Source organism: Amborella trichopoda, chromosome 8 (assembly GCF_054954075.1).
Source record: "Amborella trichopoda isolate Santa Cruz 75 chromosome 8, AtrichopodaSantaCruz75HAP2 v2.0, whole genome shotgun sequence".
NCBI lineage: Eukaryota > Viridiplantae > Streptophyta > Magnoliopsida > Amborellales > Amborellaceae > Amborella > Amborella trichopoda.
This window is the reverse complement of record NC_142343.1, coordinates 2,297,588-2,369,676: the sequence shown is the minus strand read 5'-3', so window position 1 is coordinate 2,369,676 and position 72,089 is coordinate 2,297,588. Positions and strand designations below refer to the sequence as shown.

At 34.6% G+C, this 72,089-nt stretch overlaps 2 protein-coding genes and 1 long non-coding RNA gene across 15 annotated transcripts; all 3 read right to left on the bottom strand.

The window, feature by feature from the left end:
• Positions 1 to 7,055: 7,055 nt before the first annotated feature.
• On the bottom strand, positions 7,056 to 14,875 carry LOC148780701 (uncharacterized). Its single transcript, XR_016060329.1, has 2 exons — positions 13,050 to 14,875; positions 7,056 to 7,331 (listed from the first exon to the last, which is right to left on the bottom strand). It is a non-coding gene; the product is annotated as an uncharacterized LOC148780701 (long non-coding RNA).
• A 2,614-nt stretch (positions 14,876 to 17,489) lies between these two features.
• LOC18437823 (HAD superfamily, subfamily IIIB acid phosphatase) lies at positions 17,490 to 27,129 on the bottom strand. 11 transcript variants are annotated; one of them, XM_088873334.1, is made up of 8 exons: positions 26,527 to 27,129; positions 25,932 to 26,029; positions 24,980 to 25,095; positions 24,764 to 24,881; positions 24,084 to 24,534; positions 22,266 to 22,475; positions 21,874 to 21,955; positions 17,490 to 17,763 (listed from the first exon to the last, which is right to left on the bottom strand). In XM_088873334.1, exons 4-8 carry the CDS (start codon positions 24,834 to 24,836, stop codon positions 17,608 to 17,610), a joined length of 972 nt encoding a protein of 323 aa, XP_088729460.1. In that variant the 5' UTR covers positions 24,837 to 24,881; positions 24,980 to 25,095; positions 25,932 to 26,029; positions 26,527 to 27,129; the 3' UTR covers positions 17,490 to 17,607. The 11 variants fall into 11 exon arrangements, with proteins under 11 accessions (XP_088729460.1, XP_088729464.1, XP_088729468.1 ...); XM_088873338.1 differs by having other exon boundaries at positions 24,980 to 25,092; XM_088873342.1 differs by having other exon boundaries at positions 24,980 to 25,054.
• Positions 27,130 to 30,826: 3,697 nt separating this feature from the next.
• On the bottom strand, positions 30,827 to 71,868 carry LOC18437824 (RNA helicase, ATP-dependent, SK12/DOB1 protein). Of its 3 annotated transcripts, XM_088873330.1 has the most exons (23): positions 71,273 to 71,868; positions 70,451 to 70,756; positions 69,406 to 69,666; positions 69,217 to 69,285; positions 67,901 to 67,988; positions 66,294 to 66,637; positions 65,390 to 65,497; positions 64,822 to 64,923; positions 62,373 to 62,573; positions 62,049 to 62,159; positions 61,667 to 61,734; positions 46,639 to 47,011; positions 46,000 to 46,155; positions 45,808 to 45,918; positions 45,529 to 45,582; positions 44,651 to 44,908; positions 44,189 to 44,298; positions 34,900 to 35,053; positions 34,165 to 34,630; positions 33,389 to 33,603; positions 32,553 to 32,791; positions 31,627 to 31,753; positions 30,827 to 31,203 (listed from the first exon to the last, which is right to left on the bottom strand). In XM_088873330.1, exons 1-23 carry the CDS (start codon positions 71,405 to 71,407, stop codon positions 30,991 to 30,993), a joined length of 4,269 nt encoding a protein of 1,422 aa, XP_088729456.1. In that variant the 5' UTR covers positions 71,408 to 71,868; the 3' UTR covers positions 30,827 to 30,990. The 3 variants fall into 3 exon arrangements, with proteins under 3 accessions (XP_088729456.1, XP_088729457.1, XP_088729458.1); XM_088873331.1 differs by lacking the exon at positions 44,651 to 44,908; XM_088873332.1 differs by lacking the exons at positions 30,827 to 31,203; positions 31,627 to 31,753; positions 32,553 to 32,791; ... (7 more) ...; positions 46,000 to 46,155; positions 46,639 to 47,011 and adding an exon at positions 53,267 to 56,386.
• Positions 71,869 to 72,089: the final 221 nt, after the last annotated feature.

The window sequence follows — 72,089 nt, the reverse complement described above, 5'->3', positions numbered from 1 at the left end:
AAAACAAGGCACGGGGAGAAGGGTTAGGAAGTTGTCACTTTTAATAGTTTGATTGAAAAATATTGCAATCATATTCACATTTTTTATTTTTTTTTCAATTTTGAGCGTTTTGCGACTAAAATAACATTCACGATAGCCTCCAAATAGAATAATAGTATCTCTAGGCTCATGTTTTTCTTTTTCGGTGTTCTTCACCACAATAAAGTTTTCGAGCTTTTACTGTTTCAGATGGAACTTTTTGGCGTTCTCATTAGAATGTAGTTAACCGTAGTACTTTTAAACATATTCACAGTACTTATAGTATCATAATGCAATCTTACTGCCAATGTAGTATTATAATAATTTGAATATCGTAATACCAAAAAGGTTTTTTGATGGTATTTTAAGTACCATATAACATTCGATATTTATTGTAGTACTTAAAGTACCGTAATTGTTCTTTACAATAATTCGACTACCATGAAAGCTATTTTGACCACAAAACACCCAAAAGTATAAAAAAAAAAAAAAAGATGTAGATGAGGTTTGTAAAAGTTTAAATTTTTTTTTTTCTAAATAGATGAAAATTAAGGTATATTTGCGATAATTTTCTTAATTCAAAAATGGGGTGCACGGTCTACCACCGCCCACTTTTTTATTTCGAACTTTTAAAATTTTAAAAATACATGGGGTGATTCAAAATTTTGAAAATTTTAAAAGTACACGGGGAAACCGGATATGGGTGAATCGTTTTTTTTGACATAACCGGTACGGACTGGCCTGAACCAGTCGGTTTTGGGTGAAAATGACCAGTTCTCGATATATTGAGGGCAACAAATTGCCCTGAATGATTTTCAAATCCAGATCACACCACTTTCAATAATTCGAAAGTGGGGGGCATTATCTACCGCCGCCCACTTTCTTATTTCAAAATTTTTTTATTTGAAAAATATATAGGGTTTGAAAATTTTTTAAAAACCCATTCAAAATTTTGAAAATTTTAAAACTACACACAGGAACCAGTTCTGGGTGAATTGTTACGTTTGTTCTGAAAGAACCGGTACAGACCCGACAATTCTATGGGACACGGCCAATTCTTAATATATTGAGGGAACTGAATCACCTTGAACAATTTTCAAATCCGAATCGGACGATTCCGATATGAATCGATGGTAAAACCTTGATTGGCAATATGACCACCGAGACATTCGCACAAGTCCTATGGCTTCTCATGGGCAATGTGCTTGTATCTTGATGGAGAAGAGGAAATGATTCTCTCAGTCTCTCTCTTCCTCCTGGTTTTTAAGTAAGAATTTGGACCTCGAGATCTATGAGCAACATTTTGTCAATCAGTCATTAATATGAACACTACTTTTATATACATGATGGCTGACTTTTCATGCAGTCCTACTTCTCCGTGCATGAAAGAGGGTCAGGGTAGGTAGTTAACTGTATTCACATTTAGGGGGTATTTCATTTATGGGTGCAATTGGCATACGGATGCATCCGTAGAGGTAAGGTCACTTTCAAAATTTATCATGGTATATAATTTGATGTAAAATATCGTTAAGATTATCTCAAAATCTATTTTTATATCTAATTATAAATTTTTAAATTTTAAAAATTATAAACATATGTAAATCTTGAAAATAGACGGTGTAGATAATATGTTGTAAAACGCACTATTTATGGGACTTAAAATCTTTTTATTTTTCATGGTCATTCATCTCGATGTCGAGATGATCAATCAAAGGGCTTTTCAACGTTAAAACTACATTTTCTGATGAATTTTTTATGTGCATCGGTAGTTCTACATGATAAGGTTGCATCCTTATATAAACTTTTTCCTTCATTTATTGAAAAATGAATTTATCTATGGGAACATGAGAGAGAGAGATTTGAGTAATAGTAGGGTACGTTATTTAGAATAATTGTACAAAATAACACCTTGAAAAATCAGTCAAAACAACTCAATCACCAAAAAAAAATGGTTAGCTTTTAAAAAAAGGTGTTGTTTGTGTAGAGTTGTGGCTTTAACCAATCACAGTAAAGCACGCCTTCAAATTGGGTCGATAAATGTTTCAATACTTAGAAATCTTTGTGATAGGCGTAAAATATATTTCTACCTCTAATTATAAAATTTAAAATTTTAAAAATAGTGTAGATCGAGTAGATATATCAAAACTTGAAAATCTTGAAAATTGACGGTTCAAAATGCATTGCAAGATGTACTATTTCCAAAACTTGAAATCTATAATTTTCTCATGTCCATGCATCTTAAGTTCGAGATGATCAATTTGAAGATATTTATGTATCAAAACAACCTCTTCACGTAAATTTGTTGAAGTGTGCCCTAATTTGATCGTTTAGAGCCTTGCACCTTTATAAACTTTTTGCTTTAAGAAACTCTCTCACCATAACTCCTTAGCTACTTCTTGGCAGGGATCCAGATCTATCCTGAAAAAGTGAGCATTTTGGTAATATACCCTTACATCTCAAGGTTTGAAAATATATATATATATATATATATATATATTAATTAGTATAAAAAGTATTATAAAAAGATATGAAGATTTATGGCCTCACTGATAGCATGACCTTTAATAAAGTAAAATGACAGGATTCGCGTAACAAACCCAAATTAATTAGAAAAAAGCTCTGACGATGATAATGAGTATAAAAAGTATTATCTAACTTCGAACTTATAAAGCTTTTAAGTAGTGTCACTTCTTTCGAGTGTCAAATTCAAACGTGATTTTTAATAGGAAAACATATTCGAATTTTTTTATAGATCATTTGGCTCTAGTTACTTAGTATTTATAGTAAATACAGTGAATTAGCTTACAAATATTTATTATCCACCTTTTCAAATTCTTAAAAAATGGATTTGGCATTTATTGACGAAATTCTCGAGGGGTACCTATCTAAAAAGATTTTTAAAAAGTGAGAACTTACGAGCAAACTTGTTTATTTAACGTCCTTATTTATTTGCATATTGTGGCTTGAAATTTTTGATTTTATTGTTTATTTTCACTCATTTTATTTCAAATATTTAAACTAATGTTTCAAAACCCCGATCAATGAGATGGATTCTTCACTCCATATATATTTGTCTTGGATCGCCAATCTAGATGGGTCTCAATAGGGAATATAGAAAATATTAAAAATAAAATAGTAAATAAGGGTTTTTTTGGGGGCCGAGGGGTGGACGGAATCTATAAGGACCTAAAACATATTAGACAAACTTAAAAATAATATAAAAAGAATTAAGAAGGACTCGGCAAACACTAATATTTTTCCCGAAATCAGTTTGATCACAACCGATTCGTGATCCAAATCAAACTCTCAACCCAAATTTTAAAGGATAAAATTTCTATAAGGCTTAGTCCTTACGTAAAAAAGCAAAAAAAAAAAAAAAAAAAAAGAAAAAGAAAAAAAAGTCCATATCTTGTTTGAAAAACACTTCAGCTATAGGAAAATCATGGCTCCGAAATATGTCTCCAGTACTAATTATGAAATTTGTAGCTTAAAAAATGTCATAGATCTTATGGATATGTAAACATTTGAAAATGGATAGTATAGAATTATAGATAATATATTTTTTATTTAGAGCTTAAAATCTTAATTTTTTCACAATTATAATGATAAGTTTGAGATGATCGATTTGAATTTTTTTAACACTGTATAACTATAAATTTTAATAAGTTTTGAGGTGATGTTTAATTTTTCATATATAAAATCTGGATTATTGAACAGTAAAAAGCATCTCTGGAGAGAGAGAAGAGATACGGACACACGAGTCGCATACCCAACTTAAAGTTGTTCAAAAGTACAACACGTGTCAATGGATTGGCCGTGGCGGCGCGTTATATGAAACGCAGCCGGCTAGTTTAAAAGCTGAGACGTTTCATAACTTTTGACTTTCATCTCAATTAAAACACGCACGAAGTAACCTAAAAATCAAACTATCCTCGGGGAGTTTGATTCATAACGTTTATCTCTCTAAATTTTATTTTTTAACGTTATATTTCTCTCTTTAAATTTTTTAAAAGATTGACCTTAAACAAAGCATACCTAAAATACCTCAATTTTTCTATACAGTGTGGTTTGGAAGGAGGAATCAATTTCAATTTGTAATGGGAAACAATTCATCTCTATGGCTAGATCAACACCCATTTCTAGACCACATAATTATATATAATTATTAGATGCACTACTAAAGGGGATAGCAAATGCCACAATGAAAAAACCATCATTTTTTTTGGACACCTGCGCATCCAACTCTGTTTGGATTCGAAAATGAAGACCCGTCAACATTTAACTTAAAATGTTGACATTTAACTTAAAATGTTGTGAACGAGTGGCATGGGTTCCTGGATCATCTGCTGTTGCCGTGTTATTTAGAGATTTTCTGTTATTGTTATATCTGAAATATGATAAGACCAAACCTTAGCATCCGTCAAATCACAAACATGACAAGTGATATTTTTAATCAAATGTTCATATTTGGATACCTTTCCTTTAATCTCATATAAACTTTTTTCCTTTCTATAACGTCTCTCATCCATAATGGATCCTCCAAAACATCTATTTTTAAATGAGATCCCCTACGAATGTTCCCTCTCTCAAAATGAGATCCATAACTATTTCTCTCTCTAAATGAGATCATATAAGTCTGCATTTTCTCTCTCTAAATGTAATACTATCTCTCTATTTCAAAATGCATATCAATGCATGATTACTTGCAAAACCAACGTCTCTGTTCCGTTATTATTTTTTAAATCGAGATCAAGCCCGAGCCCAAGCCCAAGTCGGGTGAGTAAAGTGGTAATTCAATAAGGATTTGAGCCTCTACCCTTTGATGAGAATGACATCATAAATCTCATCATGGAGCTCGACAATACTATCGCCAAAGCCCATACCATTCTCCCTCTCTCTAATTACTCTTGTACTCCTGTCTACTTTGTCCAAATAAGCAATCCCTTATTTTTCATTCACACCATCACAATACTTTTAAATTGGAAAAGTTTATATAGAGCCGAGGCTATAAACCGTCAAATTGAAGCCAATTTCAAAATTTTCATTAGAAGAGGTTGTTTTAATATGCAAATATCTTCAAATCAATCATCTCGACATCAAGATGTATGGATATGAGAAAAAAAAATGGATTTAAATTTTGAAAATAGTTTATTTTGTAACACCTTTTTTCTATTGTCAATTTTTAAGATTTTTAAGTTTTCATAGATCTGTCTATTTATACTATTTTTGAAGTTTTAAATTTTATAAATAAAGATTAAAATGCCTTTCAAAGCTATCACAAATATTTAAAGTATTGAAACCACATTTCTCAATACTGTTTGAAGGTAGCCTCTAATTTGATTGTTTATAGCCTAGGCTCTATACAAACCGCCCCCAAATTTAAAACCCCTCTCTCTCTCTCTTCACTTTCATGCTCTACCCTTTTTATACTCTCTCTCTAGCATCGAAAAAGAAACAACCCTGATTTTGAGAACCTCTCTCTTTTCATCCTTTTTCTCTCTCATCAAAACACCTCTAAATTTCAAAACCCCTTTCTCTCTCATCTTTACTCTCCCTTATATTTCGCACCCACTCAAGAAGCAACCTCTCTCTCTCTAGAGGCAACCTTCACCCTCTCTCTCTCTCTCTCTCTGAGTCCCTTTCTTCCATCACACGCTCCACAAGTTTCCTCCTTTCTCACTCCTCTTAACACTAATCAATCCCCCATCTCCATTTTCTCTCTCTAAAACCCTCTTATATAAACCCCAACTCACATCTATTTTGCTTATATAAACGGCATATCACCCCCTCGTCGCCCCACAAAATGGACGCCGGAAACCCAATTTTTCGGCAGCCGGATTCTGTACTTTCCGACCATTTATACTTTGAAAAGAGACAGGTCTTCCTCAGGAGCTACAAATTTTGCAGGAAGAAGGGGGTTTCTGAAAAATTAAAGCTCTCTATTTTTAGAGTGAGAAAGTTCATGTGGGTAAGATTCAGGCAAGTAAGAAGACTCAGGGGGCTGATTTGGGCGAGACTTCGTCGTATTAATGGCCGGAAAAGGTTTCACAGGCTAGAAAATGGCGGACAAAGAGATGATTGGGCTTGTTGCTGGTAACATTGAGTGATTTCCAGGCGACTTTATCGGCGAGATTGCCGGGAAAATGAGTTTTTTTGTAATTTGTAAATATTGTTGGCAATGGAATGAAAGGTTTGTTTGTTTCTTCAATGTTTTGGTTTATAAAAGATGGAGAGAGAGAGAGAGAGAGAGAGAGAGAGAGAGAGAGAGAGAGAGAGGAGAATGGGAGCGTTGCTTGTGAGTAATTGGGGTTTTCTGGCGAAAATTTTCGGCGAGGTTGCTTGAGAAATTTTGGGTTTCAGTGTAGATGGTGTTGGCAATGGAATAAAACCCATTATAGGTTTTCTGTTCATGCAATCTTTTGCTTCCTGGGAGAGAGAGAAGACTTTTTCTCTAGAGAGAGACTACTTCTTTCGAGATTGTCCTCTGAAATTTATCTCCTTCTCTGCGCTGTTCTAAATCTAATCTCAATCCGTTTTGGAGTGATCGATGGAAAGAGAGAGATGGAAAAAGGAAGAAGAAAGAGACACAAAAGGAAATTTTCATTATTTAATGAATTTATCTTGAAAACACATACTTCTAATTTTTCAAAAAATTACAGAAAAGTTTCTCTTTTTTTATGGAAAAAGTATACAATACCACTATTTACCTTAGCACAAGATAGTCACAATTAATTTTGACCATTAAATGTGAAATTGGTTGGTTACATTCAAAATAAATTTTTTTTAATTTTGTAACACACCCAAATTATTGGATTTCACATGAGATGGTCATAAGTAATTGTGACCTCTTTGTTACCAGAGGTCACAAACATATCCAAACTATTGGATTTCACATGAGATGGTCATAAATAATTGTGACCTCTTTGATACTAGAAGTCACAAACATTCTCATAAATTAGATTGATTTCAAATTAGGGGGGTCGAAGTGTCACTCACTAAATTCAAAATATTTGAAACTTGTCCCCCACGCTATCCAATTTGGCTAGAAGTGATTGTGATATATTTATAATAAAAATAAATGATCTTATATAAAAATCGAAGCTTACACCGTTAGGTGAGGCTCAAGCGATCTTACCACCACGACCGCAAACCCATTCCCATTCCATGCACAAATCCAGAGTTGAATGCTTTATCATGTCAAAAGAGTAAGACAATAGCTGAATCCATTCTCAACCGCACTGAATCAAGACAATAGCTGAATCCATTCTCAACCGCACTGAATCAAGCCCACAATCCAATCTGTCTATAATAACCTAGAGCCAAGAAACGTGTCAATAAGAAACACCTATTTTCTCTCTCTCTTTATAACAAGACAAGGAAAGAAACGTGTCCTCTGATTACAAGATAGAGACGACATTACGATCCCTTCTAAATGAGGGTGCGGTTTGTACAAAGCCGTGTATGGTTTTAATATTGGAAATCTTTGAGATACTTTTAAAATAGATTTTTGTTTTTCATTATAAAATTTAAAGCTTTAAAAAAATATAGATCGAGCATATCAATGAAAACTTAAAAAATCTTGAAAATTTACGGTAAAAAAATACGTTACAAGATGCACTATTATCAAAAATTTAAAATCCATTTGTTCTCATGTCCATACATTTTGATGTCGAGATAATCAATTTGAGGATATTTGAGCATCAAAACAACCTCTTCTAATGAAATTCTTGAGATGAGATCTAATTAGTTTGTTTAAAGCCTCGGCTCTATATAAACACTTCCTTAAAAAAAATAGGGATCACTTTGAATGGATGAAAGATTTTTGAAAATAAATTATAATGGACAAATGATAACAAATTATATTTAATGTATGCTTTAAATTTATCTATCGATAAGGAATTTTTTTCGTAAAAATATTGTAAAACTTTCTAATTGCCCATATTAAATATTAAGAAGCTAGAGTAATTTGGAGTACTTTGGTATTTCATCGCAAAAAGAGAGTTTGACTAAGGGATTGTCTACAAAGAGGTCGTGACCATTTATCTATTGTATATGGATGTCGCAATCATTTGTGTCTTTTAAATTTCAAAATGAGTGATTGTAAGAAGTTATTGAATAGACACAAAGTTCCAAAAAAGAAAAAAAAATCTCTGACTAGGTGACTCACCCCAAGCAAATTCAATTTGACATTTAATGTGTGAATGATTGTGACTTCCATATACAACAGATAAATGGTCTCTTTATAGATAATCCCTTAACGGAATGATATAAGTACCTTTAACTGAATGATAGAAGTACTTTTTTGGGTAAAATTATCAAAATAGCTCTAATTGTTATGGCTTACCAATACTGAATAGCGCAATTTGAGAATGTTTGAATATTTTGAGGAAATGTTTGAATATTTTGAGGAAGTACTTGATTGATATGTAAATTTAAAATATATGCTTACGTATAATATGTGGTCTTTTATCCCTTTTTGTGTTATTGTGAGGAGTTTCAACCGTATATTTTTAATATTTTTCCAAAAAAATTTCCCTAAAAAAAAAAGCTACACTGCATTAACAAATGGTTGTGGTTAGGAAAAACGCTAAGGAAAATTTAAAGAATTAGATTATAGTGTTGGATATCTCTTTAATGGCCTGAATTTTTTTAATATAAAAATTGATCTTTAAAAACTTAATAAATTTTTTTACGACGTAAATTATCTTTAAAATTTTATTTTATGTTTTGGCCCGTAATAATCAATGTTGAGATTTGATTTGAAGTTTTCTCTTGCTTCGCTGGAACAACATTTTTCGTTAGGGGTATGAAGTGTGGCTGTATTCTTTATAAAGCGTTTAGGCCTTATGTACATTTTTTTAAAAAAAAAAACTCAACATATAGAAAAAAGAATAAGACAAGAGATTGTGTACAATGAAACCATTTACCTTTGATCTATGGAGGTCACAATTATTTATAATCATTGGATGTGAAATCTGATAGTCTGAATGTGTCACAAAATTCGAAAAAATTTATTTTCGAGTTTGAGCTTGGTTAATAAAATAAATGCAGCCTTCTAATTTTACATCTAATGGTTAAGATTAATTGTTACCTAAATTGTCTCATTATATACTTTCCTCCAAAGGAACATAGTAAAGCCCCACTTCAAATCTTGTTAGAGAAAGTAGTCCAAACCCACAAATCGAACATCATTATCGCGTAGGGGTGGAAATGGGCCGGGTGGCCCAACCCGGTCAGGTCAGCCCACCCTAAAAAACTAGGGTTTGGGCCACATAGTGTGGCTGAAGGATAGCGCAGGCTGGGCCAGGCCTAGGGGACCTAGGGCTGGTGAGGCCAGGCCCAAGCCCAACCCATTGCCAGCCCTATTATCGTGACCATCATAGATTTGGAGAAAAATGAATCTTCAACCCTAAAATTGATCCATCCATATGGTAACATTCTTTTTTAAGTCATAAATCTCAAATCTTCACTGATCCAATGTGTTTGCATGAATTTTAGAGTTTCAAATTCCATAATGGGGGATAGAAATAAATTTGCAAGCTACCAAGAGATTTTATATCCGATTATCAAATTTCATTCAGGGCCATGCTCTTAATAGAGCATAATGGCGCATCAGGATTTGTGTAGTCGAGTCCAATTAATTGAAAAAAGTTTTGACGATTATGATGATTATCAAATATAAACAAGTCAAGGGTCCATAAAAACTGCCCTTGATGAGATAAAAATGAGAGTCTCTCTTATATTGAAAAAATATATATCACGCGTCAACTTTATTAATTAAGATGCATCTCACTTCTTGCCGTAAAAAAGTCATCCTGGCCATAAAAAATGATTTTATTGATCACCTCACTCACCAGATGTATATATGAGAAAAAATTGAGGTCTTAAAAATAATTCTTCTTGTAACACATTGTCCGGAATATCTATTTTCAAAATGCTTTTAGATATTTTCAATCTGCAATATTTTTTGATATTTAAATATCATAATTGGGAGTGAAAAAATAAAGTTCTATATCATTGTAAAATTTTTTTACACGAACAACATTTTCTAGCATAACTTAGAAGTGATTTTTGAGTGTTTAAATCTTCCAATTGATCACTCGCCTTTAATTTCTTATTTTTCCTTATTTATTGCATCTTTTTTTTTTCCCATTTTCTCCCTATCTCTGGGTCAAAATTATTCTAGTGTTTACCATCACAATTACTTGCAATTATCACATTTAAAAGCCGATAGCTTCGAGTGTATCACAAAGTTCGAAAAACATTATCATATTTGAGCCGGTCAATGGACACCCAAAAATCATGCAATTTCCTATCAATCGACCAAAAGTAATTGTGACATCTTTGTAACAAAGGTAAACAACTCTATTTTATACCTTTTCCTCAAAACTACATAGAATTTGACAAGGTTTTAAATATCAGCAATTTGATTTGAGACAGCTTGGATCCAAAGGCTTAGCAGGGAAATTCGCATGGACTCGAGCGGCTTGACCTGATAGCTTATTTTTTTCAGTTTGGATTGGACTCACTCAGTGTGGGTGATGTGAAGCCGCTGTAGGGGCTTATTAAATACTAATGTTTAAAACAAAAAAAATGGAACTGTACCCTGGATTGACTTTCTGAAAAACCAGTTTGGATTGGTAGATTAATGCTCTGAATCGGTAAATCGGCCAGATTGGCTAGATCCAGACTTAAAAAAATTCCAACAAATTTAGTAAAGATCCTTATAAATATTGTTTTTAAGTTCCCAAAAAAATAATAAGGTAGTGCAACTTTTATTATTTTATAAAGGGAAAAGTTTATATATAGCCTAAGTTCTAAACAACCAAATTAGAGTCCACCTCAAAACTTTCACTAGAAGAGGTTATTTTGATGCCCAAATATCATCAAATTAATTGTCTCGACATCAAGATGCATAGACATGAGAAAAAAAAGAATTTCTAGTTTTATAAATAATGCATCTTGTAACACATTTTTCGACCATCGATTTTTAAGATTTTCAAGTTTTCATAGATCTGCTTGATCTACACTATTTTTGTAGCTTTAATTTTATAACTAAATATAAAAATATAATTTGAGGCTATCACAAAACTTACCATTATTGAAACCATATTTCTCAGCACTATTTGAAGGTGGGCTCTAATTTGATTGTTTATAACTCATCCTCAATTTGTAATGTTAATATTTGAAAATCTTCAATACTGGGTTCAAGAGTATTTGCTATACTTGATTCAGGGGTATATGTAGGAATAACAACATGATCAGTTGTTCTTCGTATCCCTTGAAATTGTAAATCTGAATGAGGTATTGATGAAGAAGATTGAGTAGAAGGTAGTATAATAACATCAGGATTAGTAGAATAAGATTTTCTAATTGGTATTTTATTCCTTATATTCCTTTTTCTATTAATATTAATGTTATCTTGTACTTGTAATTGTTGGAATTTTATTTCAATATTACCATCTGGATGTTCTATTATTTGATTTGGAATACTATTTTTTGGAACTTCTTGGGGCTGATTTGCATGTTGCAATGCCCATGACTGTGGTAGGATAATATCTGACCACTTAATTGTTTTAGGTACAATTGTATTAGATTTTTCCATATTTGTTTGAAATAATATGGTTTGATCTTTTTGATCAATTCTCATAATATTTGGACATAAGGTATTCATAACTTTATAATATATTCTGTATACTATGGCTAAATTTTGAGAACCATGGATCATATTGAAACCATGAGTTTTTAAATTTATTGTTAGTATATCCAGAATATTTGGATCGGTTAAAGAAACCGAAAAATTTAGAAAACAGTTAAAATATATTTGACCACTACAAAGGCTTGATTCAACCATGCCAAATAATGAATCTGTAAAAATATTGTGTCTTGTATCTCTTAGGCATACAAGCACAGAGGTGTTCAACCCTAATCGGGTCAAAGGTTTCACTGCTATTTGGATTAAACCAATGTGTAAATATTTGTAATTATTTTCTTTATGTTTTTCAATAACTTTTCTGAATAGTAGTTGAAAGTCTTCTTGATTCTGTGTTACAGACAAACTTTATTCTACTGTCTTGATGGCATAACCCATCTTGAATTTAAATGATCCCTTATGATAAATATCATGTATTGGTACCTTTGGTATATTCCAATTTTGAATACGGTTTTCAACATCATTTATTATGATCTGTTCCTTATTTTTTACTCTCAATGTCTGAGATGAAGTTGTACTAGTACTTTTAAGATTCCTAATTACATTTGCCATCTGTAGGTTGCGGATAATGATAATCTGGACGATCAAGAATCCAGCGTTTTCCCTAAGCGGCTCTCCCTGGCCTTGGCGGTACTTTGCAATAGATTTCTTTCGTCTCTTGTCTTAACTCTCGGACCAACTTTCTTAGTGGTAAATTTAAGTAGGTTTCCCTAGTAATAGTATAACTTGTACTCTAACAGTGCTAGTGAACTATTGGGACAGGTTATAGTTTACTAGTCATGTACTGTATAAACAGATTACTGTTTGCACAGTTTGTACTGTTTGGCTCTGATACCACAACGCCCAGGATCTATAGTCCGATCCTATTTATCGTATTGTTTAAGGTGATAATTGAATCTAGAGTAGATATGTAAATATGAGGCTATTATATTTAATTAATTCTTACAGATTTTTATAGTAATTAAGAAGGAACAAGATTAAGCAAATAAGAGGGATAACAGATACATCTATAACTAACCATTGAGCATAAGTAAAATCTCTATTTTTTATGCTAAATAGTATTTTAAATTGCATCGTACAGTTTATATCATTCTAAAACAAACTTTATTACAAACTTGTAGCACACTATTACAAACTATTGTAGCACACTATTACAAACTTTTATACAAAAATCTAAAATCAGAAAACAGAAAATAGATAGACTTACTGGGTACATATGCAGTAACTGGAAAATAGTTTCCAGTGATGCGGGCAATATGAAGGAAGAGAGGTAATATTGCAGTCACACATTTAAATATAGAGAGAGTAAAGATTGAACCTGATGATTGAAGGATATTGAAGCTATGAGGTCAAGATAGCTTGTAGTATTTTCAAGACGAGGGGCTGAATATAAAGCAGGTTTCTGAGTATGTGGCTCGAAGAGAGAGATGGAGCAGAGAGGCTCAGAGGAGAGTAGAGGAGAGCATGAAGAGAGAGAAACGGAAGAGGAAGAAGAGTGGAAGACCTGCAAAGCAGAGAGGATAGGCGGCCTCTGAAGCAGAGGGAAGAGACTAGGCGACCTCCGAGGCAGAGGGAAGGAAATGGACGACCTTCCTTCAAATGAAATGGGGCCTCCCTTTTATAAGCGAGATTGCTTAGGGGAGAAGCAAAGGTAGGAAGAAGTGGACAAAAGGGATGAGACCCGAAAGGAATCAAACAAAAAAGAAAAAGGGAGACAAGACTAAAAGCGAATAAGGCCAAAAAACAAAAAGAAGTTGCTACAGTGAAAAGCCAAGTGGCTACAGTGCTTATTTGTCTTTTTGTACACAGTGGCTACAGTGATATCTTGTCGTATATGTCGGTGATCACTGTTGGTGATGCTTTTTGTCGGTGAAGGTGTCGGTGATGATGGTGACAGCGTCGGTGGAGTCTATGACACATTATTATTGTTGATACAGTCAGCTGGACACGTGTATGGTGATGAATATTGGAATCTTTATCAGCAACTATTTTGATTCTTTATGGAATATTCTTCAGGGTCTCTGACTGAATTCGTTCGGGTCATCTTCTTCTGGATCAGTTTCTTCATCCGGATCTTCTGTAGGGAGATTAAGATATTGGTTGGTGTGTAAAGGAGATGATTGTATGGTCTCCTCAGAAGAAACTGGTTTTTTCCCAGCTTCAGCAAATATTTCTCTCATTTGTTTTTCTAATGTCTCTTTTGAGGCATTGGGGTTTGTCTGGAGCATATTTCTCATATAGGTTGGGAAATCAAATGAAGTATTAGCTGTATTCTAGCTTGGTTGTTTTTCAGGGGTTTTCTGAGGGTATTCTTTTAGGTGTGAGTGTTGTGGGGTCCATATTGAATATGTCCCACCGCTTGACAGAGATAGTTTTTCCAAGTCTGGGGATATAAGAATAGTCAGCAGTGGTATCAACTGAGATTGAATAATCCCATTTCATTATCCAGGGGAATTGATATAGGGCCATGAAATATAAGTGGATATCAATGGTATTATCAGCATGGTTATATTCTTTGAATTGTTCCTGCACTGTTTTGAAAGCAGGAGGTAGAATTTGAGATGTTGAACCCCACACAAAAAACCAATTTTTAAACCATGTGGGGAATCTTTCGAAAACAGGAAGCCGGAACTGAATGTACCAGCTGTGTGTGTTATTGGGATTTTGGTAATAGAAAAACTTATGCCATGCTTCAATATATTCAGCATACTTATAATATTTATAAGAAAAGTCTGGGTTGTGAAGTTTCTTTCCTTGCGCGGGATTGTAACCCCACTCTTCATAGGAAAGTAAGTTTTTAATTTGGACCTTTGAATATGCAATGGTCTTGGTATTCCATTGATAATAGTGGACAACGGAAATGGATCCCGTTTCTATCAAGATGGCTTCAAAGTATTATCTGGTTTTAACCTCATTGGAAGGGTTAAGATGATTAAGCAAATATAAAGGAGCAAGTTTTATTGGCTCTGTATTAACATGTTTCGCATCGATAGTAATATCCATGAGATAAGCTCTTTCTATATAAGAAGATCTGGGTATATTGGATTGTGAAGCAGACTTGGTCTGGGCTGGAGAATATATAGGTTTTGAAGCAGTAGCTTCGGGGCAGGTGATCTGATGAACAGGCGAATGGGAAGGTGAACGAATTGCCAAAGGCGATGGTTCCCCTTCATATGGTATTATATTCGACATGGGCTGTTTGTCTCGGCGAGACTTGCCTCGAGAACCCATTGGACTAGGTGAAGGTGAAAGTGAAATATAGAATAGAAATAATAATAATATTTCACTTTCACCTTCACCTAGTCCAATGGGTTCTCGAGGCAATTCTCGCCGAGACAAACAGCCCATGTCGAATATAATACCATATGAAGGGGAACCATCGCCTTTGGCAATTCGTTCACCTTCCCATTCGCCTGTTCATCAGATCACCTACCCCGAAGCTACTGCTTCAAAACCTATATATTCTCCAGCCCAGACCAAGTCTGCTTCACAATCCAATATACCCAGATCTTCTTATATAGAAAGAGCTTATCTCATGGATATTACTATCGATGAGAAACATGTTAATACAGAGCCAATAAAACTTGCTCCTTTATATTTGCTTAATCATCTTAACCCTTCCAATGTGGTTAAAACCAGAGAATACTTTGAAGCCATCTTGATGGAAACGGGATCCATTTCCGTTGTCCACTATTATCAACAGAATACCAAGACCATTGCATATTCAAAGGTCCAAATTAAAAACTTACTTTCCTATGAAGAGTGGGGTTGCAATCCCGCGTAAAGAAAGAAACTTCACAACCCAAACTTTTCTTATAAATATTATAAGTATGCTGAATATATTGAAGCATGGCATAAGTTTTTCTAGTACCAAAATCCCAATAACACACACAGCTGGTACATTCAGTTTCGGCTTCCTGTTTTCGAAAGATTCCCCACATGGTTTAAAAATTGGTTTTTTGTGTGGGATTCAACATCTCAAATTCTACCTCCTGCTTTCAAAACAGTGCAGGAACAATTCAAAGAATATAACAATGTTGATAATACCATTGATCTCCACTTATATTTCATGGCCCTATATCAAATCCCCTGGATAATGAAATGGGATTATTCAATCTCAGTTGATACCACTGCTGACTATTCTTATATCCCCAGACTTGGAAAAACTATCTCTGTCAAGCGGTGGGACATATTCAATATGGACCCCACAACACTCACACCTAAAAGAATACCTCAGAAAACCCCTGAAAAACAACCAAGCTAGAATACAGCTAATACTTCATTTGATTTCCCAACCTATATGAGAAATATGCTCCAGACAAACCCCAATGCCTCAAAAGAGACATTAGAAAAACAAATGAGAAAAATATTTGCTGAAGCTGGGAAAAAACCAGTTTCTTCTGAGGAGACCATACAATCATCTCCTTTACACACCAACCAATATCTTAATCTCCCTACAGAAGATCCGGATGAAGAAACTGATCCAGAAGAAGATGACCCGGACGAATTCAGTCAGAGACCCTGAAGAATATTCCATAAAGAATCAAAATAGTTGCTGATAAAGATTCCAATATTCATCACCATACACGTGTCCAGCTGACTGTATCAACAACAATAATGTGTCATAGACTCCACCGACGCTGTCACCATCATCACCGACACCTTCACCGACAAAAAGCATCATCAACAGTGATCACCGACATATACGACAAGATATCACTGTAGCCACTGTGTACAAAAAGACAAATAAGCACTGTAGCCACTTGGCTTTTCACTGTAGCCACTTCTTTTTGTTTTTTGGCCTTATTCGCTTTTAGTCTTATCTCCCTTTTTCTTTTTTGTTTGATTCCTTTCGGGTTTCATCCCTTTTGTCCGCTTCTTCCTACCTTTGCTTCTCCCCTAAGCAATCTCGCTTATAAAAGGGAGGCCCCATTTCATTTGAAGGAAGGTCGTCCATTTCCTTCCCTCTGCCTCGGAGGTCGCCTAGTCTCTTCCCTCTGCTTCAGAGGCCGCCTATCCTCTCTGCTTTGCAGGTCTTCCACTCTTCTTCCTCTTCCGTTTCTCTCTCTTCATGCTCTCCTCTACTCTCCTCTGAGCCTCTCTGCTCCATCTCTCTCTTCGAGCCACATACTCAGAAACCTGCTTTATATTCAGCCCCTCGTCTTGAAAATACTACAAGCTATCTTGACCTCATAGCTTCAATATCCTTCAATCATCAGGTTCAATCTCTACTCTCTCTATATTTAAATGTGTGACTGCAATATTACCTCTCTTCCTTCATATTGCCCGCATCACTGGAAACTATTTTCCAGTTACTGCATATGTACCCAGTAAGTCTATCTGTTTTCTGTTTTCTGTTTTCAAATTTTAAATTTTTGTATAAAAGTTTGTAATAGTGTGCTACAATAGTTTGTAATAGTGTGCTACAATAGTTTGTAATAGTGTGCTACAATAGTTTGTAATAGTGTGCTACAAGTTTGTAATAAAGTTTGTTTTAGAATGATATAAATTGTACGATGCAATTTAAAATACTATTTAGCATAAAAATTAGAGATTTTACTTATGCTCAATGGTTAGTTATAGATGTATCTGTTATCCCTCTTATTTGCTTAATCTTGTTCCTTCTTAATTACTATAAAATTCTGCAAGAATTAATTAAATATAATAGCCTCATATTTACATATCTACTCTAGATTCAATTATCACCTTAAACAATACGATAAATAGGATCGGACTATAGATCCTGGGCGTTGTGGTATCAGAGCCAAACAGTACAAACTATGCAAACAGTAATCTGTTTATACAGTACATGACTAGTAAACTATAACATGTCCCAATAGTTCACTAGCACTGTTAGAGTACAAGTTATACTATTACTAGGGAAACCTACTTAAATTTACTACTAAGAAAGTTGGTCTGAGAGTTAAGACAAGAGACGAAAGAAATCTATTGCAAAGTACCGCCAAAGCCAGGGAGACCCGCTTAGGGAAAACGTTGGATTCTTGATCGTCCAGATTGTCATTACCCGCAACCTACAGATGGCAAATTTAATTAGGAATCTTAAAAGTACTAGTACAACTTCATCTCAAACATTGAGAGTAAAAAATAAGGAACAGATCATAATAAATGATATTGAAAACGTAATTCAAAATTGGAATATACCAAAGGTACCAATACATGATATTTATCATAAGGGATCATTTAAATTCAAGATGGGTTATGCCATCAAGACAGTAGAAGAAAGTTTGTCTGTAACACAGAATCAAGAAGACTTTCAACTATTATCCAGAAAAGTTATTAAAAAACATAAAGAAAATAATTACAAATATTTACACATTGGTTTAATCCAAATAGCAGTGAAACCTTTGACCCGATTAGGGTTGAACACTTCTGTGCTTGTATGCCTAAGAGATACAAGACACAATATTTTCACAGATTCACTACTTGGCATGGTTGAATCAAGCCTTTGTAGTGGTCAAATATATTTTAACTGTTTTTCAAATTTTTCGATTTCTTTAACCGATCCAAATATTCTAGATATACTAACAATAAATTTAAAAACTCATGGTTTCAATATGATCCATGGTTCTCAAAATTTAGCCATAGTATACAGAATATATTACAAAGTTATGAATACCTTATGTCCAAATATTATGAGAATTGATCAAAAAGATCAAACCATATTATTTCAAACAAATATGAAAAAATCTAATACAATTGTACCTAAAACAATTAAGTGGTCAGATATTATCCTACCACAGTCATGGGCATTGCAACATGCAAATCAGCCCCAAGAAGTTTCAAAAAATAGTATTCCAAATCAAATAATAGAACATCCAGATGGTAATATTGAAATAAAATCCCAACAATTACAAGTACAGGATGGCATTAATATTAAGAGAAAAAGGAATATAAGAAATAAAATACCAAGTAGAAAATCTTATTCTACTAATCCTGATGTTATTATACTACCTTCTACTCAATCTTCTTCATCAATACCTCATTCAGATTTACAATTCCAAGGGATACGAAGAACAACTGATCATGTTGTTATTCCTACATATACCCCTGAATCAAGTATAGCAAATACTTCTGAACCCAGTATTGAAGATTTTCAAATATTAACATTACAAATTGAGGATGATATAGAAGAAGAAATAAATCTATATGATCAATATTCTGATGAATCTATGGCAGCCTATTTAGCAGCCAAATTAGAAAGAAAAAGGAGAAAAGTTAATAAAGAATATATCAGAAAAGATTATGCATCTGATGAAAATAAACATATTCGAGAATAGTACTTGAAAACATTTCAACCTCGATTAATAGAATTAATGCATAAAAAATATAATAAGTTTCTCCAAAAAGAAAGATTAACCAAAGGATTTTTTATATGGTTAAGAGAAATATGTATTCAATATAATATTATTATTCCTTCATTTGATAATATTCAAACAATAAAAGAAAAAACCTATATCAGTACGGATGGTACTACTACTGCAAGTACACACCCTCTGGAAAAAAGTATAATACTCAAGGCAGTCATCCCATCTAAGGATGAACCACCACAGCCACAATCAATATATGATATAATTGCCACTCCATATAAAGTCTTACCCAAGGAACTTGGTAAGAAACAGGAAATGATTCCGCATATTGTGGAACAGAATAATTATACAAATCTATATATACAATCATTAGGAAAACAAGCAGAAAGAATAGAAAGACTTGTTTCAAAAGAACAACCTTCTGCTGCCGTTATACCTAAAGCAGTTTTATTTAAACCACCTCCAGAGTTAAATAAAAATAAATTCCATATTGGTGATAATAATAAATCTTTAATGAATCAATTAATAGCAAAATTATCTCTTTTAGATATAAAAGGTATACCTTCGCCAAAAAAAAATATTCCTACCCCCATTAGTAGTCCAACACCTGAATCTTCTGATAAAGGAAAAGCAAAGTTACCTGAGCATGAAACAATGATGCTCCAGGAAGAACCAATCATAGAAGATACTATCCAAAATCAAGAGAATGCATTTATGGATACCACTCCCATAGATCTCAATAGAATAGCCTATGGAAAGAATTGGAAGCCAATAACAGCTTTACCATATCACAAGAGACCTACACCTGTTGATATACAAATGGAAGAAGATGCTATACAACAAGTAGTATCATATTCAGGAAGATCAATCGTAAACTGGACAATTGATGGATTATCTGAATTAAAAATATTAGATGTTATGAGACATATGACAATGTTTGCCTCTGCAAATAAAATGGCAGGCAACCCTGATCAAGAGGTTGCAAAAGCAATCATAAATGGATTTACTGGATATATATATATATATATATATATATATATATTTATTTATTTATTTATTTATTTATTGAGACATTGTTTTCCTTCCTAAATATCTGTTTACCATTGCACACATCACAGAAAAAAAGGATTATAAAATCACCATAGATGTGAATACATAGACCAAAAACCAAATCCCGCTTCTTATATATGTTTCCATATGATAATCAAAATTTGTTTTCTCAAATTTTCTAGGTCTTTTATTGGATTTAAACTCATAATTTATCATACCCTTGGAGCATCTTTTTGTTAAATCCAGGTTTTATTTGCCATTTTTTTCAACAGTGGACAAACCCATCATTTTATGAGGCTTAGGTCATTTCATGTGGTTCTTGGCCATTAAGGCAATTTCCATGTGCTTCTTTTCTCTTAAGGCAATTTCGATGCATGTTACAGCCGTACCACGTAAAAAGATTAAATATGTAGCTTTCGTTTGCTTGAAACACCTATCTTTTTCTGGACTAATAGTTTTACAAAAAGATCGCTCATAAGAAAGGAAGGTGCAATATATATAGAGGCAAGACTTTAAAAAAAAAGGATTGTATATTACCTTTTATACAAAGTTGTCATAATTATGTACAACTGTTCTATGTGAAATCTTATATGAAATGTGATAGCTTGAGTGTGTCACAAAATTCGAAAAAATTTATTTTGAAGTTTGAATTTGATCAATAAAATAAATACAACCATCTAATTTCACATCTAATGATCAAGATTAATTGCACCTTGTCGCAAAGATAAATGGTCTCTTTGTACTTTTTCATATAAGATGAGGGAGGGCAAAGCAATAGTAGCTTTAGTGGCTCATTCCCCATTAAACGGGGTTGGAGGGGGGGAGACTAAAAGGGCAGTCTAGCTTTCTTTGCGGCTGCCCCATTAAAAGGGGCAAGATAATCTCTCTTTAAGAGAATGTTAAAAATAGTATAAAATTTGAAATGAATAAAAATAATAGAAACAAAATGTGAGAATACGGATGGGCTGGATGGACGAGTTTCTTGATAGAACGGCCAATTCTATTTGACATCTTGGAAGGGGAATTGGCCAATTTCCAGCATATAGGAGAACTCAAGTCAGCCCCGATAATTCCCGATTTGGATAAGGCTATTTTCATCCATTGACACTTTTTAAAATCGTGTTAAAAGCTTTTACGACTAAATCATTGATACAAAACATTAAAATACCAAGTATCCTACTTTATAAAGGGAAATAAAATAAGTAAAAAAGACGTACAAAGTTACAATCTTATTTGTAGAAGTAAGATTGTGATGTTTTATACTATCTATTTTAGTTAGAAGGTATAGATTTGACCCATCTTATAAAATAATATAAAAACATAACATGTCTTTAAATGACATCAAATCTACACCATCCATATAAAATGGATAGTGTAGATTATTGCAATCTTACTCTACAAGTGAGATCCCAACCTTACATAAGTCTTCTCCGCAAAGTAAAGCTCAATGCCACCGAAATCACAAGACAAAAAATTCATTGCAAACATGTCATGTATTGTCTTATCTTTTTTTACAGTGTAACTTCTAGACATATATATATATATATATATATATATATATATATATATATATATATATATATATAGATAGAGAGAGAGCGAGAGACTGCATTTTGAACATCCAGAGAGAGACTATCCCTGTGCATTTTTCAAATGTAGTTGTTTCTCTATTACTTGTAAATAAATGGGATTTGGAAGCTTAAAATTATGTGCCTCGTATCTAGGACCAGTTAGGGCATCCCACTGATTGCTTATCACACTCACAATATGAAAGCCTTGGTTTCGGAGCTCCTCCTTTCTCCTCAAAATGTATTCCCAACTTTCCATTGGCATCTCATGATCGGATCTGCAACAACGTGGGGCAAAAGCTTAGAATTGAAGCTAATACCCCAAGTCGAAATAATACATAATTTGATGTACAAGATAGCGATAGAACTAACAAATCCAAAACAACAAAATAACCAGTAAGAATTAAGTAGAAGAGCCAAAAATTGGTGCTTCAAAAAAAACTTTTTAAGAAGATTTTTTATGCAATTATAGAAGGCTTTTTCAAAGGGAAAGCAGTTCTTCCTCTTGTGGCATCACAGCTTGATGTTCAAATCCCAGCTTAACCAAAAATAAAAAATAAAAAAGGTAAAAACGTGTGTCCCTTTTACCTCATAACTAAAGAAGACCAGCCACTAAATCCAGCTGAGATGAGGGCATCCACAGTTGAATTCCGCTGCATCTCATGCCTCCTTGTGACCAAAACCAAAAGCCATCCTCCAGCTCTAAGCTTAGAGTACAACTCCAAATTAAGCAGATTCGCTAAATCCCTCGCCTTTTCAATCTTATTATTCCTTAAATCAAGGCTCTGAAGGTACAACCTAAGTCACAATAGATAGGAAGTAATAAGCTCATATTTTCTGCAGCACGGGTAGAGAATAGAATGTATATGATTAATGTACATGATCTGAACAGGGAAAATAACTATCAGATAAATATATCTACAATTTGGACTTTGGGTCACATATGCCACTTGCTATTATCCAGTAAGCAGGAATAACAAAATTACTCACCTTTTATTTTCTTACAAAATTTGCACATCATTTATGCTTACGTAGTCTGTGGAGCAGATAACATATATGATTTCTATACAGCCCTCTGTCGCCTTATTGATCGATCCTAGTATATCAAAGTATTATTTTGGTTTCTTAGAGCTAACAAATACAATATAATTACTAATTACTACAGTTTTGACCTTCTACTAGTTATTACAGTTTTGACTTTTTACTTTGCCCATTATTAGGATAAGGGACTAGTCTAAATGAGAAGCAACGGTTTTTTGGTAATAGTGACAAATAAAGATCTCCACAATGTTTTTGTGTTGATCACAACATGAGAAGATTTAGTAAGCAATCATCAGAATTTCACACTTTAAGTAGTCCATATATGTTATAAATATCCCCATATTCTCTTCAGTAGTTATCCAGTCTGAGGCCAGTCACTTCTTGAAAGAAATTTCACCATTACTATTGAAACTTGCCACAAACTTTGAAATTTAGAAGTTCAAGATAATAAAATTTTGTATTGAATTTTATTGATTGAAAGCTAATGTGTGGATCCTAAGATTTATGTCTGACAATCAGTTGATTGATCATCTTATTACCACAAAAGTGGTGAAAGTAAACTAGAATAATATTGGTCTTTTTAAGCAAGTGATAAGTTTGTATTTTTTTTCTTTCAACAATACATTGAATTTGTATGCTCCATTGATTTTTATTTCTTCTTTCCTAATCTTTTATACTTGTGTGTGAATTTTTATTGTTGTACGTAAGGCTTCTGTCTTATATGCCTACTTAATGTGGCATACACCTAACCATTAATTAGCAATTCTGTCTACTTAGTGAGGCATACACCTAACCATTAATTAGCAATTCTGTCTTATATGCCGACTTAGTGAGGCATACACCTAACCATTAATTAGCAATTCTGTCTTATATGCCTACTTAGTGAGGCATACACCTAACCATTAATTAGCAATTCTATGAGAGGATGAAAGCATGCTTAGGCACTTGAATGCAATCTTGAATAGCCAATGGAATTTGACACGGAATGAAGAATAAAAAGCAGAAAAATCGTCAAGAGAAAAGCAGTATCCAATCAATCATCCATTTAAACAGCCAAAAGTAAAGGGAAAGCATATCATGATCAGATGGACTATGGAAAGCCAAATCTATCAGCACCATCCAATAAAATGATAAGATGTGATGAAGAGATAGAGAAGGATCCACCATTGGGACATCACTGTCTTCTGGTGAGTTCCCACTCTCTCTTCATCACCTTCCAGCATTTCCTTGAAAATTGGTAGCCTCTTGCAGATTATGGTTAATCTAGGGCGCCCATTTGATTGTTGCATACCTTCCCAAATAGTTGATTGGAGATAAAACAAGACCCCAACAATGCGACATAACATAAAACAGATGAGAAATTACCGGAACCGTGTCTGATCATGGTAATTGGATGGGCTTGAGAATAAAATCCCATCAATGTCCATTAAGATCACATCCAAACCATCTTTATTTGGCACCAAAGTGCTTAGGTAATTGTCCACTACCTGAATGCTCATATTTAGTTCATGATGATATCGATCCTTCTTAATGTAGTGAACTACATAGTCCTTGCAGTCAGCAAGGAGCTCATTTATTTGAAAACCATTAAGTTCAGCATTCGAAGCTAAACTTCTGCAATAATCATGTTCCTTGGTAGCCATTCCAAGCTCAATATTTCCATTAGTCTTAGTATGACAAGATTCCAACATGAAGGCTAAAGCAATCACCAATGTAAATACCAAAGCTCCAAATGTGACAAGGGCTGCAATGAAGATGCTCGCAGCGAAAGATGTCACATAGATGCCAGATTCAACCAGAAAGCTACTTCCCATTTCTACAAAAAATGTTAAATAGAAGGTCAAAGGAAGAAAGTGGAAAGAATAACACTCTTTCCATTTTTTGAACAATACTGATCTCTTCAGAGGAGAATTGAAAAGTTATCACATGAAGTAGAGAAGCAAAATGGAAAGAAAGAGAATATACACAAAATTCTCAAATGACTGTAAAGATATAAACGTAGCAAGAAAATCAAATACGCAAATAATAAAAGCGGCAACAAGTACCAGAATCTCGTCTACTTGGAAGACTATGGCTGGAGTTCTCATGCTCGTCATGATTTACTGAATAATAAGACATGAATACAAATACTTGACAAGCTTGAAAAGTCTTCTCCAATAACCACTGAATGCCACAAGCAAACGAAAATAAAGCCGCATTAGAATAATTTCACAATGAACTCATCATATTCTTTTAAAATTAACGGAATTTAGTAATATTACCTAGGGAGCAAATGTCACTTTCTGAGCAAAAGATATGGTAATCCTCTTCATAGAGAAAGCCCGTTCTGTTTGCCACTTCGCATGCAGACCATCAGTTTTCAAGAATCAATTGGCTTCTATACCAAAAACATTTCACAGAAATGAATGCCTTCATATCGCATCCAAATATAAATGAAGCGAGATGTTCCAAAATAAACAAGTTTGATTAGAAGCATTTTCTAGAAGTCCTTTTTCTGCCCAAGCTTTTACCAATGCATATCTAAACTAAGATAGACTCCCTGGCTATCTAATCGTTCGAGAAATGTATCGCATAGTGAAGAAATTTTCTCTTGCAATTTGCACTGCTCTAATAACCCTTGTTGTGTTTGGTGCCTTCGTGCTTTTCAGTTTGATTTATATACGCATCATAGTTCATCAAGAAAAAAACTCATCACTGGACCAAATCGCAATGTTTAAGAAAAAAATGAACCACCACAGCACTTCAAACTATGAAGATGTAAGACAAATCATGGGATTTGACCCCAAAAAGCTATTGAAATAAAGCATCTAAAACACAAAATGAGAAGCACTTGGGTCACTATCTATGGCAAGTGGTAGCCCAGAAATCAGTAAACAATTCAGATTGTATATATTTAAAAACGAAGGTAGAATCTCAGGATACTAACTGTAAAACACACACATAAATTGTGCATATCTTTCAGAAACTTGAAATATGAGGACACTGCCTGAAGCTGACAATGTTTTATTAAATGACTACTCTTATACCTTATCAGTTGTTAAAGACAAGAGGGAGGGAGTTAAAAATTGATGGGATCATGTAGTATTGTAGTGTTGTGACATTTCAAGTTTCTGGACCAGTTGTTCCATATATCGTCCAGAGATATTTGCTACAAAATATTACCAAGTCAATATCAGTAAAAAAAAAAAAACAAACCAACAAAATGCTTCTTACCCTTCAAAGGATAATCAGATCAAATTGAGCCCTCGCTAGCTTCCATTCCACGCATTTTGTCCATTAACAATAAATCATTCACTGGAAATTCTGAAATTCTGCAGAGATGTCAAGTTGTCAACCATTTTCTTTCTTTTTTCTTTTTGGTAGGGAAACATTTTCAGATATCACGCTAATTTGACAAACAACTTTCTGTTCTATGTAATGGTCCCGTAAGATCTGAGGTATTTTTATTTTATTAAACCCTGAATAATTGAAAATAAAATATTCAGGGCCTAGCCAAACTACAGAGGAATTTACAGGATCCTATTAATAGCATCCACTTCCACAATTCAATAAATTGAAAAAAATTATGTTGATCACTTTTTTCAATAGATTAAAAGATTACTTTGATATTGTATAAGATAGAGTTCAATCATGGCAAGGCTAATCCTAGAACAGAGTAATTGTGATCCTTTTCTTTTTTTCTCTCTTTATAGAGCAATGGTGAATTTCAATTCAATCTCTTGCATAAATAAAACGGAATGAAATTCTGAACCAGAAATTTAAAGTTCATCACAGACAAATAGCATCCGTAAGAGAATTCAATAGCGACCTTAAACAGAATTCTCACTTTGGAAAAGGCGCAAAAGATCCTTGACTCATAATCTGGGTTTCCATGGAGATAAAGCTCACTTAATCAAGCATTACCCAAATAAAAAGGGATAAAATTTGCTACAAATCAAAACTGCTCTATTTAGAACCGTCAGAAACAAACAACAGAACAAAAAAGCCTCAGCTTTTCTCCAAGATCAATACCAGCAAAGCATTGTAATCCTAAAAACTCAATTATCTTCCCTAAAATCCCTCAAATTCCATACCAAAAGATCTCATTCACACAAACAAGCATTGACACCAATTCACTGTAACATACACCTCAAACTCCCCCTCCTGCTTCAACTGGGCCAGGAGAAACAATCTAAAACCTAAAAAAAAACTCCATTCTCATGAATTCAGAGCAAAATCTAACAAAAAAAACGCCTCAATCCAATGCACAAAAAGCAGCAGAGTAAATCACTAAACAGGACAAAAAAAAAAAGCCTTATTATAAATGTGGAAGAAATTGTGATATTTGAACATGTTGCACTGGAATTTAGGGCACGGGAAATCCGCCATTTTTAGGGTTTTTCTCCTCCTTTGATAGTTACAGGAGTAAAACCTAAGCCGCCAATAATTCACGGTGAGCTGGAGCGGGAGACTTCTATAAAATTCCAGAGCTCGAACACATGGACAGTCCAGAATTGGACGGCTGGGATTTCGTCATTAGGCAGCAGATCGGAATAATATCTGGGCCGCACAGTTTTTTTACTTTAATAAGGCTTCTTTGTTAGTAGGTATTTTAAGGTAGGACGAAAGTGCCCATGCAACATGTTGAAGGAATGTGGAGCAGAGGTCAGTTGTGATATGACTTTAATCAAGGTCATTTTCGTCCTTATGAGGATATTTCACATATGATTGGAAGTCTAGAAATTTTTCTTTAAGGTGAAAGTTGGTGAAGTTTAGCTTTATTTTTGGAAAGTCTAATGATTTAAGGTTGACGTGTAATGATATAAGCTTGACGTTTTACATTATTTTTTTGCATTATTAGAAAAATATTATAAAAGATTCTTCCTACAATGATGTTAGAAGACCTTATTTTAATAACTTTGCAGCTCTAAGCTGAAGTAAATTTTGTTAGAGAATTTTTGTCGCAATATATTTAAGGTATTACTATTTCAATTTAGATTTAAGATTCATAAAAAAGTTATTTGATAAGGTTTTATATTTATCTACCTGATACAACTCACCTTCTGGATTTAGAACTGATCAAGGAAAAAATTAAAATTTTATCATTTCTTAATTGAATATAATATGGTAACAAAGTTCGTGTAGTTGATCTCAAATAATTGAAAAAAAACTCAAATAATAACATTAAGTTTTTTACCTGTCGGCGGACGGACATGTACAAACACAGCCCCCCTAAAGTCCATTTTTATATCTGAATTTTTCATTATCCATATTCTAAGGCACGGTTGTTGAATATAAAAAATAGGAAAACTTATCGATACCCCAAAATGAACTTTATAGATATTCTACCCCTGATACATTTAGTAACCACCCATGACTCAGTTTTTTTTTTGTTTTTAATTATACTAAAAAAATCGTTATTTTAAAAACTAAATTACCATTCTATTTCTTTACCTATTGCATGTCCTATCTCTCTTTCTCTCTCTACATGCCCTTTTTATATTTCTACCCACCCCATCTCTCTACCCGCCCTCTCTCTCTAGAGAGAGGGTAGGTAAAGATGATAAGCGGGTAGAAGGAGAAAGAGAGATATTTAATGGGTAGGATAAAAAAAGAGAATGATAGTTTAATATTTAAAACAATGATTTTTTGAAGGGTAAAAGCAAAAAAAAATGGAAAATAATTGAGTCATTGTTATGATATTAAAAGTATTGAGGGATAGAATGCTTACAAAATTTACCCTAAAAAATAAAATAACAATTATATTTTTAAAAATATTTTATTAAACAATTTTTGTAGCATCCATTTGGGTACACTCTTCTTTTTTTTTCTGAGGAAGAACGACATTCATTAAGATAACGAAGGAGTACTACAGGAAAGAGAAATAAAGAAAAATAGAAGATCAACAACAACAAAAACAAAAAAAACAAAAGGGTACCCTCTTTCTTCAAAGTCCATCAACATTTTAACCATGTAGTTTGATTTAACTTCAAAATGGCCATTAAAATGCACATGATCTAGAGTTGTAATATAAGAAAAAGGAAAAAATGTTAAACGATCGAAACGTAAGGTGTATTTTGATAAATTTCTACTTTATAATCACGTAAACGAAATCACTAATGGAAATGAAAATCTCTTATTTGTAATTCTTTCCATCTGTGACAACGTTTAGAATTGCGTCTCAAGCAACATCTTCAAAATAGGAGCAATACAAATGAAATGCATTTTATGTTAAAAAATTTGGGAGTGAATTTCTAAAATCATCAACGGTTTATTCTAAGAAAACCCTTAAAGAAAGCATTGAGAACATGAGATCATCAAATCAATCAAATTATCAGCAAATTTATTACCTTAGCAAAGTTATTACATTGAAAGGGGGCGGTTAGTGTAAGGCCGCGGATTTGCGATAAAAGAAGGGAAGTATGTGATGAGACCATTTACCTTTTGTACAAGGTGGTTACTAATAATCTTGACCATTAGATGTGAAAGCTACATGTTTTCAATTAACCAAGCTCAAAGTTCAAAATAAAGTTTTTTAAACTTTGTGACACACCCAAGCTATCAGATTTCACATCAGATAGTTGCAAGTAATTGTGACCTCCTTATACTAAAAGGTAAATGGTCTTATTGTATGCAATCTGTAGAAAAAAAAAGCCAAATTCTATTGTAAAATGCAAACGTTGAAAACCCCTATGCTGGCCTTAAAAGTGTATTTCTAAAGCTAGCCCGGTATGGCATCAAAGGCTTGGAAATTGATGTTCTAACTAATGTGCTACAAAATACTTGTTTTTTCTATTTTGACATCCATAAATTGTCGAGGTCAAGATGATGAATTTAAGAGTTTTTTTTAGTGCCGGATAACCTTTTGTTTAGTGAGATTTTAAAAATAGCTTTAAGATTTGACCTGTGGCCCTATTGCAATTAACAATTAAAAAAAAAAAAAAAAATTCATATAAAGTTGCAACCTTAAAATGTAAAATGAAAGATGCACCTCAAAAATCCATCATAAAAGGTTGTTTAGATATTGGAAAACCCTCTAATTGATCATCTCGACATAGACATATGAACATGAAAAGAAAAAAAGGTTTGAGTCCGCACAATAGTGTATCTTATAACACATTATCTAGGCCATCCATTTTCAAGATTTTCATGTGTTTATATATCTACTTTATTTAAACCATTTTTGGAGTTTAAAATTTTATAATTAGAGATGAAAATAGATTCTCAAGCCATCCTAAGAATTTTTTAAATTATGATAAAATTTAAAAGTGCGCTTTAATTGGATTGTTTAAAGTTGCAACCTTACGCAAGCCAAACCGAAAAAAAAAAAATCTCTCATGCACCACTTCAACTATTTTGTTAAAAGAAACCTAAAATGCGCCTATTCGGGAAAGAAACCTAAAATGTGCCTATTCTGGAGAAGTCTTGAATAAGCTGGGTATTTGATGCTTTTGCCTCATTTAAATGACACACCTACATAAGTTTTTAGTGAGTCTGGTGAATCATGAATCTGTTCAAGCTTTTGAGGGTTTCAAAGTTGTTAATGCCTCCTTAATAACCAAAGTTCATTTATTTGAAACTCAAAAAATAGTACAGAAAAAAGATATGATCCTTGATAGAAAAGAATGTAAGAATAAAACTCACATAACCGACTCGCAATAATTGATATAAAGCTTGGATGGTGATGACGTCTCCTCATGAGAGACTAATAATTCAACCGTTTCCCCATTGATTTACTTTCGATGTACCCATAAAAACACATGGTCTTAAGTTCGAATTGTTCCAAATGAGTAAATCACCGAATACTTCATCTCATTGGTATTTTTAAAAGTTCCCTACAAACTTCGCCTACCAAAGTCATAATTCTACCACATTCCCATTTCTACAGCAATAGAAAGACTGCAAATGCTGTTGCGTCCTCTTTAAATGAAAAACACAATTTCAATCCCTTCATTGAAATTCAAATGCATCAATTTTGGCTTGAATATTTCCTAAATTTAGGTCAAATGAAACATAGGCTTTTACAGTATAATTTTCATAAGGATTTTTTCATGAGTATAAATTTATGTTTTGAGTAAAACAACATGAAAATACTGAAGTCAGAATTTTGCAACACATCAAAGAAACTCTTGCGTCACTCAACAACTCTTCTATAACTATATCTTCAACAGGATCTTATAAAACAAATAATCCAAAGGAGGATTAATCAATTGTCATGGATTAGATTCCAGGAATACATACAAACAATTATGCCATTGACAGAAATTAAAATTGGATTAGGGATAAGCATGGATTAAATTCCAGTAATGTATAAACTAGCTGCAAAAACAATATCCCGCTTAATGGCATTTGATGCAGCCTCCATTTTCTTGTAGAGTGCAGAGTTACCCATTATAGCAGCTGCATTTCTGAACTCTCTACAGGTTTCATCAAGCCTTACAATGGTTCTCACGATCAAACCTTCAGGGACATCAGTGAGGTTACAAATCTGAGCAAAGGGTGTGCCCTGCAATCAACCGAAGATCACCATAATTAAGCAGAGAGAGCTCTTTGAGAGAGAGAGAGAGAGAGAGAGAGATTGAGAGAGAGAGAGAGTTCTTGTTAGATGGTACATCCTATGATACCAATAAAGGAAAACATAACATGGTCCTCATGGCAACTATGACCAATATAATTACCCTCCAATCAGTAGTTGGATGATGATGGAGAGAAACTAGGGGATTACAGTTCATTTTGTACAGTTGCACCTACTTATTCCGACACCATTCAATCACTGATGGAACGGTAACGGTTAATAGGTCATGAAATTTCATACCATATGGATCCTATTACAGGGGCCCTAATAAGAAAGTAGAAGTAATGTTTCGATCGATTTGGAAATAGAAAATAACTCTCACGATTTGCTCCATTTGAGGAGAGAAAAACCAACCTTTGCCCATTCATACACCACTTCAACAAGACCAAACTTGAGATTGTCTTGTGCATATTCCTCGGCACCAATCAGCAGACCGTACTGTTCTTGTAGCTGCCCAAGCCTGATGGCAGTCTCATAAAGTCTAACAAAGCAATATTTCTCACCATTTATTAGGAAATCATGGACTCCAAGCACACCATAAAGTGGCAAAAGGAATTAGATTTGCTGAGCACTTTGTTCTTTGGGTGGCTAAAATGCAAATATACAATTAAAGAACTGAGAGAAAAACAAAGAATCTCACAACGAATAATTATAGAGCAAGTCCACCCTCAATAAAATGCATAAGAAATGGAATAAAAATATTATGCTTTAACCAGTATTTTTCCCCTCATACGGAGAAATTGGAGCAAGATGAAATTCTTGCATGGTTTTCAACCATTGACATCCTTTGGTGAAAATACTTGTCATGCAAATTAAAAATCCACATTAATGCCATAACTGATTTAGTTCAAGGAATATAGACCAACTTTCATTCAGTCTGAACAATTCAGACCTCTACCATTGGAACAACTCTGTCAAAAAGAAAAGAATCAAAAAGATCCGGAATTCCAGCTAAGTATCAGCATCCTAGTCGTGACACTCAATTAGATGGTGAAAATATCTGTAAGGAAAATATTATAAGTTATTACCTTATGGATCATATTTTTTATGAGAAACTGGCCATATAATATGATCCATATGGTCATAAGAACTTCATAACCTAGTGGGATCACTGTCCAACAATGCGTTGAACGGCGTTGGAAGAAGTGGGTTCCACTGTACAATTTCTATTAATGACCTATACAGTCCTATTTTCTCCTCATCACTGTCCTATCAAGTGGATTGGACAGTGATAAGCGCACAGGATATAGTTGTCACTATATTTGTCCTATGAGAAATACCTCTTTTTTGCAATATCCAGCTTGTGCGTAAGAGATGGTTCAGATGTGTTCCTCTGTTGAAATACAAGAGCGGACATAAGTGCCACAGCTTCTGCTGGTTCTAGGTCATCCAATTGGTTCTCGAATAAGCACTCTGTACATATGAGCTCCTCACCAGAGTTCATCTCACATGCCACACGGCCTTTAATTTGAACGACAAGGTCAGAATCAACGCATCCAATTTCCTTGAGCACATCAATCTGTTGAAGTAATACAATGAAAAACGAAGTGTTCCATGATATGCTCATCAACAGTGACAAAAATAATGTTTCTCAAGTGCAGTTGGCCCAATGCCTAATCACAAAGCACTGCAAATAAATGGCAAGGATACTATGATCTGATGAATTATGGAAAACCATAGCAGATTGGGTCATCATCATCCATTGAAATGATGGGGTGAGAGAGACCACCAAATACATGACCCCAATGGGTCTGATTCTCTCTCCATCACCGCCTATTGTAATCATTGGGTCATCCCTATCCAATGAAATGATGGATATGATGACGTACGTGAGAGAGAGAGACACCCACCATAATAAGACAACCTCAACGGTCCCACTCGCTCTCTCCATCGCCGTAAGAGAATGGGTCCCACACTCTCTCCATCAAAGTCCATCATTCAGATGGGAAGAGATGACCTAAATGGACTTTGGCTTTAGCATAGTCCATTGGACTATAGTACACTCCCCGCCCCCCAAAACACCCCCAACCCCCTGACCCAACAGAACAAAACAAGAAAAATCCCAAACAACACACCAAAACGAAAAAAGGGGATTTATCGTCCAAGCCAATCATACCCGGCCTTGGAAGTCTGGCATCTGCTGAAGTGCTTCATCTGACATCTCAAATTTTAATGCATTGACCTCTTCTATATGCTTGGTCTGCTCTTTAAGTAAAGCAATGTGCTGTTCCAGTTTTATGCATCCGTGGCACTTGCTTTGAGCCATCTTTTGTAAAAGGTTGTTATATTTATTGTACTCAAAAACAAGATCCATATCTTTGAGCTTGAGATCTGAAATACATCATCTTTCATTAACAAAATGTTCTACCCAATGCAAAGGCATATCCAATATCATAAAACTTGATGAACCATACATACCATCACATGCATTCAAATATTGAACAATCTGGACAGGCAGAACTAGAATTGCATTTATGTATCTACGATTTCATATATACCTATCTGTATAACTATGTATTGAAATAATGCACAGCCAGTGCAAGTTCATTACACTCACACTAACTAAAGAAATACATGGACTTAAAAATTCAATAAATTTTGTCAAAAACCTTTAAAGATTCCAATAGTCTAAACTTTTTCAGGCTTTGTAATAAATTTTCTGTTAATAAACCATGCTTAGACGCTGTACTATGAGTTACAACGTGACACAAGGCCACATGACGCATCTACTCTTTAAACATCTGATACTTGAAACTCATAAATTTCACATGGCGCAATTCATAGCCCTAGAGAATGGAAGCATATATATTAAAAGCAAATTAAAACACATGAAACTTCTTGAAAAATATATGAAAGTTCAAGAACGCAATAGAATGGAGTGTAAGGGACCACCTTTCACTGGATCGACTGCAGGAGGAAATTTATTGTCTTGCTTTTTCAGGTCCACAAGCTGTTGAACAGTTCTGGAGCATGCAGCAGTACTGACATCCTCAAGAAGCCGAACCTGATCAATCTTTATTTTGCAATTGCATATGCTTAAAATATCGTTGCTTTCAACCTCCATGACCACATAATTCACACCAGCTGCATTGCCCTTGTGGGGCAAAGTGATATTGATCACACCCGATCCTTTGTGAGAACTAGTAGTTAAAAAATATTTTTCATCTGGCCTGCGTTTCGCCTTTGGGGTAATAACGACACCTTGTGGGAAATTACCACTCTCTTTATCTTGAAATTTGTTGGAGAGTGAAGTAGTTGCATTGTAACGTGGGTATTCCGCATCCAGTGCGAAAACAATATGGTGTTTATTGCCAGCAGCAGGTGTTTTAAGGATAACTCCAAGTATGTGCTCATGAGCCTGTCAATAGATGATGGATACTCATTATGCAAATGAAAGCATAAAATAGGGAACAGAACAAAATTAAAACAATCTCATCACAGAGAAAATTCAATCAGGAAGCCTTGATGAAAGCAGAACAACATATTACATATTGAAGTGCTAAAAGGTATCTGATGTAACATATTATCCAAAAGGATCTAGTCAGATACTTCATATCAGCAACTGCTTTTCAGGTAAATTATCAGGCTAGAGAAAGTAATGCACAAATTCCTTTTGGTAGAACTCACCAAACGAGACTTGACTACCACCACTCTTCCAGGGGATAGGAATTGATGAGCAGTCTGAGACTGCATGACTACTTCTAATATATGTTCTCTATACTTCTCAGCTTCTATTGCAATCTTATAGTAGTCCTCAATTGCAGGTTCACCCTTGATACACCTGAAAAGCAATAAAGTTGTACGACGAAACACATTATGTACTAAAGAAATGAACTTAAATTGACATGTATGGACGTTTTAAAGGGTTCGAGAAGTTCAGGGAAGAACCATTTGCAAAACCATCACAAGCAAATTAAAAGAGAACCCAAACAGACTCGTGGCTGACATAAATAAGGTGATCCGAGGAAACCAAAGGAAATGCATTGATAGAAAATAAGTTTATCTTCATTCTTGAGACATGGGGTTCCTTTCCACATACTCTCTTTATCTTGGTTGCAAGTGGCATATAGGTGCATCTGTAGGCATATCCATATGCAATAACTCGAGCCAAAATACCAGTCAAACTGATCAACTTTGGAGAAAACCCGACTAATTGACTTAAGTTTCAGCAACTTAAATATTACATATCATCTTTGAAAAGGAATTGAAATATTACATTCAAAGCAAGAACTGGCCCTTGTTTGTATCCTTGGATATCTCAATCCGGGATTGAGATTTCCAGGATATGAGCACAAAAATCACGTATGGCTCTCTTATGGTCGCATTTATCGCGGAAATGCAACTCCCCAAAATGCCTCATATCAAAGATATGCCAATCCAAATAGTACGAATTAGCATATCTACCCATTGTGGAAAACCCACCACACCAAGGAAACATGTTAGGAGATCATTGGATGCCCTAAATGCAATATAACTCAAGCTTATGTTGTGGTAACTAATGAGGAGACTAGTCATACCGTGCCTGGACAACAAGATGTCACTGGTCATCCACTTCATCAGTATACATCTTCTTTACCTGAGCATATTTCCAAGCGAGACTTCTTGACATTAAACACCGTGCCTCGACTCATGATATTGAGCCCTCTTCTTCCTCCAAGTATCAACGCACTCAATCAAGTATTTCTACATCTACACACCATGTTTCCATGACTCCTCAAGCTCCTTGAATTATTGTTTCAAGAGCCACTCAATATATGACCGTATGTCCAATCTCTTTTCTACTTAAGCTATCTATTCAACCATGAGACAGTCGATATTGATGATGGATTCCTTGCAACCATCAAAGGAAAAGGGATTGTTCTAGTAACTTCCTCCATAGGTTTGTTGTCCGCTTTGCATGTCCACAAGTTGTCTAATAATATCTTTTTTGTTAGTAACAATATCTTTTTTGTTAGTAATATTACCTAAAATTTGAATTGTTGGGTAAAATTTTTCATGTCTTGTTGTCTTTCAAGGCTTGGTGATGGGGAACATTTGAGCATGGTTGTGAGGATAGAGGGTTGTACCTTCTAGATATACCAAAACAGGCTCCTATAAAACCTCAAATCACTACTTTTTCATGCATTGCTAATAAAGAACATGTGTATTTGTGCCACACTCATCTTGGTCATGCTCCTTCCTTGTTTCTCAAGACTTTCTTTGTTAAGTTCAATTACCATGTGAGATTTGTTAATTATCAAATCATTGCAGAACGTCCTTTCTGATCAATAGTGAAAGGAATGATTATCCCTCTTCTATTATGCATTTTGATGTGTCAAGGAACTTTCCCCAGTTTTATCGCTTTTTTTTTTCTTTTTTTTGTTACCTTAGTGGATGATTGTACCATATTAACCACCCGCTTATTTAGTGAGACGTAAGGATGAAGTTGCAACTCTTTTTCAAGTTCATCATAAAATGGTTAGAACACAATAATAGAATTTAATGTAAGCATTAAAGTACTTCGTTCATAGAATCGAGATGAATATGTCTCTTAAGTATCTCAGGGATTACTTGAAGGATCAGGTTGTAGAGATCCAGGCAACCTGTCCTTACACTACTCATCAAAATGGAGTTGCTGAGAGAAAAACGGACACTTGTTGGAAGTTACTCACTTTCTCTTGTTTGGAATGAATATCCCAAAAACCTTATGGTCTAAGTTATTCTTACTATGACATTCTTGATAAATAGTATGCCATAAAGGGTTCTTCAAGGCAAGTCTCTTATCCAACTACTTTTTCCGGATACTCCTTTGTTTCCCACACCTCCCACAATTTTCGCTGGTGTGTCTTTTATCCATGTTCAAGGTCCTAAAGGAGACAAACTGAATCTTAAAGTCGTTAAGTGTGTCTTTGTAGGGTATCCAGCAAATCAAAAAGGGCTTTAATATTATGATTCTATGGATAATGTTAGTCACACCTCTATGGATTTTTACCTTCTTTGAATCTATTCCATATTTCTCCTTTGTTGGACAACAATGATCTCTTCTTCGGGGGTAGCACAGTAGACAAGAAGAGAGAATTTTTGAAGTTTCTGAGACGTCTCAAAATGAAGATGGAAATGCTCCAATTGCAACCAAGGAGGAGTTGAAAACATATGTTCAACGAAACACAAGTTACTATAACCTGAGTTCCAAAACAATCATGACTCAAGTGTCAACTTAGAACCATGTACTGACCCTTCTCATCCTACTATACTCCTCTCTCAGTCCAACCTTGGTGTCAGATATTAACCGACCTATTTTATTATACAAAAGCAAGTGCTCAAGGGTAAGCGCCCATGTGACAATATCCTATAGGCAATTTTGTTTCTTATAATATTGTGTCACCTTCTTATCAATGTGTCCTATCATCTTTGTCTATTGTTAGCATTCCATCCTGTGTAACAGAGGCTCTATCACAACCTCGATGTAAGGCTGCAATGTGAGAGACAATGCACACTCTTGAAAAGAACAATACCTAGGAACTCACTAAACTTCTTAAAGAAAAGAAAATGGTAGGATGCAAGTGGGTGTTTACTGTAAAATTCAAGAAAAATGGCACAGTCAAAAAATACAAGGCGAAGTTGGTTGCAAAAGGTTTAAGAGACTCATGGTATGGATTGCAAAGTGACTTTTGCCCCTAATGAGAAGTTAACCAATGTTAGAATCATTCTCATCACATAAATCTTTGTCCTTGCATCAGCTGGGTATAAAAAATGCCCTTTTACATGGAGATCTTTATGAGGAAGTGTATATGGCCATGCCTTCAGGTCTCAGCCTTAGGGGAAAATACAAAGGCGATATATGGACTTAAAAAATTACCGCAAGCTTGGTTTGAAAAATTTAGTGAATCATTGCTAAGAATTGGGTTTAGGAGTCAAGCTGATTATACACTATTTGTGAGGAAAAATATTATCAGGATTACAACACTCGTAATATATGTTGACGATGTAGTAGTGGCAGGGGGTAACTTAGCAGATATCGAATATCTTAAATTTTACCTTAGTGTTCGACAAAAAGAGATATTAGGTCCACTGAGATATTTTCTAGGTATTAAAGTGGCAAGGTCAAAGAAGGGAACAACTATTTTTTAGAAGACGTATGTGCTAGATCTGCTCCAAAAAACCCGGAGTACTGGAAGCAAAACCGATGGATACAACCATGGAAACCAATTATAGACTTAATGAACAGATGGGAGAGTTACTAAAGGACCTTGTCAATATCAAAGGTTCATAGGCAAGCTCATGTACCTCACAATTACACGACCAGATATATCTTACAGAGTTAGTATAGTTAGTCAATCTATGCATGCCCCTTAAAAACCTCATTTAGATGTTGTCTGTCGTATGTTGAAGTATCTCAAGTCATCTCCTGGTAGAAGGTTGTTCTGTACTGATCATGGTCATATGGGTGTTAGAATCTACACGTATGCAGATTGGGTTGGTTCACAAACTAATAGAAGGTCAGCCACAGGTTATTGTACCATAGTTGGCGGGAATCTGGTTCATGGAAGAGTAAAAACAAAATGTGGTGGCTATATTACGTGTTGAAGCTGAATACAGGGCTATGATAGATCATATGAAGGGTGAAAACTATATTGGCTGATGTAGGAGTTAAAGTTCAATTACCTATGACCCTTTTGTGACAATGAAGCAATCATTCACATTACTCAGAAACCCGTATTTCATGAGAGAACAAAGCACATCGGGGTAAACTATCACTTCATAAAGTATAAAATTGCAGCCATAATTATTTGTACTCATGTAAAATCGACAAAAACAACTAGCAAATATCTTCACCAAAGCAATTGCCTGCGACAGACTGCAAGATATAGTTGTCAAGCTAAGCATGACTAATATCCATGCTCCAACTTGAGGTGGTGTGTTAAAGTACAACAGTAAGCAATGGACATAGTTAATTATTCCACAAGGTTATGTTTTTTTTTTGGGTAAGTCCGTGGAGAAGAAAGCCTCCTACCTGGATTTTTATTAATAGGAAAAAAAAAGCACATTATTTTACAACCCTATAATAGGCAGTTGCGCCAAATCATGTAGTAAAAGAAAAGAAAGTTTGGCGGACGACTATGCCAAATTGTGACGCCTGAATAAACCGATGCTCTCTTAGTGAGGGCATCAGTTACCATGTTCGCCTCGCAAAAAATATGGGCAATAGACTACCTATGGGGTGAGAGCCTCACAAGACAATTATCTGCTATTGTCTGTAATCTCCAAGGAGCACGACGACAGTTCTTTCACAAGGTTATGTTTGAGTTATAAACCTACACAAGAATATTGTCTGTAATTTTTCATATGAGTAATAAATATAAACATATGACTGATCCCAAAAAGTCGTTCTCTTTATTCCATCACTTCCCATGCACGTCTCTCTCTTTCCCAAAAGGTCGTTCTTACTTTTTTCCCTCTTTATTTCTTCTCTTCCTCTATCAAATATGTGTTGATTAGTCTAGAACTAGATTATATTTTTCAACTTTGATTGCCCCCTAGATATTTTTGTGTTGGGTTTTGTAGCCTTTAAAGGCCTAGAGGGCTTGTAAATGTGATACTTTATGGTGGAATATACACCTCAGTGAGAGTGAGTGTTGACTGACCATGGGTTAGGCAATTTATGGTCCTGGTTATGTCCAAAATGCTTACCCCTGGGCAATGTAGCACTACTGAGAAGGGTTTACTGTAAGTCAACCCTTGTTAAGGTCGAAGAGATGCCTAGGGATGATGTTTGTTCGTCAAAAGAACTATGTGGTCTCATGTGTGCGGTTGTAGGCCTATGAGAGCAAGGCTAAAAGCCTCAACCAACTTATGTACGGTATGTACCCATGATGACCGCATTACTAGAAAACAGCCCTATAGAGGGACATGTGTATATATGTATAGGGAGCGTTCCCTTTGCGTTCCAGTGACAAATGTTAGACTTGTTCTTAAAGGAGGGGACTAAAATCTACATTCCAGGATCAAGGTTCCATTGTCTATTAACCAACTTTGACAAGCAAGTCATGAGCTCTTGCATTGAGATTGTGGGTCATGGGACTTTGTTAGGTTGGATGAGAAAACAGTAGAGGATCATGATTATAAGGTCCAGTGGAGTGCCGTTACTGTCACTAATTTTGATCCATTGAAACTAATCCACTTCTAAATATTTTATTTTTAATATTATAAATGTTTTTGTGATTTTTACAAATTATTTCAGAATTTAAAAAAAATTATTTCTACTATAAAACCCTCCAAAAGGGCATTTTTGTAATTTTAAAATATTAGAAGGCACAAGTGGGACCCAGGATCCAGCCCCACATGTGTGCCACCCATGGGTGGGATGTTGGGCCATTGTGGGGACCACTTAATATCTCTTGGGTGACATGCTCCCCTTTCTTTCATTTATGTGACATATTTTTCTTTTAGAAGGTTATTTTAGGGAAATCATTTAAGCATTAAAAGTTTGTTTTAATTAGGAGTTTGGTTTGACCAAATATCTAATTATTTTGACTTCCTACAGATTTTGGAAAGATATTATGAAGTTTTGGATTGGTTATAATTCTAATTTAAATAGAAGTTGGACTTGGGTCAAATTGTAAGAGGATAAGGTTCCTAATTTCCAAAAATCATGATGGCTAATTTGTGGGATGGATAGCTCAGATTTAATCTCTCACTCCCCACAGATTTCCTAACAAGCTAATGGTCAAGCTAGGCAAATTCAATGAGGCATACTTAAAAGGAATCTTATTCCAAGTAGGAGAAAGATTTATTTTTATATAAAGCTATCTGAGCCTCTCTCAAATTATGACAAAAATTATCTCTCTTCTCCATGCCTAATTTTCTCTCTCTTATATTTTTGGCCAGCCACCCTCTCTTCTTGCTTCTCATCTTGTAATGTCAGCCATGGGAGAAAAAAAAAGGGGAGGTGGTGTGTGAGCAAGTCAAGAGCAAAATAAACCCTCATGCCTAGCCCTAATTTGAACCTATAGGGTTCCTAGCCCTAATTTGATCCTATAGGGTTCCTACAAAACCTAAATAGGTTTTTATACTCTCTAATGCCCTAGATTGAAAGGTATTGTCTGAAAAGCTTCCCTATCTCAGAAATTTCAGCAAGACCTAAAGGACTAAAGGTGCGCCATAGGGCAGGGAATCGGGTGTGAAGTGTATCAAGCCCTGTCGGGGTGAAGCCAAGCATCATCTAGTAAGTTTTTCGGTTGATTTAATTATTTTTCAGCCATTTTTCAGTCATATTTTATATTCTTTATGAATTTTCAGGAATACATTTTGTACTTAAAATTATAATGGAAGATTGGTTATTGCTCCTAGATGGTGTTTATTTATTTTAGCAGTAAAAGTAAAGGTTCTAGGTTTTATTTAAGGTTTTAATTTTGATTTATAGCAGTGTATAGTGCCCATGGAATTGGAATTCAGGTACATTGAATAATAGAAAAAGAAAAAAATTTAATTTACTATCTTGAATTCCACATAGCCACACCTTTCATTTTGAATGGACAAGGTTTCTATGAGTCCTAGGACTCGTATGTAGAAATGAGTCCCCTCTTAAAAATCCATTTTTGAGATGGATATTGGACCTAATTTTTAAGGAATATATAATCTCTAACACAGAGATTATGAACATGTAAAAAATAAATAAATTTTAAATTTTGAAAATGATAATTGCGTGAAAAATATTCAGATCATCGGTTTTAACTTCTATTGGAGGGACCCACCCATTTGCGTCCATCTTTAAGATGGATGTTTTATGCCTCCAAGGACGCAAATGTAGGAATGCATTCCCCAACGCATACAATATTTTCCTTTTTGAAAGTACTCTCGATACCCGCTAGCCTCATTTATCCCACCACGGTTCACCTCACTCAAGGTCTCAATTACTCAACCAATTCTGTAGTCCTCTTTCAATGCTTTTCCATATGCTTGCTGATTTACCCTAACTGTTGTCATTTATGGGCTAACAAAGGACGTCCCTCATCCTCTATGTGGTCATTTGACCCAATGGTTTCCTCTCTTTACCATGGGCAATGTGCATTTTCATTATGGGTTTGGGAACTTGGGATTTTGATGCTCTCTCTCATTCTTACGAGGGGAAACGATATTCTTGGGGATCTTATTTGCGGTTTTGTTCTGCTTCAAGCATTTGCATGCAGTTGCAGTGCCTGTCCATTTTATGTACTTGTTGAAGCATCGTTGTGGGGAAAGAATGGGATATGGAAAGTTTTATGTTAGGTTTGATGGTTGGTATGGTGGTGTTGTTGACATTTGGAACATACTATGGTCAGATGCATTTTTCTCCTGTTTCCCCTTATTTGCTAATTTCCTCCTCATCTTCTTTCTCTTCTTATTCGACTGCGTTTTCTTTTCAGCGAGATGAACTGCAAATGGTGAAATTGTACCTTATTTGTGTAATCAATGTAAATTACCATGGTATGGCATGTCAAGATCTTTTCGATCTTTACGACCACAACGATTTTGATCACAATAATCATCACTAGAATAGCAATGCAATCTCTGTTTGAGGAAAGCAAACCATTAAACACGTACACAATTAAGCATGCTTGGTAATAGAAAGGAAACACATCCAATTCAACTTCTTGCTAGATTCTATCTTGATACATTAGAATCCATCTAACCTTCTCTGCTTTTTCCTAAACATTAACAAAATAAAAATTTGGTCTTCAAAAAAAAAGCCGTAGTAACAAGTAAAACCATAAAAAAAAGACGGCAAATGAGATTATATCATAATAAAATGGAAAAAGTTTATATAAGGTTGCAACCTTAAAATGTAGAATAACAGATGCACCTCAAAAATTTATCGAAATTGTTGTTTTAGTGTCGAAAAACCCTCTAATTGATCATCAAGATGTATGTATATGAAAAAAATATTCCCAGAAATAGTGCATCTTGTGACACATTATCCAGACCGTCCATTTTCAAGATTTTCATATGTTTATAGATCTACTTGATTTTAACCATTTTTGGAGTTTAAAATTTTCTAATGGGTGCGGTTTGTATAGAGCCTAGGCTCTAAACAATTAAATTAGAGCTTACCTTCAAATAGTGTTGAGAAATGTGGTTTTACTACTGGAAATCTTTGTGATAACGTTAAAATATATTTTCATATTTATTTATAAAGTTTAAAGCTTCAAAAATAGAATAGATCAACAGATATATGAAAACTTGAAAATCTTGAAAATTGACAGTCCAAAAATGCATTAAAAAATAAACTATTTCCAAAACTTGAAATCCATTTTTTTCTCATGTCCATGCATCTTGATGTCAAAATGATCAATTTGAAGATATTTGGGCATCAAAACAACCGCTTCTAGTGAAATTTTGAGGCAGGCTCAAATTTGATTGTTTAGAGCCTCGGCTCTATATAAACTTTTCCCTTTTTTAATTAGATATGAAAATAGATTTTAAGATAATCCTAAGATTTTTTCACAACAAAATTACATGCTATGATAAAATTTGGAGGCACGCCTTAATTGGATTGTTTAAGGTTGCAACCTTATAGAAACCACACCCTAATAAACTTATGTCATAATCAGTAAATCTTTCATCACTACAACTACGAGGAGTATTACATGGATATAAATAGATCTGACACCAAAAAAAAGGAAACATGTAATATCTTTTATAACTTGAGAATAGAAAGAAATTGGCAACTCGGAGATTTACAAACATGCAAGCCAAACTGTGCATTTGCAATAGCTGGATTCCATCCAGATGCTTCCCAAAGAACATTTATCCACTATATAGGATTCGTATCTCCCAAAAGATTCATATCCAGGATATGAATCAAATCCATTGAGATTCGAAGTCCAAACAGGGGTGAGAGTATCAATCATAAATAAAGAAGAAGAATGAATACAATTTTTAATGTAAGTGAACTTACTCTATATCTTTGGTCGGTTGAGCAAGCTTTTGCAAAAGTAGCCGCTGCTTTTCTGGTAATGTCTTTTGAGCATGGAATTCTGCAAAGCTTCTCTTCAGCATGTCCTCTACCTACATGAAGGCACAGATTACTTGTACAATATAGACAATAGGATACTGAAATAAAAAATAGATCAATAAGTAATAACTAACTCATGGGAGGAGAATGATGCAAGGAATCAGAGTTAAGCTTCTGTAAAGTTCCACAAATTTATAAAAACTTCAACAAATATTTCTCTAGCACAATGAAAGTTTTGGAGGAAGATGTAACTGAGAATCATAACAGTACAAAATATGGAGCAAGCAACATGACCATCATACCACAGAGTCATAATAATACCTAACAATAAACTAATTCCTGAACAGTATAGCAGAAATATAAACAGCAATTATTATGCTAGTAACAAATAAGCTGCCACATTACTTTCAATTCCTCAACTCGTAGAACATGCAGAATCATGGTGTAGGTTAAACGAAATTGTGACTCAAGCCTAGTAGGGCTCCCAATCATAATACGACTTAAATCCCGCTCATCAGGAATTTCATCCCGACACATAACAATAACCGTGCCAATCTTATCCAGTCCTCTTCGTCCTGCACGCCCTGCCATTTGTGTATATTCACCTGGGAGAAGTGGTCTAAATTCCTTGCCATCAAACTTCCTCAAAGTGTCAAAAACTACCTGTCAAGAAACCCCATCAACGAGAGTGTTATTTCTTTGATTGGATATCAGGGATGAGAGCACCCACAAAAAAATCAAGGGCACAGATTCCTTCGGTTTGTTCAATTCATTAGATAGATATGATAGTTACGATATTTAAATAACAGGCAAACAAGATAAATAGTAGCATGCAATGAGTTTGCTGTAGTCATTAAAGTCATTAACATTAGGTTGTTCGATGTGAGTATTCCTTAGGGAGTGAAAAGTGTTTACTAGCTAAATATGTATGAATTTTCCAATCTTAGTGGTGAAAGACACATCAAATTTTGATTTACTGTCAGATAAAAGCATCTCCACAAAGAATTTGGTAATATAATTATTTTTTTCCTTTTTCCTTTTTCTTTTTTCTTTTTTTTAATGTCAACTATTTGGTAACATCCCAAGGCCGAATGAACCAAGAAACAAGATGACCACATTTCGAAAATACCACTTCAAAGTTACTGATCAGGAAAATAAAAACTCCCCCTAAGTATTAAAGCAATGCTAAACAAATAGAACGATTTCCAACTAGCAGGTGATAGAAACAATGAAATAGAAATCGTATACATTGACACTATCAAACCTAACAGGAGAAGTGATACCGTTCTAGCCGGGGCATTGACACCCATGGCAAATGTTTCTGTCGAAAATAACACCTACACAAACATAATGTACACAAACAGTCAATTGAAAGCAATAAAAAGTAAATAGGTACCATCATAAGGTGACAAAAGAGAAACAACAATTTGACAATCAGAATTTTTGTGTGAGTGTGTTTGTAGGTTAAGGAGGGATTTGTGCATGTGTATGTTTCAGTGGAATCGAATACAAATTATACAGAAAAATTTATACCAAAGGAATAAACACAGTTATAGAATGACCTTAAGAACACCACGGCAGAAGAGCATCTCAACAACTTCTTTAACAATAGGAAGCAGTCCAGCATGGTGCACACCAATGCCTCGACGCAACAAACTTTGGACCCTGACAACCTGAGAATATACGTGAAATAGTTTCTTATTCTGGAAAATTTTGGATAACATTAACCAGGGGAGTGTTCAGCAAAAGGAAACCTGTGGAAGGTCCTTGTCAGAGCCCTTTAGCCTTGAAAATGCCTTGTCACAGAAGATGCGAATATCACTTTTCTCTGAACTGCTCGTGAGATCCATGCCAGTCATGCTATCTGCTGATTTATCACATCGATTCTTGGAAAAGCAAAATATGACCACCTGATTTTGAATACAGAGAAAGAGGTAAACAAACACTTTTTCAAAGACCCACAAAAGTAGTAATAATAAAAATAATAACATCCTTTTAATGTTTGATGAGTATGATTAGATCCCATAACATCCCTTTAAGAAAGGAAAGTGAAAAATGAACCTGTTTGAATAAAACAGAGTTGTCAGGAAAGCGACAACATTTATATGACAAATTGGCATGCATGTTGGCTTTGGGTTTGCTCCTATATTCTAACAGCTTAAGGTAGTTTATAGCAAAGCTTCACTGTTTGATCAAAAGTAGCATAAGGAAACTTCCTAGCGCACAGGCTTGCATGTAAGCATGCTGGCAAATGCAAGATTCTGGTTCTTAAACAAGGCTGACAGTAACATCTTATATGATGACCCATATGCTCAGTACAACTAACTTCACAAAACATGAGAAACAAGTTCTCAACTTTTGGTGACTTATGAACAAGATACTTCCTGACATACAGGTAAGAGAGCCTTCTTGGAAAGCTTATTTATGAGTAGGACCCACAGAAAGGACTCTGATCGCCTCATATTCGAGTTTGCTTGTTGTGGCCCACTAGCCCAAGACATATTTCCCCCTTTCTGATGACCGGAAACTTTGTGTCCTTTCCCATGACTAGAATTTTCATGTTGCCGACCTTGACTCATACCATGAGCACCTGAAGGCCCCATAACTGTGCCAGAACCAGGTCTTGATTTGTTAGAATTTTTCATTTTGAAATAATCTTTAGCAGCTTTCACTCCTTGAGGCAAAAATGCTTCACTTTCACAAATTTTATACAATTCTCCAGAATAGAATAGGTGATGCTCCAATGGTACAGGTCTGCGTGAAGTCCTGATTATTAACATAAAAGCAACAGACAAGGATAACTAAATAAGAAGTTATAGCTGGTCTTGATCAAGCATAATAAGCACAATGTTAAAATCACAAAATAAGAAGTTATAGCTGGTCTTGATCAAGCATAAGAAGCACAATGTTAAAATCACAAAATAAGAAGTTATAGCTGAGCTTGATCAAGCATAAGAAGCACAATGATAAAATAAAAAACAACAGTCACAAAATAGGTCTTTGAAACGATCATTTATAAATAGAAGATAAGAGTGGGAATAGATTTCAAACATGCCATTCTTTGAAGAAAGAAACTTCAACATTGATTTATATTACCAAACTGAAGAGTGTGATCATCCCAAACAAGGATTCAAGAGGCTTACTTGGTTCAAGACACAAAGACCATTGATGAAGGTGCATAGGAAAGCTGAAGGCCTCAGACAGACATCAATATGTTCTATTTGGCTGAGATGAGCATCTTGGAGCATCCATGAAATGGAAAACCCCAAAGCCCCGTTTCCTTCAAGAAAATCCCTTGGGGTTTTCATGCACCCTAACTTCATCAGTAAAAGAGAGGAGTTTTTAAATATGGGAAAAGTTTATATAGAGTCGAAGCTCTAATGTATTTTGTAATAAATTTTAAAATTTTTGGACCGTCAATTTTCAAGTTCTCATAAGATCTATCGATCTACACTATTTTTTAAGCTTTAAACTTTATAAATAAAGATGAAAATATATTTTAAGACTATCGCAAATATTTTCAGTATTGAAACCACATTTCTCGACACTATTTGAAGGTAGGCTCTAATTTGATTGTTTAGAGCCTAGGCTCTATACAAACCGCACCCTTTAAATATATATATATATATATATATATATATATATGGAAAAAGTTTATATAGTGCCTAGGCTCTAAACACTCAAATTAGAGCCTACCTCAAAAATTTCACTAGAAGAGGTTGTTTTGATGCCAAAATATCCTCAAATTGATCATCTCAACATCAAGATGCATGGACATGAGAAAAAAATGGATTTCAAGTTTTTGAAATAGTGCACCTTGTAATGTATTTTTGGACCGTCAATTTTAAATATTTTCAAGGTTTCCTAGATCTGCTCGATCTACATGATTTTTTACACAAATTTTATAATTAAAGATAAAAATATATTTTTAAGCTATCACAGATATTTCCAATATTGAAACCACATTTCTCAACACTATTTGAAGGTGGGCTCTAATTTGATTGTTTAGAGCCTCGGCTCTAAACAAACCACACCCTATATATATATATATATATATAATATTAAACTGTTATATTTTAGTATTTCTTGTAAGATTTTGTAAAAGTTGAGACAAAATAGAATTATACAGATAAAAGGTAGGATTGATATATCTATCACTAACCACTGTGTGTGGTTGAAATCCCCTATTTTAACACTAAACACTATTTTAAATTGCATAACATCAATATTTCATTCTTATAACAATTTGTACAAGTACATCGAAAAGAGAGGCCAACTTATAACATTACAAGTATCGGACTATATAAACTGGTACAAACTATATGTAAATAAACTGTAAAAAATCCCACTTACTGTTTACATATGCAATAACTGGAAAATAATTTCCAGTGTTGAGGGCAATAGGAAGGAAAAGAGTGAAAATTACAATCACACATGCTAGGTATAAAGAAAAAGGAGGAAAGATAGAACCTGAAAATCAAAGTGAACTATTGTGACCTGGTATTCATGAGCTATGAGGTCAGGATAGCTGTTGTAGAGCAGAGTATCTTCGGGGAGAGACAGAGAGAGAGACAGAGCAGAGAAGCAGAGAAGTAGAGAAGTAGAGAAGAGGGAGAGCAGAGCGGAGTAAAGGAAGAAGCGAGGAGAGACCTGAGATGTTTTGGAGGCAGGAGACTGCCTTTTATAAGCTAAGGGAGGTGCCTTCGTCGCGAAGGTAAGGGTGAAGGAAAAGATCGCGAAGAGACATAAAGTAGAGGGATATGACATAACAGAAAAAGACAAAAGTAAAAAGGAAAAAGAATATTCCCTTGGTCGGGAGTGAGGACAAAACGGCATCTGGGAATAGTATTTCTTTTATCGTCTTGTGTCGGTGGCTTTGTCGTTTCCTGTGTACTACAGTTGCTTTTTTGTCTTGTATATCAGTGGGAATAGTAACTTTTTTGTCTCATCTGTCGGTGGCTACAGAAGATTGTCGGCTTCTTTTCGTCTTATGCATCGGTGTGGATAGTGATTTGTTCGGTAGGTATGAGTCTTGTCGGTGCATCATAATCATGGTCTTTGGCTGCATTCTTCTGAATCATCCTCTTCTTCTTCGGGATCAGTTTCTTCAAGTGGGAAGTATTTATTGGTGTGTAATGGTGAAGATTGTACGGTTTCATCTGATGAGACCGATTTTCTTCCTGCTTCTGTAAAGATCTCTTTCATTTGTTGTTCCAGCATTTCTTTAGAAGCATTCGGGTCTGATTGGAGCATATTGCGTAAATATGTGGGAAAGTCGAATGAAGTATTGGCTGTATTATGGTCACTTGGACTTGGGTTATATATAGGTTTTTGTGGAGGTATTCTTTTGGAAACTATAGTTGTGAGATCCATATTAAAGATGTCCCACCATTTAACTGAGATGGTTTTTCCCAGTCTAGGAATATAGGTATGGTCGGCTGTATTATTAACAGAGATGGTATATTCCCGTTTCACAATCCATGAGAGTTGGTATAGTGCCACAAAGTATATGGGTGATTGTCAATATTATTATCACTATTATTGAACTGCACAAATTGTTCCTGCACTTTTTGGAAAGCAGGAGGTAAAATTGAAGTAGTTGATCCCCAAACTAAAAACCAATTTTTAAACCAGTTAGGGAATCGTTCGAAAATAGGTAATCTGAACTGGATATACCAGCTATGAGTATTATTTGGATTTTGATAATAAAACATTTTATGCCAGGCTTCTATATATTCGGCATATTTATAATATTTATATGAAAAATCAGGATTATATAATTTCTTTCCTTGAGCAGGATTGCAACCCCACTCATCATAAGAGAGTAATTTCTTAATCTGGATTTTGGAGTAAGCAATGACTCTAGTATTTTGTTGGTAGTAATGGACAACAGATATGGATCCTGTTTCCATGAGAATTGCTTCATAATATTCTCTGGTTTTGACTCCATTGGTTAGGTTCAAATGGTTTATTAAGTATAATAGAGCAAGTTTGATGGGGTCCATGTTTATATGGTGATCATCAATAGTGATATCCATAAGGTAGGCTCTTTCAATGTATGAAGACCTAGGAAAATTAGGCCTCTGATTGGATTTAGACTGTGCTTGAGAATAAGCAGGAGTCGATGTATTAGCTTCTGGGTAGGTAATTTGGTGAATAGGAGAATTGGAAGGTGAAAGGGTTGCCAAAGGCGGGAATTCACCTTCAAATGGTATTATATTCAGTGGGCGTTTTTCGTTGCGAGAATTGCTACGAGAACCCATGAGATTAGGTGGATGTGATAGAGTAGTATTATTTCTATTAGCTTCAAAGAGCTGTAGTGCAAGTGAAAGTGGTGATTCTTCGTCGTTGGCGTCAGTGTTGGCCCCCCTGCAAAAATTCACGGGTAAGAAAATCAGGAAGAGAATTGGAAGTCCCGAGAAGGTGTTCAATGGTAAAATCAAAGGCGGACAGAATAGCCCGCCAGCGGGCAAATATTTGTTTTGCAACGAGATTTTGAACATCTTTTTGCAGAATATCTTTAGCGGCTTTGCAATCCGTTCTTATGAGAAATTGTTGATTTAGAATATCACTCTGAAATTTTGTAACACAATGAACAATAGCAAGCAATTCTTTTTTGACCATAGAATAATTTTTCTGGGTTGGGTTCCAGGCTTTAGAAGTATACCTGAGCAGTTGTTCTTGATTATCAATGCGTTGCTTGAGAATACCACCCAAGCCTATTTCTGAAGCATCACATTCTATTATCTTGAAAGCATTAGGATGTGGAAGAGAAAGGTAAACAAGGGTTTTTACCTTTTGTTTAATTAGTTGAACTGCTTTAGTATGAATATTTGTCCAAGGTAGAGCATGCTTTTTTAATCTATCATGTAAAGGTTTAGCATCTATGGCAAGATTAGGATAGAAATCACTTACATAGTTTAAACATCTTAAGAACCTTTGAAGTTCTTTTTTATCTAGTATCTGATCAGGGAATTTATCAGCAAATTGTATGGATCGATCTATGGAGATAATGGTGCCATGATGAATCATATGTCCTAAAAACCTAATATTGGTTTTAAATAAAGTTATCTTTTTTGCCGATACAACTAATCCAGCATTCTGGACTGCATGTATAAAAGTATTAATATGTTTGATATGTTGATCTATGGATTCAGAAAAGATTAAAACATCATCAATATAAACTATCATGAATTGATAATAAGCATTAAAGACATCATTCATTATTTTCTGAAATTCTGATGGAGCATTTTTTAAACCAAATGGCATTACATTCCATTCATATTGTCCAAATGGTACATTAAATGCTGTTTTATATTTATCTTTTTCTTGAATTTGTATTTGCCAATATCCAGATTTCATATCAAATTTGGAAAAGATACAAGCATTGGCTACTCTATCTAATAAATCATTTTTATTAGAGATAGGATATCTAATCCATCTTAAAACTTTATTAAGAGGTTTATAGTTAATAACTAATCGAGGAACTCCTCGTTCTTTTTCAGCATTTTTATTGACATAGAAAGCTACACAGCTCCAAGGTGAAGAGCTTGGTCGTATTAACTTTTTTGTTTGTAGGTCATTAATTTCTGTTCTACACAAGTCTAATAAAGTAGTGTTCATTTGTATTGGTCTAGCTTTGGTAGGTATTTGTTTTTCATCAAATCCTTGTTCATATGGTAAACTAATACTGTGCTTTTTCCTTTCCCAAAAGGCATTGGGATGCTCACTGCATATAGAGGCCTCTATTTGCTGTTGGATTGCTTGAATCTTTTGTTGAATCAAAGGATCTTTTATTTGTTCTTCTATATACTTATATTTAATCTCTTGTTTTAAAGTACAAAGAAATTTTTCTTTATTCTGTAACTGACTTTTGACATTATTGATTTCCTTTAATTTTGGTTTATGAATAAAATCAAAGTGTATTGGTACATTTTGATAATTCGAAGATATTCCTGTTCGATCTATTGATAAAGGATATAGTAGTATAAGAAATGGGACTCCAAGTATAACTGCTTGACTTAATCCTTTGACCATAATAAATGGTGTATTAATACATTGGTGGTTATTACAGACAGAAGCATTAGATAATTTGTAATTGATAAAGAGTCTACTACCGTCTGCTGTATTTAAGATTTGAGTTGTCTTATCAAAATATTTTGAAGGTACTAAACCTTCATTGATGCAATTAAGGTCAGCCCCTGAGTCTATTAAGGCTGAGGTTTGAAAACTATAATCTTTTGCTACAATTATCTTGACTTGAACAAACCATTTTTGAATCATAATTTTATCTATCAAATTAACAGAGGGAATGGTTATCAGATGTGGTTTGGCTTCTGAAGTTTCTGGTATATCTTCTGGTGGATCAGGATCATATGTCATAAGCTGATCGAATTCTATTTCATCTGTATCTGTCTCTGGTTGAGATAGATGTTGTAATTCTAAAGTTTTGATCCTATTTTTCAATTGATATACTTCTTTTTTAACTTCTTTGATTTCTTGCTTTAAGTCGAAAATAGAAGGTTCTTTATGTTGAGAAGTATGTTGTTCACTTACTCTTTTCATAATAGAAGCAAAATTGTATTCATCAGGTGTTTTATTAATTGGAGGTGTCTTTGCTTTTGTTTTAGCTAATGTAATAAATTTAGTGATTACAGATCTTTTTTCTTCTGGATCTGTAATTTTTTCAATAATATCTAATATCAAATTATCTTCTTGAGTGAGCATATGAAGATTATGTATAGGTATAGGACAACTACAATTAGTATCTTTCATTTGATTGGATGATTTTGTGTCTGTTGAAGAATCTGAAGAATCAAATGATTCTGTCCATAAGAGATCATCCTTTTGAATATGGTCTATTTGTGATTCAGTAGAATCTGAAGATATTGAATCGTAATTGATTATATTGTATAATTTTGATTTGATCGAATCATCTAAATGTAATGATTCTATTTTCTTTTTTAATTTGCATTGGTGTTTGTAATGACCAACTTTTCCACATTTATAACATACTGGAAGTTTCTTTTTATTTTTTGTATTTGGAGAAAATTTATTTATAAATTTCTGTTTAGACTTTTTATATTGTTTATGTACTTTATTTGATTTGGATTTATCTTTGTCTTTTTTATATTTTTTCTTTTTCTTATATAACTTTTCAGGCATATTTTTCCTATCTATATGGTATCCAAATTGTTCACAGAAATCACCAAGTTCTTTACGCTTGGTAATTTATTGTTTATCTAACTGTCTTTTGAGTTTAAGATCAGTACATAAAGCTAATCCTTCAGCACATATTTCTACTGAGAGTTCTCCAAGTGTATAAGCTGAATATACTATAATTCCATTATGTTTCTTTTTAAGTCTATCTTTGACTTTTTCTGCAAATAAGTAAGGTAGACTAGCAATAAACTTTTCTTTCCAGTGGTCTAATTGACAATCTTCTCGTATTAATAATCTTGAGAAAAAGACATCCTTATACCATTTATAATGGGATAATGTAGGACAACGAAGATTAGATAGCAGATCTTCTGATCTTGCTGCTAATAATGCTGTACTGCCTACAAAATGAAGTGTAATGGTATATATTAAGGTGTTTACCGCATCACTTTCAGTATAAATTATTTCTTGATTTTGTTCATTTTCGGCAGTCCATTGTCTTGTATTTGTAAGAATTCTATTTTTGGTTTCATCATCAACATAGAAATCCCACCATCCTCTTAACCAGCCAGTGAATCCATTAACTATTGCTTTAGCAACCTCTTGGTCTGGGTTGCCTGCCATTTTGTTTGCAGATGCAAACATTGTCATGTGTCTCATGACATCTAATATTTTCAATTCAGATAAACTATCTATTGTCCAATTAACTATTGATCTTCCTGAATAGGAAACAACTTGTTGTATAGCATCTTCTTCAAGTTGGACATCAACAGGTGTAGGTCTTTTATAATATGGTAAAGCTGTAATTGGTTTCCAAGTTTTACCATAGGCTATCCTGTTTATATCAATAGGTGTAGTATCCATAAAAGTATTTTCTTGGTTTTGAATGTTGTCTTCTATAATTGGTTCTACTTCTTGGAGCATCATTGTTTCCTGCTCTAGTATTTTGGATTTTCCTTTATCTGAAGATTCTGGTAATGGAACAGGTATATTTGGTGTAGGAATACTGAGTTTGGGAGAAGGAATTCCTTTTATGTCTAATTGAGATAATTTGGCTATTAATTGATCCATTAAGGTTTTATTATTTTCACCAATATGAAATTTATCTTTATTCAACTCTGGAGGTGGTTTGAACAGGACTGCTTTAGGAAGGGAAGGAGTTACCTCCTTCGAGACTAATCTTTCTATACGTTCTGCTTGTTTTCCTAAAGACTGCATATATAAATTAGTATAATTGTTTTGTTCCACAATATGGGGAATAAGCTCTTGTTTTTTACCTATTTCTTTGGGTAAAACTTTATATGGTGTGGCAATTATATCATATAATGATTGTGGTGGTTCTCCTTTATTTGATGGAGTTACTCCTTCGAGTATTATACCTTTTTCAGGAGGGTGTGTACTAGCAGTAGTAGTACCATCTGTGCTGATATATGTTTTTTCTTCTAAAGTTTGAAGATTATCAATTGAAGGAATATTTATTTTATATTGAATACATATTTCTTTTAACCATATAAAAAATCCTTTTGTTTCTCTTTCTTTTTTGAGAAATTTATTATATTTTTTATGCAGTAATTCTATTAATCTAGGTTGAAAGGTTTGAAGATACCATTTTCTAATATTTTGATTTTCTGAAGAAAGATAATCTTTTTTAAGATAATCAATATTAATTTTCTTCTTTTTTCTTTCTAATTTAGCGGCTAAATATGCTGCTATATATTCATCATCATATATGTTATTGGTATTTATTTTTTCTTCTGTATTATCTTCTATTTGTAATGTAAGTATTTAAATTCCTCTACATTGGGTTCAGGAATATATGTAGGAAGAACTACATGATCAGCCGTTCTTCTTACTCCTTGTAATTGGAAGTCTGAAGATGGTGTAGGTTGTGAAGAAGAAGGAAGTATGATGATATCAGGAGTAGTATGACATGATTTTCTAGGGGGTATTAATGGTTTTTTATTTCTTTTCCTATTAATATCTATATCATCCTTAACCCTAGACTGTTGGAATTTTATTTCAATATTTCCATCTGGATGTTCAATTATTTGGTTTGGAACATTATTTCTAGGTGCTTCTTGGGGTTGGTTTGCATGTTGTAATGCCCAAGACTGAGGTAGAATAATATCGGACCAAGTAATTGTTTTGGGTACAATTGTATGTGATTTTTCTATATTTGTTTGAAATAATATAGTTTGATCTTTTTTATCAACTTCCATAATATTTGGACAAAGGGTATTCATTACTTTGTAATAAATTCTATATACTATTGCTAAATTCTGAGAACCATGCATCATATTAAATCCATGAGTTTTCAAATTTATAGATAATATATCTAATATGTTTGGATATGTTAAAGAAACGGAAAAATTTGAAAAGCAATTGAAATATATTGGTCCACTACATAGGTTGGATTCTACCATACCTAGGAGTGAATCTGCAAAGTTATTGTGTCTTGTATCTCTTAGGCATACAAGCACAGAAGTGTTTAACCCTAGTCGAGTTAAAGGTTTAATGGCTATTTGAATTAACCCAATGTGCAAATATTTATAATTATTCTCTTTATGTTTTTCAATAATTTTTCTTGATAGTAGTTGAAAGTCTTCTTGGTTCTAAGTTACGGATAGACTTTCTTCTACGGTTTTTATAGCATAACCTAATTTAAATTTAAATGATCCTTTTTGATAAATATCTTTTATTGGTACCTTAGGAATATTCCAATTTTGGATATGATCTTCAATATCATTTATAATAATCTGTTCCTTTTTTTTAACCCTTAATGTCTGAGGTTGAGTTGCAGTATTACCTTTAAGATTCCTAATTAAAGTTGCCATCTGTAGGTTGCGGATAATGACAATCTGGACGATCAAGGGTCCAACGTGTTCCCCTAAGCGGCTCTTCCTGGCCTTGGCGGGTACTTTGCCTAGACTTGTCCTTTCGGCTCTTCCTGGCCGCGGCTTTGATACCAAAACGCCGCGGAATCTATAAAAACATTTATATATATTTTAGAGTAAGTATGTAAATATTAAACTGTTATATTTTAGTATTTCTTGTAAGATTTTGTAAAAGTTGAGACAAAATAGAATTATACAGATAAAGAGTAGGATTGATATATCTATCACTAACCACTGTGTGTGGTTGAAATCCCCTATTTTAAAACTAAACACTATTGTAAATTGCATAACATCAATATTTCATTCTTATAACAATTTGTACAAGTACATCGAAAAGAGAGGCAAACTTATAACATTACAAGCATCGGACTGTATATAAACTGGTACAAACTATATGTAAATAAACTGTAAAAAATCACACTTACTGTTTACATATGCAATAACTGGAAAATAGTTTCCAGTGTTGAGGGCAATAGGAAGGAAGAGAGTGAAGATTACAATCACACATGCTAGGTATAAAGAAAAAGGATGAAAGATAGAACCTGAAAATCAAAGTGAACTATTGTGACCTGGTATTCATGAGCTATGAGGTCAGGATAGCTGTTGTAGAGCAGAGTATCTTCGGGGAGAGAGAGAGAGAGAGAGAAGAGAAGCAGAGAAGCAGAGAAGTAGAGAAGTAGAGAAGAGGGAGAGCAGAGCAGAGTAAGGGAAGAAGCGAGGAGAGACCTGAGATGTTTTGGAGGCAGGAGACTGCCTTTTATAAGCTAAGGGAGGTGCTTTCGTCGCGAAGGTAAGGGTGAAGGAAAAGAACACGAAGAGACATAGAGTAGAGGGATATGACATAAAAGCAAAAGACAAAAGTAAAAAGGAAAAAGAATATTCTCTTGGTCGGGAGTGAGGACAAAACGGCATCTGGGAATAGTATTTCTTTTATCGTCTTGTGTCGGTGGCTTTGTCGTTTCCTATGTACTACAGTTGCTTTTTTGTCTTGTATATCAGTGGGAATAGTAACTTTTTTGTCTCATCTGTCGGTGACTACAGGAGATTGTCGGCTTCTTTTCGTCTTATGCATCGGTGAGGATAGTGATTTGTTCGGCAGGTATGAGTCTTGTCGGTGCATCATAATCATGGTCTTTGGTTGCATTCTTCTGGATCATCCTCTTCTTTTTCGGGATCAGTTTCTTCAAGTGGGAAGTATTTATTGGTGTGTAATGGTGAAGATTGTACGGTTTCATCTGATGAGACCGGTTTTCTTCCTGCTTCTGCAAAGATCTCTTTCATTTGTTGTTCCAGCATTTCTTTAGAAGCATTCGGGTTTGATTGGAGCATATTGCGTAAATATGTGAGAAAATCGAATGAAGTATTGGCTGTATTATGGCCACTTGGACCTGGGTTATATATAGGTTTTTGTGGAGGTATTCTTTTGGGAATTATAGTTGTGGGATCCATATTAAAGATGTCCCACCATTTAACTGAGATGGTTTTTCCCAGTCTGGAAATATAGGTATGATCGGCCGTATTATTAACAGAGATGGTATATTCCCATTTCATAATCCATGGGAGTTGGTATAGTGCCACAAAGTATAGGTGATTGTCAATATTATTATCACTATTATTGAACTGCACAAATTGTTCCTGCACTTTTTGGAAAGCAGGAGGTAAAATTGCAGTTGTTGATCCCCAAACTAAAAACCAATTTTTAAACCAGTTAGGGAATCGTTCGAAAATAGGTAATCTGAACTGGATATACCAGCTATGAATATTATTTGGATTTTGATAATAAAACATTTTATGCCAGGCTTCTATATATTCGGCATATTTATAATATTTATATGAAAAATCAGGATTATGTAATTTCTTTCCTTGAGCAGGATTGCAACCCCACTTATCATAAGAGAGTAATTTCTTAATCTGGATTTTGGAGTAAGCAATGACTCTAGTATTTTGTTGGTAGTAATGGACAACAGATATGGATCCTGCTTCCATGAGAATGGCTTCATAATATTCTCTGGTTTTGACTCTATTGGTTGGGTTCAAATGGTTTATTAAGTATAATGGAACAAGTTTGATGGGATCCATATTTATATGGTGATCATCAATAGTGATATCCATAAGGTAGGCTCTTTCAATGTATGAAGACCTAGGAAAATTAAGCCTCTGATTGGATTTAGACTGTGCTTGAGAATAAGCAGGAGTCGATGTATTAGCTTCTGGGTAGGTAATTTGGTGAATAGGAGAATTGGAAGGTGAAAGGGTTGCCAAAGGCGAGAATTCACCTTCAAATGGTATTATATTCAGTAGGCGTTTTTTGTTGCGAGAATTGCTACGAGAACCCATGAGATTAGGTGGATGTGATAGAGTAGTATTATTTCTATTAGCTTCAAAGAGCTGTAGTGCAAGTGAAAATGGTGATTCTTCGTCGTTGGCGTCAGTGTTGCCCCCCTGCAAAAATTCACGGGTAAGAAAATCAAGAAGAGAATTGGAAGTCTCGAGAAGGTGTTCAATGGTAAAATCAAAGGCGAACAGAATAGCCTCCCAGCGGGCAAATATTTGTTTTGCAACGAGATTTTGAACATCTTTTTGCAGAATATCTTTAGCGGCTTTGCAATCCGCTCTTATGAGAAATTGTTGATTTAGAATATCACTCTGAAATTTTGTAACACAATGAACAATAGCAAGTAATTCTTTTTTGACCATAGAATAATTTTTCTGGGTTGGGTTCCAGGCTTTAGAAGTATACCTGAGCAGTTGTTCTTGATTATCAATGCGTTGCTTGAGAATACCACCCAAGCCTATTTCTGAGGCATCACATTCTATTATCTTGAAAGCATTAGGATGTGGAAGAGAAAGGCAAACAAGGGTTTTTACCTTTTGTTTAATTAGTTGAACTGCTTTAGTATGAATATTTGTCCAAGGTAGAGCATGCTTTTTTAATCTATCATGTAAAGGTTTAGCATCTATGGCAAGATTAGGATAGAAATCACTTACATAGTTTAAACATCCTAAGAACCTTTGAAGTTCTTTCTTATCTAGTATCTGATCAGGGAATTTATCAGCAAATTGTATGGATCGATCTATGGGGATAATGGTGCCATGATGAATCATATGTCCTAAAAACCTAATATTGGTTTTAAATGAAGTTATCTTTTTTGCCGATACAACTAATCTAGCATTCTGGACTGCATGTATAAAAGTATTAATATGTTTGATATGTTGATCTATGGATTCAGAAAAGATTAAAACATCATCAATATAAACTATCATGAATTGATAATAAACATTAAAGACATCATTCATTATTTTTTGAAATTCTGATGGAGCATTTTTTAAACCAAATGGCATTACATTCCATTCATATTGCCCAAATGGTACATTAAATGCTATTTTATATTTATCTTGTTCTTGAATTTGTATTTGCCAATATCCAGATTTCATATCAAATTTGAAAAAGATACAAGCATTGGCTACTCTATCTAATAAATCTTTTTTATTAGGGATAGGATATCTAATCCATCTTAAAACTTTATTAAGAGGTTTATAGTTAATAACTAATCGAGGAACTCCTCGTTCTTTTTCAGCATTTCTATTGACATAGAAAGCTGCACAGCTCCAAGGTGAAGAGCTTGGTCATATTAACTTTTTTGTTTGTAGGTCATTAATTTCTGTTCTACACATGTCTAATAAAGTAGTGTTCATTTGTATTGGTCTAGCTTTGGTAGGTATTTGTTTTTCATCAAATCCTTGTTCATATGGTAGACTAATACTGTGCTTTTTCCTTTCCCAAAAGGCATTAGGATGCTCACTGCATATAGAGGTTTCTATTTGTTGTTGGATTGCTTGAATCTTTTATTGAATCAAAGGATTATTTATTTGTTCTTTTATATACTTATATTTAATCTCTTGTTTTAAAGTACAAAGAAATTTTTCTTTATTCTGTAACTGACTTTTGACATTATTGATTTCCTTTAATTTTGGTATCAGAGCCAAACTTACAATATATATATATATATATATATAGGAAAAATATCCTATCAGCCCAATAGCGTATTGCTACAGTAAACACTAACGGCTCAGAATGAATCGGGACCGATCTGACGATCCTGGATGTCCGGTAGTGTTTGAAGTTTATTTTATTTTTACAAATCGGAATGATCTGAAATTTGGAGCGTGTGTACATAAAAACTAGGAACCTTCGAAAAATATAAAAAAAATATTTTACATGAAAAAAATTGACCAAAGTACCACTGTAAAGTTGCGAGGGTATTTTTGTCAAAAAATAATTTGCGGAGTATTTTTTTTATATTTTTATTAGGTGCGCCTTGATGAGAAGAACGTACACCTAAAATTTCAAGTGATTTGGATTAATAGAAAAAAATTAAAATTCAAACAAGAAAAGAGGTCGTGACCGTCAAATCGGCCCAGATTCAATCTGGGCCATTGGCGTTTACTGTAGCGGTCAGCTAGTGGGCGTACTGAATTCACTCTCATATATATATATATATATATATATATATATATATATATATATATATATATATATATATATATATATATATATATAAGTTAAGACTTTTTTTGGCCAAAAGTGTCCAAAACACTTAAAAAAACATACAATTTTGTCTGCTAGGGGTACTGACTACATGGATATCATAATCAACCTGTTGCTTTTTTTGGCCTTTTTTAATTTTTTGTTCATCAAACTGGTTTTAATAACTGATTCCAGTTTCATGGTCCAAATTTAAGACAGCGATTCTTGAGCCTCATGTGCATTTGTCTTTTAGAAATATTGCGCATTGCAACATATGTAAGCAATTCAACTCTTGCTCTCAACACATACAGTTTCCCTTCACAAAATCAATAATGATTTGTTTTCAATAAATAAATTGTTGCCTAAGCACTAAGAATCAAAATTACGTAAATGCAAGAAAGAAATAGCATCCATCAACACGCATGAACACAATGAGGTAGCCCTTTCTAAGAGCCAAAAGCTCCCAGTCTGTAGGAAAGGGATCTTCAAGCTGCCAAGGAGCCTCCGGCTTTGTCTAGCATGGGTGAGGGCCATGGCATTAGTTCAAAGAAAGCAAATTTGGCATAGAATTTGACCATTTTAAGTAGAAGCCCACTCTCAGGGAGAATTCGACTTCTGAGGTTCAGGTACGCACAAGAAATAAAATGCTGCTAAGGCAGTGCAAGGAGTGAACATTCCTAACACTTGGTCGAATCCAATTAGATAAGCATAAAAAGAATCTGATGATAACATAGAAAATAAATAAATAATCAGGGTATGAGTAGTAACATAAAAGTTCCATAGATGTTTGAGCATCAAACCATCTCAAAAAATCTCATGACAGAATTCTTCCAATCTTACCCAGTAACTCTAATTTTCTTCTTCTTTGTCCGGCCTATCCAATCCGCGAATTCTATAGTGTTTGGCACCTGCAATGTCAAAGAGCACCTGGCTAGTTGTATCAGATGTTCCATCTAGACCATAAAATATGTAAATATAGGATTGTGATAAGAAAAAAAGGATTGTGATAAGAAAAAAAGGATTGTGAAGTTCAAAGCTAATGCATGAATATGTGATAGATATGCAGCCAGATAATGACAGTTCCATATGGCGTTTCAAACAACAAATCAACATAGAAAATGATAAAATGACTTAGCTTATGAAATTTTAAGGAAAATCACAAGCAAAAGAACAAAACCAAATTAGATATATCCCATGGTTCACATGAACAAAATCCCCTTACCGTTGCAGAAAGTAGGACTATATTGACATGTCTAGGAAGCATGATAATGACTTCTTCCCATACAACACCTCTTTCTACATCATTTACATAGTGCACTTCATCAAATATAACCTGTTTCACCAAATAATGTCAAGACATCCGCAAATCAGAAATATCTACAAGAAAGTGCTGATTTTATTTGAATAAGTGAGCCTACAAAATAGCTAATAATTTATTTTATTTAAAAAATAAAAAATAAAAAACTAGTAGCAGCCTTCTTAGAAGAAAAGAAAAGAACAGAGAGATCAATGAAACCAGAAACCATATGAGAAAGAGCTCCTTTACCCATTCTATGTCACGTATAATATCAGCACCTCTATATAGCATTGACCTTAAAATTTCAGTGGTCATGATAAGGCAAGAAGCTTCTGGCCTCAAGCTCACATCCCCAGTAAGGAGACCGACATCAAATTTTCCACAGAAATCTCTATACTTTTGATTGCTGATGGTCTTTATAGGAGCAGTATATACAGCTCGAGTGCAATGCTGCATCAAATACATGTATTTATAATAATAATAGGCAAAAAAACAAAAAGTCAGATGGAGATCATGGTAAAAGAAAAGTAGACAATAATAAGGCTTTCTAGCATGCAAAAAGCAAATGAATAACAGGTGGGTGCAGTTTGTATAAGGCCGAGGCTCTAAACAATCAAAGTAAAGCCCACCTTCAAATAGTATCAAGAAATGTGGTTTCAATACTAGAAATCTTTGTGATAGCCTTAAAATATATTTTCATCTCTAATTATAAAATTTAAAGCTTCAAAAATAGTGTAGATCGAGCAGATCTGTAAAAATATGAAAATCTTGAAAATTGACGGTCCAAAAATGTATTACAAGATGCACTGTTTCAAAAACTTGAAATCCATTTTTTTCTCATGTCCATGCATCTTGAGGTCGAGAGGTTCAATTTGAGGATTTTGGGCATCAAAACAACCTCTTCTAGTGAAACTTTTTAGGTTAACCCTAATTTGATAGTTTAGAGCCTCGCACTTATATAAACTTTTTCCATAACAGGTAGGGTTGGTTCAAATATTTTCCTGCAATGGTTATAAACACTGATTGACAATGAAGAAATTAATAATATGCCAAGTTTTAAATATTTGAGCACAGTATTAGCTCGACACTAGACACTTCATATGGGCTTTGGTATCGCTTGTCAACACTAAGGCATGAGTAGACAGACTAAACACTGACCTGACACGTGACCGTATGTGTCAGGTGACATCATCAACTCTGAGTACCATATTGACACTTATTATAGAAGTGTTGTCCATTTTTTTATCACTTAAGATGAAGTACCCAAGCGGTAGATTGGGCAAACATCATTGTGAGGCCATGGGTTCAAGCTCCACCCATGTACACTTTTAGTGCCGTTTTTTTTAATCAATAAAACCATTTTTTTCCCTTAATTATCACCAAAATGAGGCAGTAGGGGATGAATCTCATGACCTTTTGTTAGTGCAACATCGCCACTTCCATCAAGTGCCCTCATGTTTTTATGAAAATGTTGGTGTATATATTCTACATAACTTTTAACAAAGTAAAAAGTTGGCATCTTAATGCACAACTGGATAATTGAACCCTAGACGTCTTTCTCCAATGACTCTAAAATGCACAGCTGTCATCTAGGTCACTCAAGCTGTTTTATTTACTTTTGGGAATTGCTGTATATGAACTATTTATAGAGTAATACAGCATACGGACATGTTGTGGAAGTACGGGGTCTTTGGCCCCATGTACTAGCACCTAGACATGTACGGGGTCTTTGGCCCAACGTACTAGACACCTAGACATGTACGGGATCTTTGGCCCAACGTACTAGACACCTAGACATATACTAAATACCAACACCCATGTTGGTGTCCAGGTAGCACTGTTTTAAAGTTACATCTAGTCTCCAACCCAAAGGTATATTGGAAATGCCTGTATTGCACTAGAATCACTTGCAAGTGCATTCGCAATACGAAACAGTATGAAACAAAAAGTAATATTGTTTGCCAACAGTTAATTTCTATTTGAAGCAAATGAGATTCTATTAAAATGCATATACATGGAAGGAACTTGAGGCCAGTTTTGATAAAATATTCTATTAGCTTTAGAATGGCTGCACTAATTTTCAAAGCGAAAACCAAGAAGATACTCGAGAAATCTCTGACTCAAAAAACTCTACTGTTCAGCATTCATGGTTAAATGGGATGTGTCAAAAGAGGTGTATCCAGTAAATAGGAGGAAAACATTCAAAGCATATTTTTGGAACTAGTAAGGGGGGAAGAAAGGGTGTAATCCTTATGTCACATTTCTATTATAAAATGTTCCTTCTTCAAAGTAGTTGTTAGTACATCACAGAGAAACAACTGATTAACGTTGAGAAGGGAAACCACAACAAGATCAAAGACATGCTCATTAAACATGGGACTACCTAAATCTTAAATTTTAGACTCCCTACACCACTCAAAATCCTCTGCAGAGTAAAGGTAACACCGCAACCAACTTGTAACAGTTTGACAATTGATTGCCTTCCCAATCCATGGAGCTAATATCACTATATCAGGAAATATAATAGAACATTTTTGACACTATAAAGCATTACGGTATAAGAAAATGAGTCATAGTCAAGAATCTTAATGAAAACTATGGGGCAAAGAAGCAAGTTATACAATTCCTCTATCATAATGGAGGGCGAAAACAATTTACAAGTAGGAAATAGAGGTTAAAAAGTTTAAGAGACTCATACTTTTGATGCCAATGCAAAGGCATACTCCGCAACAACCGTTTTTCCAGCCGAAGTATGGGCAGCCACAAAGACAGATTCTCCTCTTTCAAGATAATAGATAGCCTGGTTTCACATTGTGAGAAAAAACAAAGGTAACAATATCAGTATATATTAAATTTCATTGGTCGACAATACTCATATAGCATGGGTCATAACCTTACATTGGCGAGTTTTATAAATGAAAAACTCAGGATGTATACAAGTTTTTCCTTGCATATAGTTTTTCATGTTGATTAAACAAGTAAATCATCTTCTCCAGTTGGGTAGACAACAAAGCTGAGTTTGATTCCCATCCCATTATGGGAACTTCATTTCCTTTTCTTTTTTTTTAATTCTTCGCACGAAATTTTGAAAAAACCACAAGTTTTCCAAGTTAACTATTTCACTTGATTAGTTGACTCGATTTTGGCAGTGACTGAGTCGGCAACTGAGCTCAAGCTTCAGAACGCTGCTCCAGATGATGTGTATCAACTATTAAGAAGCTCTAGGACTAGATAAAGATACAGGAAGAGTGCAGAACTCAACCTACCTCCTTTTGAAATTTATCCAATTCAAAAGGAAACTCAAGTGCCATATCTGGGAAAAGTTGATGACAATTTTTTGAGATGCCTTCGGTCCTTCCAATAAGGGCCCAAGCCTGCACAAAATCAAGGTCTGCTAAATTAATGAAAAGCACATATATCTAACATCACTGACAATGAAACAAAAAATCAATCCACAAACAAGAGTGGCCTGTTGATGGAATAGAAACATATGGTGCAATGAACTAAGAACTGGTTTTTGCTCTTAAAATTCCCGAAAAGTTTACAACACCAAGTACAGCAAGTTTTGTGAGAAATGGTGATGGATATCGAGCGGCTCCCAAAATAACCAAATATAAACAATGTCAGCTTTTGCAAAAGGAAAACTAGAAGGCTTCACGAAGGGTGTTCTTAAGATCAGTAAATTCAAGGTAAAAAGAAGATAATTAAGAGGAAATAAATAATCCTATGGAAACTTCTACGGAGAAGAAATCCAGAGAGAAGGTGTAAAAGTTAGAACAACTAACGGTCAAGGAGGTACACATTAAAATCTCACAGAAGATCATAGAAGTTCTGAAAAGGCAGGTGTGCACTCATTATATACCCAAAGTTGGGAGTGGAGATATGCAAAAAAATCTCACAGCAGTTACTAGAAGTTCTGAAAAGGCAGGTATGCAACATGATACACCCCAAGTCAGGAGCGCTAACAGTTGGATGACAAGAAAGATTTATATGTATTAATGGTGATACAGGAGAAACAGTGCAAGAAGGAAGGGCGATAACTTCTAGAAGTATTGGTGTCAACTGAAACAGGCATCTGGACTTTCATTCATTATATTCAAGTTGCATCTGCACCACACAAAATATCATCTACTCATGTAAAAAAGGAAACAACTAGCATATATACCATACCTCCTTATGCGGTCGATCATGGGCCTCACTATCCATCGTTAGCTTTGATCCTTCCTGTTGATCATGGAGTATCTCATCCAAAAGTATGGAATCAGACCTGGCAGGAGTACTTGCAGCTTCATCTGGCTTTGATTCTTCCTGTTGATCATGGAGTATCTCATCCAAAAGTATGGAATCAGACCTGGCAGGAGTACTTGCAACTTCATCTGGCTTTGATTCTTCCTGTTGATCATGGAGTATCTCATCCAAAAGTATGGAATCAGACCTGGCAGGAGTACTTGCAACTTCATCCTCCTTTTCACCCTCAGATCCTGACATATTTGAATCTGCTTCTACAGAATTTCCTAAACAAAACACAACATTCTATCACTGGGAACCCTAGAGCTAGAAAATTACATTTTAAACAAATAGATGAATATAAAATTTGAGAACCACTTCACAGTCACAAAGATAGAGAAAGATTCTCCTAAATATCGGAGTCTAATAAGTAGTTAGAAGCAATAATACAGTTCAATCCATAAATAACTTTACGAAATGAGGCCAATCAACAAGTGTTCCAACCTCAATACCGTCAAAAGGGAAAAAAGAACTCCCACAAGCCAAGCCCCACTCTCAATAGATAAGCGCTCCATCATATCAGGTTATGTTGATTCAAACTGTTCATGATCCATACAAGGAAAGGTTTTTGGTAAAGATTAGGTTAGATGGACATATATGAGGAAGGATTAAAGCTAAATAGAAAGTGGAAAAGGGGAATTATCATAAACTGCCTAATCAGAATGCATGGATGGCCAAGGTTTTTCTATGAGGAAGATGGCTCATAGAAGGTTATCAGTGAATAAAAGTAATAAAATGAGGATGATCTTTCTCAATGAGAGTAAGTAGAAGGGAACACTCAAGTAAAACCTGAAACGGTACAACAAGGTATGATAGGGAAAAATATCCTACTTTGTGTGCTATTCATTCAACAATCAACAACAACCAAAATAAAATATAATGCCAAAGCATTCGAAGCCAAATTATGTAGGGTCATAAAGCAGTCTCAAGTGAGCAAGTCTTGGTACAGAAGGGAAAGGACAACAGGAAAAGGCTAACATGAGACAACTTAAGCAATAACTACATTGAATAGGGAGTGGTAGCAGCCATCATCAATGTAGTCGAAAGGTTCTGTGAATTTAGATGGCAACCATGACATGTTCTGATATTTCTTATCTTTGGCACGAATGTTTTTACATTCAGCTTGGCTCTTTCTTAAATTGATTTACTAACTGTAAAAGATATTACAAGTAAGCAAGGTATTTCAGAGCACCACAACTGAAATGCTATGGACGCTAAGTTCCTAGAAAAAGTTATCAAGCCACAAATGTTCAGATATAGTTGTAAAAAACCTGAATATGTGAGCTTTCCTTAGTACAACTTAATGGTTAAATATCAATATATCCACTAGGAAGAAGAAATACAAAATAAGTAGCCCGTAGTTAAAATAAGGATAATTCTAGTATTTATGAAATCTATTACCAATCATCAATCCTCAAATTATTCTCCCTGCCAAACATTCGTGCAGCTAAAACAATACCAAGAAAGTTTTAGTATTAATTATTGCTTACCAACGCTCTCTTCATCACCTTCGCTTTGCACAAAATCTTCTTCCCAAGCTTTCTTAAATAAATCATCAAATTGCACAGACAACCTATTCTGTGAACAAAGAGAAAACATATCAAAAGTTTCAAGTTAAGGCATTCATAATGGTTGTCAACATGTACTGATTGCTGCACCGGCATTCAAATCGAATTAATAATTGCATTTTGAATTCCTCCGCAAATATCAAGGACTGCTTCCTTGAGAACAAGATAAGTAATAATAATAATGACATAAAAGTAAAAGTAAGGTCATTAGTCAATTTATGGGATAAGGTCCGAAGAAATTAGCAAGGGGCAGGTGTGCGGATGGTACAAGTCATTCGCGAAAAAATCCAAGTTCTTGGAAGTAACACAAGACTACCAGCATCTTTCCACACAAGGGATCTTGCATTCTTTATTTTTCTTTTTTTTTTTCCTGAGAATGACCCTTAATGCTCTTGACAATTGGACACTGTTTAAAAACATAGGCCAGGGCTAAGAATAGCTAGGCTTTTACGCCCAAGTTACCCAATCTGACCCTATCAGGTCCCGAGACAGATTGATCATTTTTCCAACAAAAAAATTAATAATTTCTTTAAAAACCGCCACCTAGGGGCAAGTCCCAAGGTTTTACCTCTGGACTCACCAGGCCTCTGACGCAAGCTGAACCGCACGAGTCCTGACCTGAGTCAGGGAATTTTTAAACACTGATTTGACATAAGAACTTGGGAATTTTAATCAATATGCAGCCCAAACTAAAAATGTACTTGGAACATCCCACTCTGGCATGAGGTAAACTGCCAGCATAAATATAAGAAAAGTTTAGAGAATTAGTTATAAAAAATGAAATTTTATTCCTGTGACATAATACATATCATAGACAACTTTATGGCAGAAGCAATAGAGGAAGAGAGAGAGAGAACACCCTAGCAAAAGAAAGAGATCTGGGCCCTTAACAGAACATGATAGACAATTTTATGGGCAAAACTCAAAACCAATAGAGAAAGAAGAGAAAACAGCCTCACAGAAGAAAGAGATCTGGGCCCTTAAAAGAAGCATTCAGGTTATTGCTTCGAGCAGAGGAACTACTGGAGAGAACAAAGCAGCGCCCTTTTTCGAAAATCCGAAAGGGTGTGGGTCAAGTTCACTCATGAGCTCTTTGAAGACGATGTGAAATAAATTATCATTAAGTGGAAGTGCGGGATTAAGCCCCCCATAAAGTATGTTAGTAAATAATTTAAACAATACACATTATAAAGAGAGAAGCTACAAAGGTTTGTACTGAATCTATTTTAAGAACATACCATATTGTCATCTGAGGAGTTTTGCGTTGATTTTTGTTCCTGGATACTCTTCCATGTGCATGAAAATTCCTTCACAAATATAGAGATTAATTAATATTATAATAAAAGCGGAACAAAACTACTGTCACTACACGATATATGTACAAAATTAAACATAAACGTAGAGTCCTGAGTATGTCATATATGTACCTTAAGGCTGCCAAGATCCAATCCTTGTTTGAAGCTAGGAGGAATTTCCTGAGCTGGACCACCCTCAAGAACTTCACGCACCCACTCCCCATTGCAAGCACCCTCGGGTATGTTTTGTTCGGGATTTTGAGAAAATTCTAAACCACCAGGATGAAATGGGCGACTGTTGATGCTACCTCTAACAAAGTCCTTAGCAGGACCAGGCATTCGCAGCATAGAAGAGGGATCTTGAGCTCCTTCCATTAATTCTTTTAACGCTATCTAGAAAGATACAGAGCAAAGGTCAGTGAGCGATGCAAAAAACAAAGCTTCGAAAGAATAAATTCTCTATTCACCATCTACACATTAGGATCCAATATTTGGAAAGATGGGTGATGCAAGCTTCTTTCTTAAAGAGAACCATAAAAAAAAAAAAGAGTTTTCTTCGAAAGGAGATGAAGCTTGGATGTGGATTCGATACGATATTAAAATGCACTATCGCTAAATAGCTGGGTTCTGAGCAACAATGGATAATCGTTGTGACTCATCTATTAGTTTTTGTGGGAGTGGGGATCATGAAGATTCAAAAACAAGTTTCTTCATTTTTAAAGGAATTTACTTAAGATTACATAAAACCAATGCGCAAAATTTCAAGAAAGCAACTAAAAGATGCCAAATCTTCAGGTTTCCGATAAAATTTTAATTTGACCAATGTGTAGATGCTGGTAAACGAAACTGTATCTAAAAGAACAAGAGCTCATTTTCATCATTTTTGGCCCAAATTCAGCTTGCATATCAGGTCGAAAAAAGTGAAAATCAGAGTTTTAAACTTTTAAAGACACGCATATGAAACAAACAATCAAATTCAGAATATCACATGGACTTGCTCCTTTTGGGTTGAAATTTCAAAATGGATTTTAGATTCTCCTCCATAGCCTAAATACTACAGACAACATAGAAACTCAACATCCATTTTGCAAATCTCAGAATTCAAAATTTCCTATTACAAAGATAAGTGAAAGAGAAAGAGAGGAGGCGAAGAGGTAAAAGCATGCAATTAAGGTACTTTTTGTGAATTCGGGATCCATGTCTTCTCAGACAGTTGGCATTTAAGAGGAAACTCATTCATTTTGCCTTCATTCTCTGCAACTCCCCTCTTACTGCGCTTAAAAGGTAGTTCCCACAATGGAACCACCATTGACCTTGGCACTGATGGTTCAAGGTGCACCTTCGCCTTATTAAACCAGTCAAAATCCCACTGTTTACCGCACTTTTCTGGTGAAAATTCATCACTATCCAATTCAGGAAAGAGGAAATCATCCTCCAAATCCTTCTTAATGGTTTCTACATCCTCTGGCTCCAATGCATGGGCCTGTATAATTTCAGACATCAATCACAATACCTAAATTCATGCAATCTTGAAAAAACTCACGAAGTTCCAATCTCAAAATGAAGCTCAAAACCCCAAATTCAATAAATCTTCAGGAAAACCCATCTTTGGAGTTCCAGCCTCGAATAGAAACTCAAATCCTAAATTCAAGAATCTCTAGGAAACTGATATTTGAAGCTTCAATTTCATAGAAACAACTAGAATTTGAATTTTCTGACTTTGGTTTCAGTTGAACCAAATGCAGAACCAAAAAATGGGATTTCATATAGCACGCCATGATTCAAACCTTTTTTAATTTATCAATAACAAACAGAGATAAATTTTGAACTTCTGACCAGAATGGCAAAGAAATTCCGAGTAGTGGGTCGACGGAAGTTTAATCAAATATCAAAGCTCTCAATATCAACAAAAATTTCTACAAATCCAAATAAATTCTGTCCTAATTCAGTGACATTTTTAGTTGCAGCGATGCTGAGCAGTGCAATAAAGCTTACTAACCAGGACAAGATTAGACAGCGAGTTTAGCACATTTGGTCGATCAAATGGTGGAAGAGGCTCAACTCTGAGATGACCACTGTATCCAGTGAAGTTGACACGAAAAGCAATCTCATTTGCCGGAGAGATCCTCTCCATTGCTGGTTCTGGAGCACAATTGACGACGATCTCATGAGAATTTCTAGAGAAACAAGACCAGGAGGACCAAAACAAGTACCCTTGAATATAAGGAAATAGAGTGAGTGTGTTCTAGAAATGCTTGGCCTTAGAGAGAGAATAGAGATGTGAGAGAATGCAAAAGCAACCGCAACAGTTGAGCTTGGCCCTAGAGAGAAAGAGAGATTGGCCGTGAAGAAGATAGAGAGAATACAACTTAGCCTTGAAAAGAGAGAGAAAGCTTGGCCTTGAGAAGAACCTAGAGAGAGAAAGCTTGGCCTTAAGAGAGAGAGAGATTGGCCGTACAGAATGGAAAATAATGGAGAGAGAGAGCTTGGCCTTGTGAAAATATCTAGAGAGAGAAAGCTCGGCCTTGAAGAGAGAGAAAGGTGGATTTAAAAAGGCGGGAGGAAGAGAGAAGGGCCATGGTTTGCTTCTCTAACGAGGAGAGAAGTGAGAGGCCCAAAAAGAATAAATTAGTTCCGGACGGACTCCTTTTTACGGAACAGAAACCTAAGGCCCCACAGTCACCGTTTATTCTTGCGTCTGTGGGTGTGATGAGTTGTTCCTCTTTTTCTAAGGCACTTGGATTCTAATTCTTGGTTTCTGTGAAGCCGAGGTCTTATATAAAAAAGCAAAATATCGCTTTAAAAACTCATATAAC

Excerpts from the sequence above, each read along its gene's own strand:
- LOC18437824 (XM_088873330.1), bottom strand. The coding sequence starts at position 71,407 with ATGGAGAGGATCTCTCCGGCAAATGAGATTGCTTTTCGTGTCAACTTC. Across the intron at positions 62,574-64,821 it reads CCTTTGCATTGGCATCAAAA|CATTGCACTCGAGCTGTATA; the intron begins GTATGAGTCTCT and ends TATTTGATGCAG. Across the intron at positions 61,735-62,048 it reads TAGTCCTACTTTCTGCAACG|GTGCCAAACACTATAGAATT; the intron begins GTAAGGGGATTT and ends TTGACATTGCAG.
- LOC18437823 (XM_088873336.1), bottom strand. The coding sequence starts at position 24,836 with ATGTCTTATTATTCAGTAAATCATGACGAGCATGAGAACTCCAGCCAT. Across the intron at positions 24,535-24,763 it reads TCCAAGTAGACGAGATTCTG|AAATGGGAAGTAGCTTTCTG; the intron begins GTACTTGTTGCC and ends CATTTTTTGTAG. Across the intron at positions 21,956-22,265 it reads TGGTCTTCTTTAGTTATGAG|ATCCGATCATGAGATGCCAA; the intron begins GTAAAAGGGACA and ends ACGTTGTTGCAG.